The sequence below is a fragment of the Pyrgilauda ruficollis genome, unplaced genomic scaffold, assembly GCF_017590135.1.
Source record: "Pyrgilauda ruficollis isolate IOZ18807 unplaced genomic scaffold, ASM1759013v1 scaffold107, whole genome shotgun sequence".
NCBI lineage: Eukaryota > Metazoa > Chordata > Aves > Passeriformes > Passeridae > Pyrgilauda > Pyrgilauda ruficollis.
Window position 1 is genome coordinate 1,681,349 of NW_024508877.1, and position 71,195 is coordinate 1,752,543.

The 71,195-nt window shown below is 44.0% G+C and overlaps 1 protein-coding gene and 1 long non-coding RNA gene across 4 annotated transcripts in view; one reads left to right on the plus strand and one right to left on the minus strand.

The window, feature by feature from the left end:
- The first annotated feature begins 9,852 nt into the window (after window positions 1-9,852).
- LOC121356065 (ubiquitin-conjugating enzyme E2 R2-like) lies at window positions 9,853-57,001 on the plus strand. The gene is made up of 4 exons (XM_041472128.1): window positions 9,853-9,899; window positions 11,371-11,593; window positions 53,438-53,524; window positions 56,848-57,001. Exons 1-4 carry the CDS (start codon window positions 9,853-9,855, stop codon window positions 56,947-56,949), a joined length of 459 nt encoding a protein of 152 aa, XP_041328062.1. The 3' UTR covers window positions 56,950-57,001.
- An 11,188-nt stretch (window positions 57,002-68,189) lies between these two features.
- LOC121356057 overlaps window positions 68,190-71,195 on the minus strand; it is a 3,856-nt gene continuing 850 nt past the window's right edge. The window contains exons 2-4 of one of the 3 annotated variants that reach the window (XR_005955502.1): window positions 71,148-71,177; window positions 70,854-71,042; window positions 68,190-69,385 (exon numbers count right to left, since the gene is read on the minus strand). This is a non-coding gene — a long non-coding RNA (uncharacterized LOC121356057). Of the gene's footprint in view, window positions 69,386-70,853 lie in introns of all 3 variants that reach the window. The other 2 variants (XR_005955500.1, XR_005955499.1) reach the window with 2 other exon arrangements.

The following is a 71,195-nucleotide window of genomic DNA, read 5'->3' on the forward strand; positions in this document are numbered from 1 at the left end:
CAGAGCAGCCCTGCCCAGAAGGGCTTGGGGGTGCTGTGGGTGAGAGGCTGCACATGCCCCGGCCATGGCACTGCCAGCCCAGAGAGCCAAACATGTCCTGGGCTGCATCCAGAGCCCCGTGGGCAGCAGGGCAGGGAGGGGATTCTGCCCCTCTGCTCTGCTCTGCTGAGACCCACCTGGAGCACTGCATCCAGCTCTTGGGTCCTTGCTATAAAAAAAAGTACAGACCTGTGTGCTGGTTTAGAGTACAGTATCTGGGGTAGAGTTCATTTTCTACACAGTTGGCTTTCTTCACAGTTATGTGGCTGTGTGTTGAGTTTGTGCTGAACACAGTGTTAATAACATTGACATGTTTTTGTAATTGCTGAGCGGTAACAAAGAGCCAAAGCCTTTTCTGCTTCTCATACCACTGCGCTGGTGAGAAGACTGGGGGTGCAGAGGAGGCTGGGAGTAGACACAGCCAAGACAGGTGACCCCAAACTTATCAAACTGATTCCAGACCATATGAAATCATGCTGAGTATATGAAGTGTGGTGAAGGAGGTAGGGAAACATTTGGAGTGATGGTATTTGTCTTCCCAAGTAACCATTATGTATGATGGAGACCTGCTCTCCTGAAGATGGCTGAACACCTGCCTGCCCATGGGAAGCAGTGGATTAATTCCTTGTTTTGCTTTGCTTGCATGTGTGGCTTTTGCTTTTCCATTAAACTCTCTCAAGCCACACGTTTTCTCTTTTATTGCTCCAATTCTCTGCCCAATCCCACCAGGGAGAGTGGCTGCCTGGGGCTTGGCTGCTGGCTGGGGCTAAATCACTGCAGCCTGTCAGAGAGGTGGTGGATGCCCATTCCTGGAAACATCAAGACCAGCTTGGACAAGGCCCTGAGCAACCTGCTGCAGCTGAAGATGTCCCTGCTCACTGCTGGGGCGTGGAACCAGGCCTTTGCAAGTCCCTCCCAACCCAAGCCATTCTGATTCCATGATTCAATAAGTGAGAATCCTTTTGTTTTCTCCTACTTTACTAAAGTTTTGGAAATACCTCCATGGATAGGAACAGGCAGGAGCTTCATGAGCTCCTGTTTTCCAAGAGCCCCAGAAAAAAGATTACTAAAATGGTTTTTATTACTTATTAATCATCAGAATATGAGGAGAAACAGCAGAGTAATTAGATTGTACTCTGTTATCAGAACTTTCGACTGCTTTTGTTTGCAGGTTTCTAGACAGCAAGTAGATGTGAAAGAAGCATATATGTATATATATTTAATCTATATGTGAAAGCCAGTATATGGATGACTGTAAACAAAAAGAAGGTTGGGGCAGTGGAGTCAATGGGACAATATTTTCACATATATGAAGAAACCCTACAGAAAAATGCCCTATGGCATTGAAAATTGCTCTGGAAGAAGCAGCTTTATACTGTTATAGGAAAAGTTAGGCACACTGTTTGCAAACCCTCCCTTCTAATTTCTTTTGCTTGTAAGCATTCAAGTAAATGAAAGTATGTCTCACTCTAGGGAAAATCTCTGCATTTCTGAAGCTGAGCACGTGTTCTGATGCTTAGGGAAGGATCTGAGTGTCCTGGCAATGCTCACCAGTGCTGCACTTGAAGGGAAAAAAACAGAGATAAATATATTAATAATGGATGCTGAGAGAAAAACATGCTTGAGGTGGAGAAAGGCTTTTATCTAAGTTTTGTGGCCTTCGTGGAATGTTGGCTGCCTGTTTGCAGAGAGAAGAATTCACTCCTCTGAAAGTCCTTACTGATTCCTCTGTTCCCATCTTGCAACCCCTGCTCTGCACATTTTTCCTGAGGGAGAGGCCTCCACCCCACAGGCCTTTTCTGCTTTACCCCACTCTCACTTAAGGGGTAGCAGGAAGAGAGAAATAGCTAAATAGCTAAAACCCTTTTTGGTTATTTTCAACCACTGGCACGTACATTCACAGGTTTTTAAATTTCCCCAGAGCAAAAGCAAAGTAAGGGCCTTTGATTGTCTTGGAGATAAGGAGATGCAGACCCATAGGACCAGACTACAGCCAGCTCACCCAGCTGAAAGCCTTCCCTGCAGCACCACTGAATGTGTCAAAGAGAAGAACAGCATATTAATTTAAAGCACTATGCAAATGAGGGTCCAGATACAAAGGCTTAGCTCTTAAACTCCGTCCCTCCTACTCTTCTAGATCCTTGAAATAGAAAAAACATAGGAAAACCAAACCCATTTGAGATAAAAAACACACCTTATTGTTTGGGACAGCATCAGAGCTTTCTCCATCTTTAAAATGGGATTTCTGCAGAATGGACTGTCCCTGATGTACATCCAGACACAAACATGGCTGTTGGCTCTTTTTGCACTCTTTCTGCCCTTGAATTGTCAGCTGAAGGTTAGAAGAGGGGAAGAACCCATCGTAGAGGCCAGGCAGAAGATCTGAGATGTGCTAGATGGGACGAGGAATTTGGATGTGCCAATGCTGCCGTGGATTGAGAGCTTCAGGTTGGTGCAGCCAACAGGTTCCCTGCAGGATGGAGAAGCATGAGGTTAATTAATGGAAATCTCACAGCAGGTAAACAAGTCTGGAGATATACCTGGCCCTACAGGCAGCTGTAGATGGGGATTGAGATGTTGGCACAACAAAGCATTGAGGGACAACACCTGCAGGGCACAGCCATGCTCTACTCTGTCCATGTGCCCCAGGGACCCTTTTGCAGGTCTGAGTCCTCCAGCCTCAGTCACAAAAGCAAGGCAGAAATATAACTGTGGTTGCCCCAAGGTCTGCAGCAGGGTGCTGATGGAAATGGGGTAACCAGCAAGGGGTGGTTGGAGGGCACAAGAATGAAGAGAAGCTGGTGGAGCCAAAAGGAAGATAATCAAACCCCTGAAGAGTCCCTGCAGGCTCCCATCCCTTCCTCCTCCAAGAGGGTGTGTGAGCACTGCTCTCCAACATGGACAGTGCTGGAGGATTTCAGCTTTGTGAACTCAGTGGTTTTCTATTTGTTTTTTTAAGACCCCATAGAAGTTCTTTCCAAATTTCCATGGACAGCAAGCCCTAGGGTGGAGATGACAGCATCTCTCAGCATGCTCAGGACAGGCGGGAAGGCTTCTCCAGACTTGTTCACCTGTCTGGGAAATTTGCATCAATTACCCTCCTGGTGATACAGGCTTCTGCTGGAAAGTTCAGCCTCTTCCTTCCTACACACAAGTGCCCAGAGCAGTTTTCAGCATTGGTGCAAGGGTGTTCCCCTGCCCTATTCTGCTTCACCCCCACCACAAAGCAGTTTCCAGAGCTCACAACCTACCAGTGGACAGAGCAGAGTGAAACTTTGCATGTGGTACGGAAGCCCTACAAGCAGTTTTTCACAGGAGCATCTCTTTGTTTGGAAATTGGAGGTGGAGATGCTAAGGGAGGATTTCCTGCCCCTAATCCTCCCAGGACCTTTTCACCCAAGAGATTCTCTCTGCTATTCAGCCACCCAAGCCTGCTGGCCATGCCTTGGGCTTGGTGCTGATTCTGCAGTTTGTTTTTCTTCCCCTGGATCTGTTCATATTTAATGTGGTAAGAGTCACAAAAAGGCCAAATTCAGCCTCAGCAAAGCAAGATCCAATTAAACTCCCTCGGCCCTCCCTGTTTCCTAATGGAAAGTCTTCCTGTGGTCAGTTTTCAAGGCCTCAGGTAGGATATGAGCTGTGCATCTTCATCTATGCCTTGCTTGGCCTGCATTTTAGCTACTGGCAGAAGGTGAGTGCATTGCTGCTGGAGACCAGCCCACAGAAACCACCCAAGGTATTGTTATGAGTAGAAAAGTTGTCCATTTTTTTAAGTTGTAGAGTTAGCAAGTTAAACCAATTGCTGTTGTTAATAACTTCATGTTGTAATCACCTATTAATAGTTTTTCTTCAGTTACCTGTTAATGGTTAGAAATCAGCTGATTCCCAAGGAAAACCCCTCACCAAATCTTGCAAGAAAAACCCCTAAAACAACGTGCCAACACGGTATTAAGAGATCTAAGTGATGTCTAAAGGTGAAGAACTTAATCCCGTGTCTGCTAAGATCCTTTTTACCTCTCACCCTAACCTCAGAGGAGGTCCACTAGAAAGGGGACCTCGAATGTCAGCCTGAAAAGCTGGAATCTCCTGGTGCTCTCCTGAGGACAGAAGCCCCAGCTCTGCCTGCATACCAGCAGGCAGAGCTGCATCGTCCTCCTCGGTGCCACTCCTGGGGGCAGTGGTGGTGTGGGCTTGACCTGTTGGTTTACCCTACCTGAGCTGATTTTTTAAATAAAGGTATTAGAAAAGAAGAAAGATGTCCTGCCCTATTTTATTTTGGTATGGCAGCGTGTGAGAGCATTGAAAGCTTAACTGACAGCAGGTGATACTGTGCCATTCAGCCCAGTACATGGTGCTGGTGCCCCCAAACCAGAAATGGTGTAGGACCAGAGAGCTTCCTCCTCCCCCTCGCTCACCTTCTGCAAAATGCTATCTGTCCCCATCATGGCTTCTGCAGAAATACAAAGAGCTGCCTACTCTGAGGGTAAAAGCAGTGTCTGGTGAATCCACCAGGCAGCTGTTCTGTGTACTCCAGCTCCTTCACTCTGCTGCCAATGCCTGCCTAACAGAGATGGCTCATCCCCAGGAATGGGGGGGATGGCTGTTAGTTCCTCCTTGATGGTCGCCTACTCCCAAGGGATGGACATTCCCACAGAGCTGATCCTGTGGGCGAGGTGAAGGCAAAACACTGGGGATGTTGGCTTAGGCTGATGTCTCTCCCAGAGCACACCCCATGCTACTTTATCCCAGTGGTGCTGGCATCCACGCCACCTCAGCCACACCAGAATGCTGGAGACAGGGATGTCTTGTGCAGCAAGAAGAACCTAGAATTCCAGCTCCCAACACAGAAACTATTCCTGGGACTGAACAATATGGATATCCCAGTCACAGCCCCATCAATAAAGAATTATGTTCCACAGATTGCTGCTTAGGTGGAGGTAACAGTCACTTCAGGTTTCAACAGAATCCTGATGGGTCCCTTCCAACTCAGCATTTTCTATGATTCTGTGAGATCATGAATCACTGAAGACCACGGCACATACCATGACCCCTGTGGGCAGCTGGAGGACTGTCCCTGTGTCTGGCAGCTTGAAAAGGCTCAGATATTCTGCACACTGAGCCCAGAATGCAAGGTGTAAGGTGACCTGAACAGCCAGGTACACAAACTCTTGGAAATTCAAACCACTAAAGTCACAGTCGTCACACTCCTTAGGCATTGGAATCACAGCTGAAATAGTATTGTAATGCACTTATAATTTATTCATCAGCTGAATGGGAGCAGCAGGCATTGTGACAGCATTCTTTATCAAGCCCTTGTGATGGACTTCATCCATTTTAGAAGAGCAAACTGGAGTCAAAAGGAAAAAAAAAAAAAGAAAAAGAAAAAAAAGAGTAAAGCCAACTTTATTCAAATTAAAACAAGCAGAAAAAAGGCCAAATCAAAATAGGGAAAAAGAAAAAACTCCACTAAAGATCTGTTTTTCTCTTCACTTTTCTTCTCCTTTGCTCTGAATCTTCCAAACTTTGCATTACCCTGCTGGTGGCTACTTTGATGTAAGAGGCTCCTGTTAACCCAGATGCTGCTGACTGATGCTCAAAAGCATCTTTTCATCCCTGCGATGAGTTCTGCCTGAGGATGAGCTTGCCCCATTTTTAGGTGAAAGAGAGCCAGAAGGAGAATTGTGGACAGGCTTTTATTCCCAAGGATTGACAATTACTTCCCTTGAGTACTCTGATGCTCTGCACCTATCTAGATGTCAATGTGAAGGTGAGAGCACTTGTGCAACTGTTCTTTTGGGTTTTTTTGGGGTTTTTTTTGTGGTGAAGCTCACCCCATGCACTAATAATACATTGTTCACTTGGGTAGCAGACCAAATAATCACATTTTGATTTTCCTCACTAAATGCTCAGGGAGTTTTATGGGGAAATCTTTCTTTGGCATCAGGGTATTTGTGTCAGGGCTGAGATCCATCATGGTGCTTGTCTGTTGTCTGGTCTGGGACTGAGGTATCCAGTGTAAATAAAAGAAGTAACCCCAGATTCATCTGTTACTGCCCCTCCAAGGGAATAAAACCAGCCTGCAAACCCCAGGTGCTATTTCCCCTTGTCCCATTGGCAATGTGTGCTGCTGCTGTGGGAATGATGGGCTGCCAATACCTCTGTGGCCTCAGCTGGAGATTTGCACCTAGTCAGGGCAATGGTACTCCAGGAAGGAGACAGAGGAAATAATCTTGGCCACTCTTTCTGTCTTCCATACCCCTACAGTGGTCTTGGCAAGAAAAAACTGGGTAAAATTTGGGCAGTGGGGGGACCTAAGAGGTCTGTAGGAGGTAGAGGAGCTGAGTCCAGAGCTGAACCATATTGACCTAGGAGCACGTGAATTTCCACTTTGGGCAGTCTGAAGGACAAATACAAAAGAACTGGTTAGACAAATATATCTCAAGCTGTTTAGGACCAGCTCTGGGGCAGGACAGTGATGAAGTGGACCTCCAGGTGTCCTGCTCTGTTTCAGTACAGCCCAAGGAATAGATGCTTGTTCTTTGAGTTACAAAGGGCTCCTGGTGGGGTAGCTGTAGGCTAAACAGAACTCCTACCGCCTCCCTGATCTTCTTCATCACTTCACCATGTGACTTGCTGGGGGTAAGAAGGTGTTAAAGTCCAGCCCAGAGTCCCCAGGATCCCTGCTGATGTTTCACCAAAGCACAGGAGTAGGGAAGAGACAGGAGGAGAGGAAAAGGTGTTGATGGTATTGATGAATCCAGTTCTCCTGCAGAAGGAGCAGGTATCTCATCATTTGAGCCACTCAGGAAAGAAATTAGATAAAGCAGTGAAAAGTATCACATGAGAGAAATCTGTCCTGAGAATGGAGTCACACAGGCACTCCCACATCTTCCCACCTCTTGTCCTCTCTCTCTGACAGCTCATGGAGCAGTAACCCTCTAATGTGACACCAAGACAGGTTTGCATTTTCAAATGCTTCTGCTGTTGCTAAGCAGAGGAGTTAACTCTCAGTTTGTCATCCTTTGTGAACGCAGCTCACAGGAAGAAAGAAATAAATGAGGAAGAGAGATATTAAAACCAGCTGATAATAACAAGGCAAAGGACTTAGAAGTTTTCAAGTCAGATTCAACCTATTACACTGGTGGCACCTTGACAGTGACAAGTTCTGCTGCTGGGGACTGAATTAATGGTATGTGTGTCCTCCTCCTCTCCCAGTGAAACTTGTCCTTCCTGGAGACCCATGTTCTCACATCAGACTCTATTTCTTGTTCTGTGAGCCCAAAGAACAAACTGATTCATTCAGGTGAAAATAAAAGAAAATATAAGAAGAAACAATACTGTTTGTGGCAGAGCACACCCCATGTAAAGCCCTGCTTGCAGGTGAGCTGTGATCATCCACGGGAGAGCAGCTGGAGAAGGAGGAGGAGGAGAAGGCTTCATCCTTTCATTATGATATATCAGAGGTGATTGGAGGGAAGAAATGCCATATAAAAAATAAAAAAAAAGTTATGCTAGCCTCAGGGCAGCCTGGGTTCAGGGGAACAGGCAAAACAGCTGAGCCTCCCTGAAAACACACGCAGAAATGCAAGCAGGAGCCTTGGAGGGGGCTGCCAGGCAGCACAGGCTCACAATTCTCTGTTACTTCAACAGTTCCTATTTTCTTTGAGTGCTGAATGTTTTTGCAGGAAAGGGAAAATAATCAGAGGGAAAAAGACCAGTACCTTTTCTAAAAGCAGACCTGGTGCAAAATTTGCAGTCTGCTCTCTTGAATACACCAGGACTTGCTTTACTTTTTGCCTTGCATGATTACATCATACACTAACATTCAAGACAGGCATCAGGCAGAGATAAATCCTGAATAACTCCAAAGTTTGCTTCTTCCATCTCTTCCAGCATGAGGCAGGTTCAGTCAATGCCTGTGCTGGAGGCTGGCTGCAAGAAAAGATGTTTTGAGGGCAGTACAGTACCAAAAGAGCTTGGCTCCTGTACATTTTTCTCCAAGCATGAGCAAATCCATGTTTTACCAGCAAGCTAGGATGCCCTATTATAAGAGCAGGTCTTTGCTCGTTGGCATCAGCACAGAAGTCACAGCATGTGTTATGTCCACCAACTAAAGACAATTTAAGAAGCATATGAAGATCCATTAATATGTCCTGAGGAGTGCAACAAAGGTGGTGAAAGGCTGGATAAATGTATTTTGAGGAGCAGCTAAGGATTTTGGGCTTGTTTAGTTTGGAGAAAGGGGATTCAAGGTAATGCTCTCTACAGATTCCTGAGGAAGGGAAGTACTCAGCTCTTCCTGATATCCAGTGATAGGACATGTGAGAATGGTTCAAAGATGTGCCAGGAGAGGCTTAGACTTGGCATCAGGAAGCATTTCTTTGCAGAGTGAGTGGAGAGAATAGGCATCCTATAAAGGTGGCTGATGTCCTCAGCCTGTCAGTGTTTAAGGGACATTTGGATAATGCCCTGAACAACATTCTTGAACTTTTGGTCAGCCCTGAATTGGTCAGGCAGTTGAACTGGATGATTGTTGTAGTCCCTTCCAACAGAAATAAATTATTTTCTGTTCTATTCCACTGACATAAATAAAAAGAACATGGGATCAGACTTCCACCAGAAAACACACAGAGAATGGTACTGCCCAGCCTCCAAGGAGTTTCTCTGACAAACAGTGTTTCATGATCCAGCCCTCCAGCCTCCTGCTGAGGAAGTGAGAGCTGAATTAAGCAGCTTTCAGTAAATCTGAGCTCAGTCCAAGGTGGTGAAGAGTGAGCCATGGCCACTGACCTGTTCTAGTGACTGACCTGTCCCTGTAGGGGAGCACACACTTTATTTCAGCAGTCAGTCAAGCTCCGGATGGATGAGGGATATTCCTCCGTATTATCCTGGTAGCACTGAGCAAGAATTCATCCCAGCTTCATGACAAAATTGATGCCAGTCCCCACAGGGACATTGTCCAAGGTGAGATGGCATTTTGCAAGGGCTGTAGTATTTTATAACTTGGAGACAATCACAAGCCCTGGTCCAGGTACCACTGACAGAGCTGGGGCACCTTTGGAGCAGTAACAGGGGCAACTCTGGGGAAGCTCAAGAGGCAGGAGAAAAGCAAGCAGAGCAGTCTCAGGGACAAGGGAAAGGGTGCCTTGCTTTTCACTGAGAAACAGCAAATTTGTCCTGGGAGCAGCTGGAGCTTGGGGAAAACCATCTGCTTCCTGCTCTCCTCCCTGGGCCAAGGTCTGGAGAAGGAGCCAGAGCCAAGGCTGCCAAGAGTCAGGGAGAGGCTTCAAGGTCCCCCTGCTGTGCAGGCTGCCCCAGCTGCATGATCTCCCACCAACAACAGGGCCCTGGCTGCCAGTCCTGTGCCTTTCAGAAAGTCCACGGCTTTGGAAAATGCAGGAGATTGATCCAGTGGTCACCCATGTCTACAAGGTTGTCACTGGGATGGGAAAGCCTGCGAGCTGATGGGCGAAGAAAGACGAAGGTTAAAACAGTGTAATGATATAGGGATGATGGAGGACACATCATCCAACCTGTCTGTCCAAGGAGCAGGTGCCTCTGTGAGGTGGCCTGAGCCCTGCCATGCACAGAAGGATGAAAGAAATGCCAAGCAGAAATGGCTCATCCTCCTCCTGGACAATTACTGCTATTTTTCTTTCTTTATTTTTTAATGAATATTATTTATGTTATTCATTAAATACTGACTAAGGAACAGGTGCTGGCTCATGTTTACTGGTTTACACTTCTGCAAGCATTTTTCACCCTTAGCCAAGCCAGGGAATGGCAGGAAGACTGGAAATAGTATGTTCTGGTATGACTACATCATACATCTGTGGAGAATATGAGAACAACATGTTGGGGTGAGGGATGGCAGCTGCCTGTTTGTGTCCTGCTGCAGCTTGGGAGCCGCTGCAGGATTTTTATGGGGCCCTGAGTCATGCAAGTTCACTCCTCAAAAACCATGCTCTGTACAAAACCATCTGTTTTGTGACCAGTGGGCGAACCATGCTCTGTTGTACACACTCACGACCTGTGACTATCTAGACAAGCTGGATGGATAGACCAATCGTGTGAGATTCAACAAGGCCAGGTGCCAGGGTCCCTGGGTCACAACAACTCCTGAATCTCCAGGTTTGGGGTAGAATGGCTGGAAAGCTGCCCAGTGGGAAAGGACCTGGGACTGCTTGATAGGAGCTGAACATGAGACAACAGCAGTTTGCCCAGGTGGACAAGAAAGTCAATGGTATCCTGGCTTGGATCAATAATAATAAAAGCAGCAGGATTAGGGAAATAATCCTTGCCCTGTACTTGGCACTGGTGAGGCACCTCAAGTGCTGTGTCCAGTTCTGGGCCCCCCAGTCCAGAAAGGAGATTGAGGTGCTGGAGCAATTTCAGAGAAGAGCAATGGAACTGGTGAAAGGTCCGGAATCCATCTCCGGCGAGGAGCAGCTGAGAGAGCTGAGGGTGTTTAGCCTGGAGAAGAGGAAACCCAAGGGGTCTTTATCACTGTCTGCAGCTCCCTAACAGGAGGGTGTAGCTGGGGGTCAGTCTCTTTTCTCAGGCATCCAGTGACAGGAGGAGCAGATACAGAATCACAGAATCACAGTATAAGCTGAATTGGCAGGGAACCACCAGGATCATGGAGTCCAACTCTTGGCCATACACAGGGCACCCCAAGAATCATACCTTGTGCCTGAGAATATTGCCCAAAAGCTTCTTGAACTGTGTCCTTGGGGAGCCTGTTCCACTGCCCAACTACTCTCTGGTGAAAAAGTTTTTCCTGATATCCAAACTAAATCTCCCCTGACACAGCTTGATGCCATCCCGCCGGGTCCTGTCACAGAGGAGATCAGTGCCTGCCTGTCCTTTGCGTCTCATGAGGAACTGCAGTGAGGTCTCCCCTCAGTCTCCCCTTCTCCAGGCTGAACAGGCCAAGTGCCCTCGGCTGCTCCTCACACGGAAGAGCCACCCTCCAGAACCTTCATCATCCTTGAGGCCCTCCTTTGGACACTCGCTAATGGCTTAATGTCTCAGGATGTGCCAGGGAAGACTTATGTTGGAGGTTAGGAAGAATTTCTTCACAGAAAGCATCATTATGCATTGGAATGGGCTGCCCAGGGGGGTGATGGGGCCATTGTCTCTGGAGTTGTGCAAGGAAAGACTGGACGTGGCACTCAGTGGTGGTGTTGGGTCATAGGCTGGACTCGATACTGTCAGAGATTTTTTCCAAACGACTTGATGTTGTGATTTTGTGACCCACCCCCTCCCCGCTACACCACAAACCTGCGTCCCGTTCCCACCCCCACCTCACCACCTGACTTCTCCCCCCAGGACGGCCAAGGCGCCGGGGAGCGCGGCCCCTTTAAAGGCACGCGGCGGGGGGCGTGGCGCGCGGCAGCGCGTGCGGCGGGGGCGTGGCCCGGAGCTGAAGTCGCTGCAGGAGGAGCCGGTCGAGGGCTTCCGCATCACCCTGGTCGACGAGTCCGACCTCTACAACTGGGAGGTGGCGATCTTCGGGCCCCCCAACACGCTCTACGAGGGCGGGTACTTCAAGGTACGGGCCTTTCCCCCGCGCCGCGGGCCGCGGTGTGGGGCTGGGCCGGGGCCGGGCCTGCGGGAGGGGGCACGGGCACGGCCTGGGCAGAGGGGGAGCCGCGCCACGGCCACCGCCGCGCTGCTGGTCTGCTCTCTGAGCCCCAGAGAGCCTCCCGTGCGAGCCTCGGCGGAGTGAGTGTTCTCCCCTTCCGCCCCGAGATGCCCCCTGGGCTCTGCTCTGTGTGTATTTCACAGAATTGTTACGGTTGGAAGGGACCTGTGGAGATCATCTAGTCGCGTATTTCATATCCTTTTAGTTCCTGACTTAGAGGAAAGATGGGGCAAGACTATTTACAAGAGTGTTTAGGGACACAACAAGGGGGAATGGGTTCAAACTCAAAGAGAGTAGGTTTAGCTTAGCTATTAGGGCGAAATTGTTCATTGTGAGGGTGGTGAGGCCCTGGCACAGATTGCCCACGGAAGCTGCGGATGCCCCATCCCTGGAAATGCTCAGGGCCAGGCTGGATGGGGCTTGGAGCAACCTGGTCTAGTGGAGGGTGTCCCTGCCCATGGCAGTGGGGTTGGAACTAGATCATCTTCAAGCTCCCTTCCAACCCAAACGTTTTATGACTCTGTGATATTTATTTCAAAGTAAGGGGCTTCCAAGCCATCCCTTGATATCTTCACTCATTGATGGGTAATTCAGGGTAAAGGCAGTGTTTCCCTCAGGACTCCATGGGCTTCAGGGCTGTTTGACACAATTTTTTTCTACTCCTGTGTTCTTCCTCTCCATGCTTTAAGAAGCCTTTAAGCCTTCAAAGAGCTGCAGCAACATATAATGGGTGAAGATAGATTCAATTCCTTTCTCAGCCTTCCTGTTAATACAAAAAAACTTTTGTGGTTATTATTTCCACTCTTGTGAATACAGCAAATAAGAAATCTGGCACAGCCATCCCAGAAAGGAACTGAAGGGAGTGTCCTTAAATTATCAAAACAACTGGAGAAGGAGGAGTTGCACTTTTTTCTTAAAACAGGCAATTGGAAAACCTTCATGCCTGCAGAAGATGTGTTCCATAGGTACGCTCCTCTCTTCTTGGTATCTGCTTGATCTCTGGCAAAATATTGTCCCCATGAGCTTGCTTCTCCCAGCAGTTAACTGTTTTAGTTGTGGCTCCTGCATCTCCCATTTCATGCCCTTTGGCTTCTCTCAAACTGAAAAAAAATTTTAGATGATGTCTTTGCTTGACTAACGTGCACCTTCAGTGCCTCTTGGCCTCCACAGGTCGAGGTTTAAGAGCTTTGTTCCACAAAACCAAAATAACCTGTAGCTTGGGGAATAATAGATTTGAGTCATGTTCAGTTTGGCCTCATTGTTTGGAAGTAAAGGAAGGCTTTGGCATAAGACTTTTCTTTTGTAGTGAGTTGGCTGGCTTACTCATGTAGGTGTGATAGGTGTATTCTTAGACTCACCTCCATTATTACTTATTCAGGAAGTCGCTCGAGTCTTTAGTTGCTCACAGTGTCATCTTTACATCCAAATGGTCTGGTGACCTCTTCCTGCACTTACATTACTCATCCATTTTTAGTCAAAGAAATCATGAGTGATCAAAATAGTTTTGTTTGGTTGGGGAGGTCTCTGGACTGCATATTTGCAGTTGTTCCTGGAAAGAAGCTGAAGTTGCCTGAGAAGTAATTTGGGATGTGTGTTAACAAGTGTAGTTTTAGGCAAGGCTCCCAGTTGCCTTACCTCAGTATTGTGATTGGGTTTTTGACTATTTGATGTCCTTGAACTGCTGTGCCTTTCTTCTAAAGTCTTTTGACCAACCCTGTGATAGTTGTTTTGAGCGTGGGAAGATGAGGTCTCATGATGCTTCCACCTCTCCCCAGCAGTGGGATTCCCTTCAAGTGCTGTGGCTGAAATCTCTCGTGTGTTGATTCTGTCTCATCTCTCCTTCATGAGGAGCCCTGCATGGTGGATTTTTGTAGTCTTTGGTTATGCATCTAGACTTTTGAGACACTGAAAAAGGAAGAAGGAGTCCTGTGAGAAGTGATATTCTTGGCTCTCTTTGTCTTAGGTCTTCACATGTGTTAGGCTCTGCTTATGGAATCATTTGGATAACTTTCTTTGATGGGTGACTCTTCCAATATATTAATTGTATGTGCTGCTCTAAACTAGTGCTCACCTTGCATGCCTTTCATTTTCTGTATTTCTTAACTTGATGAAATATTTAGCTTCATTTTTTTTTGTGTTTTCAGTTTAGTAAGGTTAGGAAAGTGGGATTGGAAAGACGCAATTACAGGATGTAACTTTTTTTCAACTTTGTGGCAGTGAGTTTGGGAATTGTGTTCCACTTGAAGTGTAGTTTAACAGCAGGAACTTGAGACAAAGTACATAGGCCTCTACTTAAGCTAGAGTACAAATACTTCAAGGAAGACTTGCGGTTAAGGTCACTTTAATAAAGAAAGTGTTAGGGATGGTTGATTGGGGAATACTATTGCTTGATTTGTGTTTTGGGAGCTCTTAGAGGTGGTCACATCAACTTTTGGCACCTTGTTTATTCTTAGAGAGATACTACCTTTCTGTCTGGGTTGTTGAACTAGCAGAATAAACTGAAATGGGGGAAGTGCTCTCTCTGCACCTCCTTGACAGAAGCTACTGTCTAAAGCTGTTTCAACAGATTCTGGTTTCAGCTTCAAGTCCTGTAGCTCTAACATCTGCTAAATTGAAGCAGAGAACAAGTCCCCTTGAATGTTTGTTTAAATGGTAGGTTGTCAACATGCTGGCTATAATAAAGTCAGGGACTTGTTAAAAATTCAAGTACAGTGTCTGAGCATATTTTATCAGCTAATATGGCATGCCCAGATCTGCAGCAGTGCTCCAGGGTTCAGGACTACCATCCAGATCAGCCTCCAGGAGCAACAGCTACATGAAGAGCAGCTTGTGTCAGCAGGGGAGCATGCAGCAACCCTCCACCCCATTCATGTGATCAGCTGAAGGTGGACATTTGAAGTGCAAGTTACATTAACCTTTGTCTTACATAGTGACAAGATGGATATCCCAGTCACACAGCCCCATCAATAAAGAATTATTACATTATTCAGTCCTGCTGAATAGCTTTGTAATGTTTTGAGCAACACTTAGAGTTCCTGACTACTGTCCTCAAGGAAGGAGTTGAGCTATTCCCTGCATTGGTTACCTCTCTTCTTTGCTGGCAAGGGAAAAAACAGTTCAGGGGCAGTGATGTAAGTCCTTCAAAGAGGTTGTGATAAGAGCAAATGTCTGTCCCTCAGCTGCTGGCAGTAAGAAATTGCCAGTTTGACTAAAGTTCTAGCAGAGTCATTTTTGTTGGGCCGCAGGTATTGAACGGCACTAGGTGAAATTGGGTTTTGGTCCCAGAGTCACTCACAGAGTGTAAAGGTGAAATGTGGATGGACCTTGTATGTCTAAAGTGTTGCTTACATCTGATTCACTTGCTGAGTTTTTTGACTGACAAAGGGAAGATTTTTCTCAGAATGAAATGCTTTGTGTCCAGGTCACACATAGCGACAACTGCTTCTTTCTTAGCTCAGCTTTGAAGGACATGGTGTGATAAGATGGGTCTTTAGATCAGATTCCACTGGGCTATGTGGTAGTTCTGAGTTGCTCTGGAAATAATGGAAATGTCTGGTTTTGCAGGCAGTGCCTGAGCAGCAGAAAACCAGAATGTGCCATAGTCTGCAGAACTAAGTGTGAGCAGTTCATCAATGCACCTTTGTGCCATAGGCATCTTCAGTTCATCTGAGAGGGTCCTTTGCTACATGGCGGAACTTCTTCATCTTTAGGTTTGGCAGAAGATACATAAATGGGGACCACCACAAGAAAGGTTATTATGCTATAATCTGGGGCTGATAGGTGCTGGGTGGGATAGATGTCAATGGCTGAGGGCGGTGCATGGTGAAATCTTTACCATCTCAGGTGACCATTCTTCTCTGTGTTGAAATCCAGTGTCTTTCTTTAATGCTTGAGCCTTCAGAGCTTGGAGACTGATGAACTGCTGCCCAGTGCTTTGATCAATCAGTGGATACTTGCAGGACTATTAGAAAGTGTTTCCTGATGGCTTGCTTGAGGTCCTGAATGTTTGATGTGATTGTACCTTAGCAACAGAGTTTTTAATTGTTTTGAAAAAGACAGGTCTTCTGATTTTTTTAGTTGCATGGTATTGCAGTTGTGCTGAGAGCCAGGGCTTCAGGGAAGGTACAAGTGAGAAGTTATACAAATAGAAACCTCATTAGCCCTGCTCAGAAGCATGATCTGACCAAGTACACTGTGTCAAGAAGCATGTTTAATGTAGACAAAAAGTCAATATTAAAAACTCCTTCAGAGGTGATTCAGGCTGGGTAAATTAAAATGAATATACCTAGCATGAAAGGAAACAAGAAAAATTAACTACATTGTTAGAGTTACTGTTTCATAGTTCTTAAGGCAGTTCATTTCATAAGGTACTTTTCCTACTTGAAAGAACAAGCCTCGACACATCAGTTGGAAGGGGAGAAATACACCAAGCATTATGATTAGTTTTGTCAGGTAATTTGGGGGCTAAATACTTCTCAAGGCATTGTTATCTATGCTTTTTGTAATTCGTTAGCCCAGTGCTGTATAGAGTTCTGTATTGTATCTCAGCTTCTTCCAGGTGATTTGATTTCAAAATAACTTGCAAAATGTGCTAAGATTTCAGAGCAGAAAATAGTTGGAGAACCAATCAGTTACCAATAACTAATGGCAAGAATGAACACCATGTTTAAAAGTTTGGTCTTGTAGTCTACTTCTAGTGACGCTTACAATTAATCAAATAGAAGTTTTCTAAGCACTTAGAATTACATAACTGGTAGAACGTTTAATTCCACAAAAACATCCTTAATGCCAGGATGAAAATGTGAGGTACTCTCAACACAAAAAATGCCTTCTATGGGCCTGTGCGTTGCAAGGTCCTACAGAGTTTCTCTCTGTGTGTTTGAGCTATTTTTGTTGCCCTTAGGTATCATTGATGCTAATAAGCAGTGGTTTGGTGCAGCAAAGGGACATGGTATTGCAGGTGAGTGGAGTCCTGCTTGCTCCAGGTCTATGGGGCTCCTGTTCAGTCTCAAAAGCCAAGGACCCTCTAAGCTGTCAGCAGACAGGGAAGCAAAAGACTTCTTCTGATGTTGGTTCATGGATCGAAAGCGCAGATATGGTCCCAGACTCTCAGGCCTGGAGAATACCTCCTTGTTCTTCACTCTGCTGTTGCAGACAGTTTTTTGGGTGGCTGTGCCTCTGGATTGCACAGACTACTCACCCATCCTGTAGCCTGTTTTGGACATCAGTGTATCTTCAGGAGGAGATGGGCTAAGTCATGGTGACAGCTAGCCCCCAGTCTTTTCTCTAGGGCTCCTCTGATCCAGGTAGGACTGTGGTGTGTGCTGAGAAGTACTGATAGTGGTTTCCAGTTCTGATACTGCCTTAACATAGGAGATCATGTGCAGCTGGGTCCTGTTGTACGGCAAGAGGAGAGCTGTAGCACAGCCCAACTCTTTTATCCCATTAGAATAAAACAGATAATTTTCCATATCAGTAAACCGAGCACTGTTCATTTGCCTAATTTTTGTTCAGTGGTCCTTTGATAAGGTAAAATAGAACTTGAGTTTTAGGTTTTTTTCTCAGGTAACAATGCAAGGAACTGTGCCTCTTCTTGTCTGTCTAAGAGATAGTAACTAAAAGTGTGTGGACTTACATGTGGTTTGTATTATAGGAATTAATGGAAAGTTTTGACTATATAGTGTTAGAAAAATGGGGTTTTTTAAATTTTTTTTGGTGTATAGATGTTGACCTGATTTTGTAAGACTTTGTTAAGCCTTCTGATGTTTACATTCTTTCAACAAACTTTCTCACACACAGTTCTGTAAATAACCTATGTTTTGCATTCTTTCATAGAAGTGGAGAAAATTGATGGACCCTTGGTCTGTCCAGTGGCATTGGAGAGGTGGCACTGTCACCCTCCAATCCACTGTCACCTTTGAAAAACTATAAATGTTGGAATCAGAAAATAAAGCTGCTTCTTTTTTGTTCCCCTCGAGAGCAGCAGTGTCTGTGTCATCATTTCGTGCCTTATCACAACAAATAAATCCTTTAGATCCAGGATTGCAGTGATGTTGTCCCAGTGTCTGAGAATTTTACACATCTGTAACTTTTCAAAAACTCAGACATGTTTTTGCCTTGCTGTTTCTAAAGTCACTCTTATGCTGGAGAGCCTTGCTATTTTACATGTTAATATATTCACACAGGGTACCTTCTCTTTAATAGCTCTTTAGGTCTACTATGCAATGCTTGTTTTGCATCTGGAGCATAGAGAATGCCAGAAAAAAAAGCTTGCAGAACCTTAACTCTGATGTTTGATGTGCAGTTTTGTTGTGCGGTTTATGGCATGTTCATCAGGTGTTCAGGGTAATTAATAGTATGGGCAAAATGATGGAAGTTTTATGCTGAACTTAAATGTAGTTGAGTTCAAGTTGGAAATGTCACAGTTACACATTGTCTGCAGTGTGGATGGACTAGAGGTGATGTGACTCATAAACACAGCTGCTCTTATGATTTGGGCTGCGTGTGATCAGATGTGTATATACACACATGCATGTACACAAAACTAGTCAGCTATTTCCAGAATGCTGCTTAATTTTTAGGCTTAGTGTTTTTATCCAGCATTTTGAGTTAGGGGAATTGCAGTCATTCTGGCTAAGCTTTTGTGGTAGTGACTTGCTGACAATGTCCCATCTCACCACGCCAGTTTGGTAGTAATAACTTTGGTATTGTGTACCCACCCTTGAAGCACTAGTAGCCAAGAGTAACTAAATTGATTGATTGATTGCCTGTCGTCACAGTTGCTGAAATATTTAAAATGCATTTGCCCAAAGTGGCTTACAAAGAGAAGAAAAATGAGAGCTACTAAATTACAGTGTGTTTAGGCTATTTTGGAATCTTGCTTGACTTGAAGAAATGTGACCTCAAGACTTCCTGGGTGTTCATTTTAGATTGAAGCTTCTACCCAGAGAACAACAAGAACATAAAGGGGCTGAATGTTAAATGGGTGACACTTGGAGGCATCATAGTATTTGTGGTTTAGAAAGAGGAGGCTGCCTGCCAGGCAGGCTGTTCCTTACTACTTGAGGTTTCAGTACTAAAAGCATGACATATGTTCCTTTTGGACTGCTTTGTTGTCTTAAAATTGTACTAGTAATTTAGATATTCAGGTAAATAGGTTTTGTTTGAGAAATCCAAGTTGATAGCAGTAAGGACATGTTTGCAGTAGCTTTGTCACTCTTCCCGTAGTTACGTATCTTAGTTAAGTATTTAAAATATATGTTTTAATGTTCATTGTAGCAAAATATTTGAAGATGTTAAGATGCAAAACCCTCTGCCACGGTTTGAAACAGTGCAAGGACCAGTGTTTAATCAGTTGTGTCACTTGGGTTAATTTTTGAGTGACAGACACTTGTCCATTGTGCTAAAATTCTTTGGTTTTAAATTAATCTTCAGACATCTCTGCAGCTAGAAACCTTTTGCTGTGAGACCTAGGTAAAAGCTGAAATAATATTCTTTTTTGCAATACCCTCTTTGGCCTTGTCAAAACAAAAGCCATGCAATGGACTAGCTCTGACTTACAATACATTCTCTGAATACACATTTGTTCTTGCATGAAGTCTGCTCGTATAAGCCCCTTATTCATGGATGTAAACCACACTGGTGTGCAAGTGTTTGCTTATCTTGGCTAGAATAACTATCTGTAAAAGCACTCACCTTTATTAAAAGAATGGTCTTCTTATAATATATTGAAGAAAACTGAATTTCATCTCTGTGCTCCCAGCTACTTCTCTGCAAAAGAGTAACTGGACCCACGTTTAGTAGTTGACTACCTTTCAGCAGTGCATTAAGCAGTATAACTTGAGAGGCTGACATCTCTTCTGTACTTTTTAAGTATCTTGTAGCTATTATCTAAATCCCTTCTAATTTGTCATTCGTGTGGTAACAAAATGCCCCTACCCAGATGCTTCAGATGAAGGTGCATGGCACTTTTTGTTTAAGGTGGAAAGAAAAAGCCTAGTCTGTTCTTAATGATATTGCCACTTCAGTGGGATCTCCACCTAACCTCATTCTTTATTGCTGTGTCCATGTTACTTAAAATGCTAAGTAAGAAAGATGTTGAGAGACAAGTTTTCAGTAAAACTTATTGTTCAATTTCAGTGGATGATAGTAATATTTCTTCTCTTGTATAGTTCTCTGAGTATCAAGTGGCTGTTTCTTGAGTCAACCACAGCCATGTTTAAACAATTGTCTGTAGAGGATCTGTTGCTACTTCTATTTTTTTGAAAGCACTTTTAAATGAACCTAGGCATTTTATAGTGCTGTGTTATCTCCACTGGAGTGTATAAAAATGAAAATTTTGAGACCAACATATGGAATGATTTCCATTTCTCAGTCTCTGCCAGAAACCTGAAAGCTTATGTCCTTCAAAATTTTACTAATATACTTTCTGTGAAGTTTAACTGATTTTCTTTTTTTTCATGCTGGTTGCAGTCTTTGGTTTGTGTGGATGAAGCTTGGCTGGTTTTGGCCTGAAGTACAGCAGTAGTGGCACTACTGGGAAAAACTAGGTAGGTAGGGTAGACTTGATTGAGACTGTGGACATTTGGGCTTTTGAATTTTGAAGCTGGCTCTATTATTGAATATTTTTTGCTACTGAAGATGGTTTTGACCTTTAGAAGTTTATGGACAGACTCACAAGGGGCTAAAAAGCAGATCTGGAGATGAATTCTAAATTACAGTAATAGCTAAGTACATGTTCTTGTACCCATATCATCCATAACTATACTTCATTTGGAAAGAGATTGGAGTTGTACTGGCTGCCACTAAGGAGGGATGGGATAAGAAGTCTGCTGGTCTTGGCCACTTTCTTCTCAGTGTTATGAAATAAGCCTGGGTTCTGTTGCTGTTGGAGGTGGTACTCCAATTTCATGGATTCAAGGCAGCCTGCTTAATGTTCAGCTTGGATAATGACTGTTAATTTTCACCCAGCTTGCAGGCTTATCCCTCATCTACTAAGTAGTCATTAACTTTTTTTCATGTCTCTAATGTAAGTGATATACTTATGCTTGGGCTCTTCAACCAGGGACCATATTTTGCCTACAGAAACTAAGTCATCTGCTGGGGATCAACAAAAGCCATGAGAAGCCATGGTGGGATGGCTGCTATAGGTGTATGGTACTTTCCTCTGCCAGGGAGGTTCCTGCTGGCAGTTGTGGATGTATTCCCGAATGATGGACCAGGTCAGGTTGGGGTAAGGATAATGAGTAACCATCCTAAAGAGCAGCATTGCCCATTCCTGTGCCTCATGGGGGTGCCGTGAAATGTCACATGGGCATGTCTTCAGCACGTGCACCACACCTGGGATCTCACCTGCTGTCCAAGCAGCTAATGCCACATCCTGTGGGATCAGCTCTGTGTGTGCAATGGCAGAGGCATGGAGGAAGGCAAGGTATGCTTGGCCACAAAAGACTTGTCATTGTCATGCCACCAGGCCTCTTTGTCTTGCAAGCTCTTGGAATCCAAGCCCACCTCAGGCATCTCCCTCTTCCTTCAACTCTTCCTAAACTAAAATAACTGTACTTGAGTCATGACTGCAGGCTCACATGAGGTCACTACATGTGACTTGTTTGGTGCTCCTGGTGTCTCAATCTTGTTTCAGTTTCATCTTGTCCCCTGCAGCTGCCAACTTTGCTGAGCATGAGGATGACTTTCACCTCCTTAGAAACACAGAATTGTTAAGGCTGGAAAAAAACTCTAAGATCAAGTCCAACCACCAGCCTAGCACCCACCACCATGTTCACCACTAAACCATGTCCACAAGTGCCACATCCATGCTTTTTTCCAAGAGAACAGTGAAGTATTTTTGATCTGGCTACATCTAACCTGTACTAACCAAGATGGCTGGTGTCTGCTTTTAAAACAAAATTATGCTAGGGAGAGCCTCTAAGTTAAACTACAGCAAATCTAGGAAAGCTTTGGCTGGAGGTCAGTTCTGTTATATTTTTAACATTTTCATGCTCCAGTTTATTTCAGATTGTGTAGCTTTTTGTTCAGATTGCAGTAGTTCATAGCTGGGGTTATAATTAAGTCTTGGAGTTTCTTTTTCTTTCCTTTTCTTGTAAAGTACAGAGCAGTGACTTCTGTGCTCTAGAAAGAATGTTTCACGGAATCAATTAGGTTGGAATAGACTCTGAGATCAAGTCCAACCTGTGACCAAACACAACTGTGTCAATCAGACCATGGCACTCAGCACCACATCCAGTCTTTCCTTAAACAGCTTCAGGAGCAGTGACTCCACCACCCCCTGGGCAGTCCTTTTCAATATCTAATCACCATTTCTGTGAAGAAGTTCTTCCTAATGTCCAACCTAAACCTCCCCTGCTGTAGCTTAAGACTGTGTCCTCCTGTTCTATTACGGGTTGTCTAGGAGAAGAGCCTGACCCCCACCTGGCTACACCCTCCTGTCAGGCAGTAGTAGAGAGTGATAAGGTCACCCTGAGCCACCGTTTCTCCAGGCTAACCACCCGCAGCTCCCTCAGCCGTTTTTCGTAGCACTTCCCCTCTAGACCCTTCACCAGCTTCACTGACCTGTGAACCTGCTCCCGCACCTCAGTGTTCTGAACTGAGAGGCCCAGAACTGCAGACAGCACTTAAGGTGTGACCTCACCAGTGCCAAGTACAGGGGGAACGAACTGGAGCAAACTTTGTGTAACTAGTGAGTTTTGTATGGTTGTCATCTAAACTCTATGCTGGATCTCTTTCTAGTAAAAAAAATACTACGAAGGAGGTGTTTTATGGAAGAGGAACATAAAAGGGTTATGAGAAATCAACTTCTTCCAAAAAAGTTTGTGTCTATTACTAGATGCTTTTGTGGCCAGCCAAACATAATCTTCTGCTAGGTAGCAGCCAATAAACCTTCTTTGGTTTAGCTGAGCTTTATGTGGTAAAACTATTAAATATTGCTGTGTCACATTTGCTCTGAACACAAATGCTACAATGTGATGATCGATTGGGTGAAAGGGATGCAAAGTCCAGAATCCATTATCTGTTAGGCCCTTTGTGTGGGTGAAGCACAGCACTTCTCCAGAATAGTCTATGGATGCTGCACAAACAGGATGAGAGAGCCACTGCAATGCTTTGTTCATCACCTGTAGTGATGGTAAAAGGTGCTAACATGAAGGACACTGGGCTGGCATTGAAGGACCCCTGTAGACACACGGGAATTTTACAAAATGTTCTTTGACAAAAGTAAGAGTAATTTAGTGAATAGAGACTAAGCCTTCTATCTGGTTCATATTAATTATTCTGGATAAATTAACGCCTTTATGTAAAATATGTGTATCTTATAATAGCATAATTGACTAAATCTGTAGGTAGAAAGTGTTTTGCTTTTTATAAATAACTCATGGGAGAGCTCTCTTCCAAAACAAATTGAACATATATGTTTACAAGTACAGTATTTAATTTTGGAATAGCTGAAGAAATTAAGTGAATAGATTTCAGGCTGCTCAAGCACAGAAGCAAAAAGATTTTTTTTCAATAAGAACTTCTGCATATTCCTGGCTTTTAAAAATAAAAGCCTGAGCAGTTTCTTGAAGCACCCCAGCACAGAACCTGATGTACTGACAAGTCACACTCCTCTGCACAGACTTTGTCCATGAGGCAGCTGCGGCAATTCTCTAAGAGCAAAAAATAAAGCTGGGGTTGTGTAACTTAACCTGGGGGAGGAGGGGGACATTCCTGGTGCTGAAGAGAAAGCCATCAAGTCAAGGCCTGGGTATGTAGGCTTGTAAGACGTATGCTACGCAGGCTTCACAAATAAATCTCAGAGTGTATTGTGGAGAATCTGGATAAATTTCTCATTGGAGGGGAGGCAAAGTTATTCCTTGCCTTGCCTCATCATTTGAAATGCCAGAGGGACGTGCACTGAGTTAGAAGCCACCCTTCTCTTTTACTTTCCACCTCTGGGATTTCCTTCTTCTATGTATTAATTGCTCCAGCCTCTTGTTCACTTCCATTACAGCCACTCTAGGTCTGCTCTCTTGTGCTTTGAAGGATAGGTTCAAAATAAAGCCTCTCGGCATAGAGAAACCAGCATGTGGGATTTGATGTGAAGTGTGGAAGTGTGAAAGGGCTTGCAGCTCTGCAGCACAGCCAGGGAAACAGCCTGGTGTGTCACGTCATGGAGCTGGCACATTCGCGGGGCAAGTTTTGGTTCCAGTCAGTTAAGACAAGGTTTGAAATCTCTTACTGACATGCCTCTGAGTTCTGTTGTGCTTGTCACCCCAAGTGCAATTACCCAGGCTATGCCACAACACTGAGCTTAAAACACATGGGCAGAAAGCCAAATTCTGCACTTAGCAAGAACTTTAAATAGAAAACTACAGCACAACTGACCGGCAGGTACCTTTCCTTTTATAAGGAAAGCTGGCGTTTCTAACTGCTTTAATTATAAATGCATTGATAAATACTGTTGTAGACTATTTATTCATTAAAATAATGTTTAGTCACAGCTTAATGTGGCTATTGCTATGTACAGTTTGACTTTTAGGTAGAATATAAAGCCTTTACCGTCTCTAATTTTGTAAACCTTGTGCAAATAGGTGCAGCAAAAGGAATACCTAGGGCATTTACCAATGATACTGTAGCAACCATGGCAGATCATTAAGGTCCATACTAATAAACCATTGAGATAATTTTGTAGTATTTAAATATGTCTGCAATGCAGCAGTGGCACATTTGACCTGTCTCAAGCGCAGCAGTGTGTTCTGTTAGCAACAGCATGATATTTAACACCAGTTGTGAACTGACCCAGCTTAGAGCTGGTTTTGCAGCCCATGCTTAATCCCACGTTGCCATGGTTCAGCCACCCCCTGTATCCGTGATAATGGATGCAAAGCCAGTACAGTTGCAGCTGTAAATCTCTAAGTCACAGCAGTGAGGACCATGTGGACAGAAACTTGGGAAGCTGCTCTGATATGGCTTCAGATGCTGATGGTACAAAGATGCTGGTAGCTTTGTTGGTGTTAAAACTTAACCAGATCTGCTTAGTTCCTTCTGTTGGCTTATCCCATATTTTGTAAAATGTAAATTCTAATCAAAGCTCATGTTGTGATTGAAGTTGTGAATGAAACCTTGTTTGTGTTTAAGATAGATGGACTGGAGGAAGAGGAGTGCTATGCAGGACCTTACTGCCGTACTTTTACTATTGAGAAATACCAGGAAATTGTATTACAGCATCCTAAGACTTGGCTGCCTGCAGAGCTCAGCTGAATGTGCCACTTAGTTTCATGGATATGATGGCTAGAAAGTTTAACAGCTTGGGGATTATCTACTTACTAATTGCTTTGTGGAGGTTTTATTACCTTTTTTAGACAAGATACATGTATTGGTGCACATTTCAATGCCTAGATGAGTTTAAGAAATCTTTTGTCACTTTGTTTCTCTTGATAACAAAATTGAAGGAGACATCAGTTATGAGTTATTGAAAGTGACACCATAGGTGCATAAACCTGGTTTGGATGTTTACCTCTGTGATTGCCTCAGTGTTTTGGAATTTAAGCAATCAGACTTTTTACAGTTTTACAGGAAGCCTCACTGCTGAGGGTATAATTAAAATAGAGGTGTTTGTATGTCAGGAACTTCAGATTCTTAGAGATCCCAAAGGCTGCTAAAAGTTAAAAAGCCACAAAGGCAGATTTCAAAAATCATTGTTTCTGGCAACTAGATTTCCTAGAAGTTATGGTGAATGGAAGGGAGGCCCAAGATAGATGAGCTGAGGTGCTGGTGTTGATGAAGTGGTTGTCTTGGCAACTGCAGTCACTTAAATATCCTGAGGAAAATAGCAAGCAAATGTTAAGATTGAGAAATGGCAACGGATTGACAGAAGAACCAGAAGCAAGGAGCAGCTTGAGGCTTACACAGGGAGTTGAATATGACTACTGTAGCAAGTTGCTGTTTTCAGAGGTGGGATTCCTGAGTGTTGTAATCCCAGTGGTTCTCTTGTAATGACAGTGTGCCTGGCTGCCTACTTGCTGCATGAGGCTGGATCTCTGAGGAGACACCTTCCAGGTTATATTTATCCCCAAAAGGTGACTGATGCATGTGATGTGAATTCAGGTTCTACTGGTGTGCTTCATTTTGCAGCCCTGCTGTTCAGCGTAGTCATAAAAGTATTGCAGTGAAATCCCAGTGCAAAATAAACCCCACATGCAAGCAGGTGCTACAATTCCATGTCAGAGATAACTGCTAGAACTGCAGCTGTGTCAGGGATTGCTCTAGGTTCCTGTAGTGCTTCCCACAGAGAGAAATTTAGCCATCTTGCTATGTGTGTTTTGCTAATCGTGATTGCATGCACTGATTTGTGGTTCTGTAGGTAAAAGCTAGTAAGTTTTAATCTTTTGCTTCCCTCATGAAGTACTTATTTCTGCTTCACTTCAGCACAAAAAGCACAGCCCAAAGAAAGCCCAACTGAGTAAAACAAGCGGAATTTGAGCCAGTTTTTTCCTGCTGCCACAAGCATATTTGTAACTGCCAACTATGACAGGTATTTCTACAGGCCCTGAATCTTAAGCAGAACACCAGGTGCTCAGAGAAGACTAGGTGTACTCTTTCTGCCTTTCATCTAATACTTGGTTTCTGAGCTTCTCTTTGTGTAGTAACTTGTGAAAAGTCACAGTTGAAAACTTCATTCAAATGGAAGTGAAATGCTTGTAAGCTACTACTTGCTGCAAAGGCCAGCAGATAGTGAAAACTGCTGGTAGGATTAATTTCCTGTCACATTTATTCCCTTGTTTTTTTCTAGGAAAAATCCTACCCTGCAGATACAGGAACAGTCACTCGATCAATTTTTTTTTATTTTCTTTTACCTGCATGTTTAAAAGCTACCCAGCTCTACTGGTAGTGATCAGGGTACTAGGTGGACTTAATGTTTCTGTGATACAGATCCAGCTTGGTGCTCTGGTTATTTCATTCAGTCATTTGACCATCTATTTGTGCTTAGTCACATTTTTCAACATAGGCAAAACCTCTGCTAACTTTCTCTAATAGCATTGTAAATTGTGCTACAGTTGATTTACTTCTAAATGGTTGATTTACTTCTAAAACTTTGCCTAATTAGAGGGAGGTTTTCCTTGGCAAGTGATACCAGTTTCTGCAGCACGGAATTGTTAGAAATTGTGGTCTCTGGTGTAATGCAGATCCTGATGGTAGGTGTTTTATTTGTGGGTAGCTTTTGCTGAAGGAGCAATGGTAAAAATACCTATTTAGGCTTTTCCTTCTTCCTAGCTTATAAGTTTTTAAACTGTATTACATCTCCCTCTGACCCGTCAAGTTTTTTTATATTGAAAGTGCTAATCTGATACAGGACTTTTGAAGATATCTGTAACTTCATCTGACACCAATCAACAGATTAAGGTTCACAAATCACTTCTGAAAGTAGCGTGACCTGTTTTCCAAATATTTCCTATCATTGCAAAGAATACTTAATTAAAAAGTGAAGGAGTATGATATGAAACCTGGATCACCTTATGTAATCACTTTGAATTGTGTGCTTATAGTGGTCTGCTCTGCTGTTAAGATCCCCTATTTTTATCCTTCTGTTTTCACTGGTTTAACAGCTAAAGTTCCAAATATGCCTGGTACAATCAAACCCACCCTTTTGTCAAAATGAAGCTTGATATAGGAAGTTTCATAAACTAGGCAGTACTATTGTATGGAGTAGTCTGAGTTTCCTGAAGAGAGCATATGGTAGCTGGCACTTCAGTGGAGGTGACTTGGTAATTGTAACTCCTTTGTCTGAATCTCTCTGCCATTTCATGGGGCTAATGGCAAATTAAGTTTTGTAGATGCAAGGAGAGCAGGCTGCTAAAAATATTTGGGTTTTGTACATCTTTATTTTATTGGACTTGGACTAGAACAACATCTTGAAATCCAATCTGTGAGGTCAAAGTGGTTAAACTCTCCTGAAATGAATAGTCTTGCCACTGGAGCAAAGCTTCTTGTGAACAGAGATCTTGATTCTGTCAACTCTTTTACAAAAGGACAAGGCAAGACTATTAAGACACTTTGGAATTTTTTTTTTAGCTTTAGGTTGTAGCTGTTTACTGAAATCAGCAGAGAATTGCTTACATAGGTGATCATGGTGATAGTCTGGATGTTTTGCTGTGATGATGTGACTCTTAGGCTGTCACATCAACTTCTGTGCCTTAAACATCTCAATTCTAGTTTAATGTGTTGTAAGCACTTGTGAATATGAATCAGCTAAGGTTTGGCTTGAGTTGCTTTTATTCCAAGATACTTGTAATATACAGTTGTGTAAGCTAACTAGAGGAGCCTGAACCTGAGCTAGTGAAATCTAGTTTGATTTTGGTTTTTGTAAGCTGATCCTTAGTGCACTTTACCTGTCAGTTGCTAGAACAGTGGGCATGGTTTCTGCTGCTCTGTGCTAAACGAAACAATCAGAAAGAAAAAAATGTGTCTATGATGTAGTGTCTGACTTATACCACGAGGTATGGTATTCCTTTAATCCTTTTATAAACTGTTTTATCCTAGCTAATGTACTTGTGGATGTTCTTATTACCCATACAATGCCTAATTCCTTTTGAACTCTGCTAAACTGTTGACCTTAATGTTGTTTAGCAATAATTAGCAAAACACAGGTATATTAATTCTAGATCAAACCTTCAAAATTTTGTTTGTGCTGACCTGTTATGCTTTTGTGTTGGTAAGATTTCCACTGCTGAATGGTGAATGGGAACTCATCCAGACAGGTGCTTGAATCAGCCTCGCTGCCAGCCCTCACCTTGGATCTTTTCTTAATTGTGTCTTTAAAGCTCTTATGTTGAGTTTCCACTTGACATGGCAGGCTTTTAAGAATGTTGGATAGCCTCCTTCCCAAACTATGGAGTATGCTATAGGAAGCTTCACCTTCACTAACTAAAAAAAGTGTCTGTGTCCCTTTTTATAGGAATTTGAGATGAATTGCTGAATGTCATTCTGCAGTTTGCAATTTAACCATGGCGCTCTTACAAGAGCACACAGCTTATAATAAAGGATAAAGTAGTAGTAGCTGGTATTCAGATGTTTTAGATGTCTGATCTGGAGGTTGTATAACTTTGCTAGGATACTGGAGAACCCTTCATTTTGTGATTTTGATTCCATATTCTTCCTTTATCAGATGTTTGTTCTAGACAAATTTGGTTGTTCAAGGTCAAAGTTCCATTTAAAGTTAAGGAATAATACAAGATTCTGAATAATAATCCCTCCTATGCTTTTGTAGTAATATTTTTATCCCATACATTCTTGCCTTGCAACTATCACCATTTTAGAGCAATCTGTGGTAAGTAGGATAAAGAACTAAAATTGTGCAGAGGTGCCTGAAGTGTCAACAACTTCAGTACTGAAGGGTGGCATTAAGGGCCAGCCCACTTATTTTACATGCCTGGCTTTGGAGTGAGACTTGGAGAGGTTCAGCCATCTTTTGTCTGAGGATAGCTGTGTCCTCCTCAGGGCATTGGCTCCTGCAGGAAATTTAATATGTGGCTCTCAGCCAAAAGTACTGGAGATGTATTTAGTTCCCACTGCAGTTTAAAGGGACTAAACACATATCTTCTGGGGTTTTTTTGAGGTAACGTAGTTATCAGACTGTGAGTTTGTATTGAGGAATCCTTTCTTTCCCTTGTTGAAACTTTTGTGTTCTGGGCTCTTGGCTGCATACTAGGGTAAAGCCTAAACCCAGCCAGCAGTGAAAGAACTTTTCTCTGTAGCTTAAGGTGCTCAGCTGGAAGGAGGGATTGCTCCTGTTTATCAGCTCACATGCCAGAGTGAAATATTACTGATCCTGACAGTTTTTTCCAAGCTCTGTCCTATGAGTTGTCAGTTTCCTTTTGTTTTCTGGCTTGAGCATTTGCATTCCTCTCTGGACAGTGGCCTGATGCCAAGGGGAAGGCTGAAGAGGGCTATGCTTACTGCCCTTTAAGATAGGGCATCCACCCAGAAGGTGGAGGATGCAAAAGTGCCTTTGGACTAAATGCCCCAGTACCAGCTGATTGAATAAGGTGTTCCAGTTTAGCTGATTTTTTTTTTTTTTTTAGGAAAATAGGACAATCATCTGAATGAAATGTGTGGTACAAGTGGTCACGTACAGACTCTGAGTCAGCCTTGTACACATACCTACTTGTAACCTTGAATTCAATTCCCAGAGCTCAGTGTTCAGGGCATTTTGTTTCTTGTCACTTTCGTTGGGCAGGTCAGCAAGCACTGCTCAGAAGGAGCAAAAGGAGAATCCTGGGTCTAGAACCTGGAGTTTTCAAGGGTGTATGCCTAGTCTGCACTGACTCCTGAGATGCACTTCACAAGCACCAGGCTTGTCATGTTCACCCATGCTTATGGTGTTACTCCTGTTCTAGCAGGGTCCAGAAAAATCAAAAGTTAAGCTACTTTTAGGTGTCTGTTAATTACTCTGATCTGGAGAGGGCAGGATTTTCTTTTCCTCTTTGAAGTGCTGTTCTTCTATTTTTGGAGGACACATCTGTAATAGAGGTTGAGAAAGTAGCCTCAAACAGTTCTTGTCCCATGCTCAGTGCCTAGTAATGTATTTGTGGCAGAAAATCTTTTAGTGGTGCAACAGGAAAATGACTTAAAAGTCCATCTTTATAAACACTATGTCATTGGCTAACTTTTTTACAATTCTTTTTCTGGTGAAATTTTCTCATTAGTTTGCTGTAGTCAGTTGTCTCGTGGATGAAGCTGTGATTTTAAAGACAGCATTTCACACTGGAAGCAATTTCAATGTCCTATGATAACATGTACAAGAATGTCAGATCAGTAAGTGTTTAATTTGCAAATTAAAATTTTGCTGTTGTGGCTTTTTGTGTTAAGCTTCTGGAGTGTAAGGATAATGAACTAGTGATGCAGGCTTCCATGGTCATTAATCTGATATTGTATTAGCTGTGTTTAAAGCTAACTGCTCACACTAAAGAAGCGAATGAGCTATGTGTTACCTTAGATATAATTAGATACGCTGCCTGGTATGTTTATTTTGGAGATTGGAGCAGAAGCATAAACCCCCCTACAATACAGGCTGCAATGCCCCGTGCAGAAGTGGTTGTACAGGGAATGTGCTCTGCAGCACACACATCTTAGTGCACGGTGGGGGTTACTCTGCGCTGGATTTGCTGAGAATTCTCTTTTTTTTTTCATGCTCATAGGAGAATCACAATGTTTTAATCCTGGTGGCTGCAGTAGTTACGTCTTTATGAGAAGTATGAGATCTGATATCCATAGACTTAGTACCCTGAAAAGGTGGACAGCACTGCAGCTAACAAGTTGTGCACAGGTCATTGCTAGGATACGCCTGAGGTCACTTCTCAGTATTCAGCTCCTCAGTTTTTCCTCTGAGAAAGGTCAGGGCTCTTGAACCTGAATTGCTGTCCCACTTGCTGTTGATATGGGCTATAGACAGCCACAGAGTTCAACCTTGGTGTCTCTGCAGGCTTTCTGTCTTGAAAAGATGACATGACTTCACTGAGCAACACTAAACAAAAGTTAATTATGTAGGTATCTTCCAGATATTTGTTTTGAAACACAAAGCTATAAAATATACTGGAGATGCAAAGCTGCCAGTATGTCTGCACTTAGCACAAGGGCCATTTTGCCAGCAGGAGAAAGTATTTTGTCCTACAAAGTCTAAATTGACTCAAAGGTTTTTGATTGGTTATCTTTGGTGTGATGTGGGGGTTTTTGGTTTTTTTTTTGGTTGGTTTTTTTTTTTTTTTTTCATCTCAGATTGTTCTGATTGTAATGGTTTTGAAGATTATCTGTGAAGATTCTGAAACTTCTTTAATGTGAGTCTTCCACGTTTTGTTCCACAGTTATCACCACAAATGTTGTTTTTTTTTTTTTTTTTTTAATATCATCTTTGTAAGTAGTGGTCTGGTGTTAGTTTCAGCATCAGAGTCTTCTTTTTCTGCTTTCATACGTTGATACGTGCTTTGAATGATGCCTGGTTGGGAAGAGGCTAACTGAAAATATTGCAGAGTAACTTGAGCAGCAGACAGTGTGCTACTCAAATGAGGCTAACTTCTGTATAATGAGAGTGAAGGAGAATGTTTTGAAACTCATCTCATTTTACAGGAGGCAGTCAGTGCTGTTGGCATATTTTAATGGTACCATGTGTTACTGCTTCCCAGTACCAGCTGATTGAATAAGGTGTTCCAGTTTAGCTGATTTTTTTTTTTTTTTAGGAAAATAGGACAATCATCTGAATGAAATGTGTGGTACAAGTGGTCACGTACAGACTCTGAGTCAGCCTTGTACACATACCTACTTGTAACCTTGAATTCAATTCCCAGAGCTCAGTGTTCAGGGCATTTTGTTTCTTGTCACTTTCGTTGGGCAGGTCAGCAAGCACTGCTCAGAAGGAGCAAAAGGAGAATCCTGGGTCTAGAACCTGGAGTTTTCAAGGGTGTATGCCTAGTCTGCACTGACTCCTGAGATGCACTTCACAAGCACCAGGCTTGTCATGTTCACCCATGCTTATGGTGTTACTCCTGTTCTAGCAGGGTCCAGAAAAATCAAAAGTTAAGCTACTTTTAGGTGTCTGTTAATTACTCTGATCTGGAGAGGGCAGGATTTTCTTTTCCTCTTTGAAGTGCTGTTCTTCTATTTTTGGAGGACACATCTGTAATAGAGGTTGAGAAAGTAGCCTCAAACAGTTCTTGTCCCATGCTCAGTGCCTAGTAATGTATTTGTGGCAGAAAATCTTTTAGTGGTGCAACAGGAAAATGACTTAAAAGTCCATCTTTATAAACACTATGTCATTGGCTAACTTTTTTACAATTCTTTTTCTGGTGAAATTTTCTCATTAGTTTGCTGTAGTCAGTTGTCTCGTGGATGAAGCTGTGATTTTAAAGACAGCATTTCACACTGGAAGCAATTTCAATGTCCTATGATAACATGTACAAGAATGTCAGATCAGTAAGTGTTTAATTTGCAAATTAAAATTTTGCTGTTGTGGCTTTTTGTGTTAAGCTTCTGGAGTGTAAGGATAATGAACTAGTGATGCAGGCTTCCATGGTCATTAATCTGATATTGTATTAGCTGTGTTTAAAGCTAACTGCTCACACTAAAGAAGCGAATGAGCTATGTGTTACCTTAGATATAATTAGATACGCTGCCTGGTATGTTTATTTTGGAGATTGGAGCAGAAGCATAAACCCCCCTACAATACAGGCTGCAATGCCCCGTGCAGAAGTGGTTGTACAGGGAATGTGCTCTGCAGCACACACATCTTAGTGCACGGTGGGGGTTACTCTGCGCTGGATTTGCTGAGAATTCTCTTTTTTTTTTCATGCTCATAGGAGAATCACAATGTTTTAATCCTGGTGGCTGCAGTAGTTACGTCTTTATGAGAAGTATGAGATCTGATATCCATAGACTTAGTACCCTGAAAAGGTGGACAGCACTGCAGCTAACAAGTTGTGCACAGGTCATTGCTAGGATACGCCTGAGGTCACTTCTCAGTATTCAGCTCCTCAGTTTTTCCTCTGAGAAAGGTCAGGGCTCTTGAACCTGAATTGCTGTCCCACTTGCTGTTGATATGGGCTATAGACAGCCACAGAGTTCAACCTTGGTGTCTCTGCAGGCTTTCTGTCTTGAAAAGATGACATGACTTCACTGAGCAACACTAAACAAAAGTTAATTATGTAGGTATCTTCCAGATATTTGTTTTGAAACACAAAGCTATAAAATATACTGGAGATGCAAAGCTGCCAGTATGTCTGCACTTAGCACAAGGGCCATTTTGCCAGCAGGAGAAAGTATTTTGTCCTACAAAGTCTAAATTGACTCAAAGGTTTTTGATTGGTTATCTTTGGTGTGATGTGGGGGTTTTTGGTTTTTTTTTTGGTTGGTTTTTTTTTTTTTTTTTTTTTTTTTTTTTTTTTTTTTTTTTTTTTTTTTTGGGGGTTTTTTTTTTTTTTTTTTTTTTTTTTTAATATCATCTTTGTAAGTAGTGGTCTGGTGTTAGTTTCAGCATCAGAGTCTTCTTTTTCTGCTTTCATACGTTGATACGTGCTTTGAATGATGCCTGGTTGGGAAGAGGCTAACTGAAAATATTGCAGAGTAACTTGAGCAGCAGACAGTGTGCTACTCAAATGAGGCTAACTTCTGTATAATGAGAGTGAAGGAGAATGTTTTGAAACTCATCTCATTTTACAGGAGGCAGTCAGTGCTGTTGGCATATTTTAATGGTACCATGTGTTACTGCTTGTATCACATTTAGTGTGATGAGGCTGGGACTTGCTGGGGGCTCTTGAACCTGCTAAGTTAATCCAGCCCACAAATACAATAAGTGGTTTGTGACTGCTAATGAGCTGCAGAAATGATGGTTACTGTACAGTTTGTTGTATACAAATATAAGTAAATTGGAGCCCTCTTGAAAGCCCTGCATCCTCTGAAGGGCAGTGACACATGATTTTTGCTGAAACTGGGCTCTGTAAGAGTGGCTTCTGGTGAGTGCTTGCTTATTCCACTCTTCCAAAAAAGTCAAACATGGTATGTTAATGACATACTCCAGAGAGGTACATGTGCTGCTGAGGCTGTAATTCTAAAATATGCGTTATAAATCACATGATCATGAAGTCTGGCCAAAAATTATTGGCTTGACTGTCTTTATCACTAAACAAGCAAGCAGGTCACTAATTTAACTTGTTTAGATTATTTTTCCTTTCTGCCATTCCCCTGCCCTACACCTACATGCCAAGATATTATTGAGCGTTAGAATGGGAAGGAAAACCCTGACTATATTTTGTCTTCCCAAAGTAGAGAAGTACTGATAGAGTATATGTATGCATGCATGTATGGAGTATTCAGATTATCAGCAGAGTATTAACACCTAAAGCCACAGCTGACAGTATACAGAACTGCCTCATGAGTCTTCTACTAGGAAAGGCAGCACAGGCATTTGTGGAGGATTTCACCAGTCGCCAAAGACTCCTGGTTGGGATTTTTTTCCTGTGCATGCAATCCCACACTTGCTAAAAGATTCAACCTTGGTGGTTGGTCTTAATGTTGTACTGACTGAACTGTTGACACTTAGCTCTCTAAATAAAGGTCTAAAGGGTGACTTCTTCCAAAATAAACCATTTAAATTAAATATGAGGGATGTTCTGGCTACTTATCTGGCTGCATATTAGTGCCAGGAGGGGTAGGAGGAGGAACCTCTGTTGTGACTTGCACCACTTTGTTTTTCTCTTCTTGCTTAGAGCTAGTTTGGATGCTAAGTTGTTTTTAAGCAGTACTGCTGAAGATTTATCAGACCCGTAGTTGGGTATAAGAGATAGGAAACAACAGTTTATACACTTCAGATTTTGTGGTGTTCAAATCCTAGTGACAATGCTGCCCACACTGTCAGCATTCATCTGGTTCTCAGTAGTCTTTTTGATGTAGTAATTCCAATTGCTGCTTTTGTCTGGATTTGACAACACCCTGAGCTGTCCCGCTGGGTGTGTAACTGGTAACCTGTTAGACCTCACTTGTTTAAAATGCTGTAAATCTAAACAAGCTCTGGAAGTGTTTTGGCATTGAGTTCCCAGTGCATTGCTGTTTCTCTCAGCAGCTGCTGTGCTGCAGCTGCTTGTGCAAACTGTGCTCCTGTGAGCATCCTCATAACTGCTGCTCCAAATGAGTGTAGTGGTGCAGAGAAAGCCTGGAGGTAGTGAGCAAGCTTGATACTGAGAAGATACCTGATGTTGTTCAAACATAGGTGGGGAAGGAGGACATCTTCACTAAAGAGAAAAAAAACAAATACAAGCTCAGGTTTTTAGAGGTAATTTGAAGTTGATTCCATAGTCGTTTATGAGTGGATACTTCCTACCATGCTGGACAACTGTAACAATAAAGTTTACAAGGAATCCGCTTCCTCTTTGCAATACCTTCTTGGAACTGAAGCTCCCTGCTCAACTGAAGTCCAAACTGCATCTTTAATGTCCTTTTACAACTAATTTTCACCTGTGCTCAACATCCAATACCCCCTTAGCTGTTGCAGTGCTCTAATGAGCTCACTGTAACATTTTCTGTTGTTCCAAAGTGCCTTCTCACTGTTGACAGGCTCTTCACATGGCTATCCAGGTGTTGGAAAGGTATGTTATTTGTTGGTAGAACGGCCGTATTAAGGTTTAGAGCTTGACATGCTTCCATTTTCTCAGACCTAGGGGGAGATTAATAAAGCTTGGGAAGCAGGATGTACCACTGATAGTGAGAACAAAGAATACAGAGTTTACCAGCCACAAGGACATTTGGCAGAACTCCTAAGATAAGGAAGAAACCAATGAAGTTAACAACTGAGAAATCAGCTCTAACTGGATAAAAAGTAATTCTGGCAAGGGAAGATTAGGACCACCAACTCACGGACCACTGGCCCAAGGAACCCACTGACTCAAAAAAAAGAATTGCTTTTGTTAGTCTGTGTGCTCTGAGAAGGGAGTCATTTAACTAATAGAAGATAGTATTCTAACTAATGAGGCAACTCTGTAACTTGTAGCCAGTGAGTGAACATTATGCCTTTGCTTGGTAAAATGTGTAAATAATGAAGGATTTTGATCGTTTTTTTACTGGCTTTGTGGATTCACCACCAGCCCCCATTTCTGTGCAGAACTGTAAATAAATCAAATACCTCAGCTCTGTGTGGAGATCAACCTCTTGCACAGTGGGTGAAAGAAATCATTTCAGGACAACAATGCTACAGCACAGTGAAGCTGACTGCATGGAAAATGAGCTTGAAAGAATCTCCATATCGGACTTTGGCACTAATATGAGTTTACTTCCAAACAGTTGATATTTGAATCAAATGGTCATATTTTAATGTATTGCCCTTTCCAATACTGATTTATGTACTAGATCACAATTGCTTCTGTCTGCTCAGTCCACTGTTTTGTCCTTGATACTGCCTGGTAGGTTTTGATAAAATACTTAAGGCAGCTGAACTTGCTATGTGTGTTTTGATGGGGAGGAAAAGAACAACGGAAGAAAGGTTTTAAATATAGTTTGGTCATCCACTGTAAATTAATACGGGCATTTGTGCAAAGAGTTAGTAGCAAATGCAGATGAGATGCTGAATGTAGAGTGGCAGCCTGTCTGCCTGAGAGAGACACCAGAGGCTCACCTGGGGTCTGCAGAGTGCTTTGACTAAAAGAGTATAGCTTAGTACTCCTGGTCTTTCATGCTAGCAGGAAGACAGTTCTCAGTTAACCTTATATATGTTAATTTTCCCACAACCTTTTTTTATTTAGCATCATGACAGTTTGAGAAGTACCAATTGAACTGTGTAGCACATAAAGAAATAATACTGGGATAAATACATGTTTCTGAAAGCATCCTCTGAGAGGAATCCAGGAGTCTTAAATGCTGACTTCTGGAGTGTGGGTAGTCGGTTTGGTGTCTTCTGAATCCTTGCTGTACAGACAGCTAAGTGCTTCAAGGCTGGGAAGTGACAGAATAAAATGGCACACATAGTACCTAAAATAAATTAGGATTTTAGATTATTCTAGGTGATTAAGACCAAGTTAATGTTCAGATAGGTCAGTTGCTGAAGACTAATAGCTGTCAAGACATCGAAATTACTAATACTACCAGGTAGAAAATAATCTACCATGTAGAAAGCATTCAATCTGATGCTTTTTGTTTACATTTTGGGGACAGGATAAATGTGTTAATGAAGTTAAGGAAGTTTTCTTGAGTTAGATCACCAAGGGGTGGGGAGGTGGTTCCAAGGAAGTGAACTGAATGATCATTTACCTTGTGATATTGTGGTATTGCTTGCTCCTGTACTTCATTATGGTACTTTGTGTGTAAGTGAGGTGGGTTTTATACTGATATCTCTGTAAATCTTGTGTGGTAAACAGAGTCTGATGACTTAGTAAAAACATCACTGAGATGGGAGTGCCCTGGGTCCCCAGACATACTGTGCTTGTGCATGTGCAGTTCATGCTCCAGATTCTATAGAGGACCTGCTGCTCAGACATTGCTTAGCAGTTGTGAAAATGCTAGTTATTAGAGTGGGATTGCAGACATTTTTGCCATAGTACACAACTTGAACCAAGCAGCTGCAGCTGGTTTCCTGGGATACCAGAGCAGAAGCCTTGAACAGATTAGATGTTGTTCCCCTTTTGCTCTTGGACTCATTGACTGGCTTGTCAGTGTTGTCTAATCAACTTATATTGCAGGTTTGTTTGAAGTGTACCATATTTGGAATGGGTTAGCAAAATCAATATGATGTAATTTATTTTGTCACACATGAAGCTGAAGGCTGGTAGTACAGTCAGAGGCAAAGGTCTTTATCTGCAAGGGTTCCTTCTGCTTTCTGTGGTAGGTACAGGGCATCTTCTTGTGTAGCTCTCAAGTACCCTGTTAGTAAGGTTAAGGATTCTTGGCAATGCTGCATATTAATGTCAGTGTCTGTCTTAAAATGAGATAGGGGATAACTTGGCAAGCCTTCTGATATTTTTTCTTAATACCTATATGAGTTCAATTATTTCTTAATTTTTATACTGGTGCTGAAAGTTGGCAAGTTCTGACCTGAGCACTTCAAATATCAAAAAGTTCCTTGGACAGCAATCTTTTTTAGATCTTTTCTTTTGACATAGTGAATACTGAATGGTAACCTTCAGAACAAAACTTGCATAGTTTCTGTAACAGGAATTTTTAGGAAATCCCTTCCTATTTGTGGTGGTAATTCCTTGGGTTGGAGAGGATAACTTCTCTGAACTTCAAAGCATAGCATGCTAATTTGAAACCCTGTTGGGTGTCCAGAATTGCAGGCTGTTTGAACCACAGATCCTTACCCTACTGATAAACCTGGTTTGATTTGAACAAATATTTAATGTTGGTGATGGTGATAATGGACTGAAGTTAATAAACTTTAAAGTCCTTCAGCAGCATTGTGGCTGAGAAGGGAGGAGACTGAGCATAAATAAATATGTAGCTAAAGGTACCCTGCTTAGGATCTTCACTGAGAATTTTTTTTCACTTCCTCTGTTTCTAAATTGGAGTTGAAATGAAAACATAAATAATTGATGCTGTAAATACTATATGTAGGTTCTGCTACTTCCTGGGGTAGTAATGGCTTTGATTTCCCCTTATAAATTCACATGACATTGATAAATGTGCTGTCTCCTGCAGGAGGTTTCAGAAAGCACCAACTTCTGCTGACCTAATTGATACCAAAAGTGATAATTAAGTTTCTAAAAAACTCTGAAGATAGTCCTATTAGAGTAGGTATTCATAACTGTTCTGATAAGTGGGTGCAAAGTGGGAGTTAAAAGGGATTCTCTCATCATTGTGTGATCGCTTAGTATTGCTGTGCAGAGGAGGAGAGCTCTGCTGCTACTGCAAAGCATCTTTGTAGTAAGGTGTTCGTATTGATATGTAAGCATTGCTTCTGGATGTGTTCAGGTGCACAGAAGTGTTTTGTAAGGAAAAAAAAACATGAGGGGGTTGATTTTGTTATTGTACTCCAAGACATATGTCCATTCATAAGAGCAGTGTGATTATTTTAATTAAATTTAACAAGGTCAATATGATAGTACTTGTGTGAACATAAAAATGGGCACTGGAGATGTTCCTTGTCCATGGGTTTGGTGCATAGGAAAAAATGCTGCCATGTCATGGAATCCCTTTGTACTTAGAAGTTTGACAGTTACTATGTTTCAGGTGTTTGTCATTATAAAAAGTTAGCTTGATGGACTTGAGTAGTATGGCATAATCCTCTGCTTCCAGTGGAACAGTTAAAATGCAAGTAGTTTTGGACATCTGCAGCATATTCTGTGTTGCACCAAATCCATCAATATTGACTACAGAACAGTATAACACGGAGCAGGCAAGTGTAATGTTAAAGGTCAGATGTGCAGAGATCTTTAGAGACAGTTGTGCTGCTTGGTTGAGCTGTTTGTGTGCCTGATGCATAAAATGTGTGAGCTCTGTCTCGAGAGTGGTTTTGTGAGTGAATGTTACACAGGTCACCCAAAACCCTACTTTAATGTACTTTATAGGAATCAGTGAGGCTGCTCCTAAGTTGGATGAACTTTTTCACAGGGCCAGCAGGACTGGAGGGATGTTGAGGCAAATTGTCTGGATCTGGAAATGCATAACCCTTTCAGTACAGCAAAGAAGACCCTTGGATCTGGTATTTTACTCTGCAGACTGTTGTCAGTGCCACTGAAGGTCACTGCTGTTGCAGTGTCTGATGGAGATAGTTTTACTCATCTGAAAATGCTTTTCCTTGGAGGCAATAAAAACTGGGCCAAGGTGGGGTAGGAGGGACTCAGCAGCAGCAGCTCTAGTAAATAATACTGGATGTCCAAGAATAGGAACAAAAGGATCTTTGTGTTTGATTTTTCTGGCAGGCTGCTTGGAATGAGTTCGTGCAGTTTTCCCTCACTCCACCTCCCTTACAGTGTAGGTACTCCCCCCATGTGTTTCTCAAAACTCTTTGTAGTATGATATGGGTGCATAACCTGGTATTTTTTTGTGAGCTGTTGTGTGCCACTATTGCTCCTTCTATGGCTGGATGCTTGTAAAACTAAAAACGCATAGCATAAAGCTTTTCTTAGGCTAAAATTTCCATCCTGTAGCTGTTCTTGTAGAGAAAAGTAGCTGAGAACAGCATAAACCAGCTACAGGAAAACAGTTGACTCCTGTTGGTCACCTTGTGGTGTTCTCCCCTCCCAGCCAATGCTGTGATCTCCCCCCAAATCTGCCAAGACATACAGAGCTCTTAAATGCACATCACTGTATGCTTGTTCCATGGTAGCATCGCCAGAACTCTGTTTTTTTCCCCAGGAAATGAATTCCATGCAGGAATAAGACTCTAACCATGTAAAAGTATAGCTTTGTAAGCAGCATAAGTGTAAAAAAAATGCTTTATGTCTTCCAGTCATTTTGCAGTATAATTTTCATCCAAAGGTCTAATTTAGCAACATAGTTTCCTATATTTATAATTTAAATAATGCTTACTATTTAATATATTATTTTCTAGGCACAGGATACCTCAAAGGCTGTGCTCTTTTTATTTCATTATATCCAGACCTTCTAAAACAAACCTTGACAATTGGCAGTTACTATAAATGTGTAGAAGGGTTTTAAGTTACTCTGCAAACAGTTGTATAACTTTTGGTAGTATTTCAGAAAATAAAAATCTGCACCAGTTGTATTAATTATTTGATTTGGGGGAAAGTCTACTTTGCACATCAGGAGGAGTGTAGGAAAGATAGAGACCTGTGGTTGCCACACAAATCTTTGGCTGCTAAAAAGCAAACCTCTGAAGTACTTTGACAGCGTCTAGCCTGCAATTGTTGTTGCAAAGTGCTGAAACAGCATTAACTTTTTCAGCGTCTGAACCTTGTAACTACAAACAAAAGCGGGCTGTTTTGTTCAGTGCTTGATGCTCCAGTTCTTTAAAGGCTCATACTGGAACCTAAATGGTATGTGAGTCGATGCAGCCAAATTGCCAAATGTGGTTTTTTGATTTTCTTTTTTGCTAGGCTAAAGGAAGTGTTGGATCAGTATTAGTGCCTACCAAAAAGGGTAATGTTACAGGACCTCCTGAAAGAGTGAAAGCATCTTTCCAGTTATGTGCCACATCCATGTGGCTGCAACAGGTCACAATATTAGAGAAACTCCACGGTGAATGTCACCTGCTGGTCTTGCCAATGGAGTTCAAATAGAACTACTTCCAGCTGATATTATCAAAGTGCATGCTTTGGAAAAGTCCTTTTGCAGCAACAAAACATTCTCCATTGTTGTTACCTGTGGAAGATGCTGCTATAACGTCACTGTAAAGTTGCTCAAAGGATGTTTTTCTGCAGTGCAAGGCTTACATATCCTTGCGTTCTGTGTGCATAGACACAGTTTATTTAAAAATAGTGGTCTGCCTATGTCAGTATAACTTATTGGAGGAAACTGGTACCGACACTGCTTCCCAATCTAGGAAACTTTCAGAATTCTTGAGGTAATGACTTAGGAGGGATGCAATTAGTGATTATAAAGCCATCCTTTATACTAAAAAAAGTCAAGAGAGGATGATGGTTTACTGTCTTTCCTAATTTAAGAATGAATATTAGATGGAACTATGAAGCAAGTCAAAACAAAAGTGGATTTTTTACACAGTATGTAGTTAAAACTGTAGAAATAATTGCCACAGGACGTTGTGTATCTACCTCCCTGCAAAAATATTAGTCTGAAAGTGATTAAACGAGTTATTAGGATATCCTTCTGTCAGTTTTTGCACTAAGTGTTGCCTACAAGCTGAAGAAGTCAAGAAGCAAGCTGTATGGTTCCCTTATTGAATCAAGGCAAGGTAAAACTTGTAGGTAGAGCACTGCTGGAAACATCCTACTTGGTCCCAGGTGTGTGTGTGGCTCGCATGGCTGCTAACTTGTCTAGGAGTCGCATATCTGTAGGCTACATGAATGCCAGCAGGGCTCTTAGCTCATCCTTGAGCATCTGCTAATTCATAATCACATCTACTTTATCACCACTAGAGGCTCCTCCAAGTCATGCTTTGGATTAATTTCTGTGGCAGGAAGCAGCTTATGCTCTAAGCAGCCTACGGATATCTGAATCTGTCACTGTAACACCTCTTTACAAGCATTGAATTGTTTTGGTTTTTTGGGGTTTTTTTGCATCAAAATACAGCCATTCTCTTGCTTCTGTGGCTGAATTCAAATCATCTGTTTGAAATAGTTACTGGGTATTAACTACTGATGAACCTTAAAGCATCAGCATCTAGAAGCTTGTGTTACTTGCTAGTAGGTGGAAAAACAGTCACAAAAATACTTAATGGTCAGTAAGGGTAAATAATTTTCTTTTAACATGAACATATTTTATCCTAGAGTAGATAAGGCTTTAATTACCAGCACAGGTTATTTTGTGGTTCGCAGGCTTCATTGTGTAACCTGGGGTAGGCTTACCATGACAGGGCTGTACTTATAAAACACTGATGACTTTTGCTGCAAAATGCTTATTACTGCATTGTAATTTGATAGAGTGTATCAGGTGCACTGTGTCTTATCTAACAGTCTAGCAACACGAAGACTTAATTTTTCAAGAATTAATCTGATCAGACAGAAGAAAGTATCATCATGGGATTGTCCAGCATACAAATATGGATAAATTGCTTGTTCTTGCCAGTCTTAGGGTTTGGTAGCCTTGGCTAATTCCATACACAATCAAGCCTAGTGCTCAGTATTAGTTTTTTGCAGATGTGGTGGTATCATTTTTCTCTGGATGGAACAAGAGAACCCAGTTTCCAAATTGACTGTACGGATGCTGCATTTTCTGAGTGTGGAAGCATGCTGGAGCACGGTACTTGAGCTATCAGACACAGTATGCGTTCTTACAAGTGGTCTCTGTATCACAGGTAATTACATATGATGATGTTGTTATTGAGAAAGTGGAGGAGCTTCTAGATGAGTCTTTGCAGGAAGGCAACATGCCTTGTTTCTGAGGAGGCAAGTTGCTATGTGGCTACTGGCATGCACATGAAAGTGCTTTGGAAGGTCATATTTTGTCTGTTTCTCTAGCATTCAGGCAAACATTTAAGACCTTAAAAAGCAAAACTGAAAATTAGGTTATCCAAGAATCATAAGAAGGTAGATACCAGAAGAGTCTAAGTGGAAAATTATGTCTCACAATAGAAAATTTGTTTTGTCTGGAAGTACTCTTTTTTTTTTTTATTCCCTTGAGATATCACCTGTTCCTACAAATGTTTATAAATGCAGTACCTCTTGCAAGAGCTCTTGCTGTGAGCCTGATATTGCAGTTCATCTTGTTGCTCGCCTTAGACTGGCTTGCTTTTTTCCCCATTCTTGGGTTTGGGGGCTTTTTTTTCAGCAGCATTCCAGTTCTTACTAAGAACATACTGTAGATATACCATAGGTCTCGTCTTATCTTTGCTGTTATGCCAGTCACACATTATCTGTCACACTAACTTCTTCTAAAGTTAAGTCAGATATGACACTTTGAATCAAGAGCAATATCTATGACATGCTTAAATACAGGAAGAAAAATTAAATGAGTTCTAATTTCCTTTCAGATTTCCTTTCCTTTCTTTGTACAGGCAGGAAATAGCATAATATGAAAGCTACTAAGGGTTGCTTTTAGTCACACAGTTGTACAACTTTCCTTTGACTTTCCTACAAGTTCCATCTTTCTTCATCCAAGTGATAAGATCCCTTCCTTCTGTTCTCATCTTACACCTGTCTCATTAATTTTTTGCCTTGACCTTAATCCTCTTAACCTGTGGTAGGCTTAAGTGATTCTTCCTGACTGCTACTCTCACCTAGTATACCTTCAAACTTAATGGATCCAATTAATTAAATTCAAGCTTGAATTTCAGGGCTGTGTATTCAAGCTTGTTTGACTGCAGTAGTTCTGCTTTTATAAGTATAAATGATACCTTAAATTATGCTGCACTGCAGATGACTCAACCTGCTTTGCTCCATTTTGCTGGCTCTTTCAGGAGATTTTTCAGCAAATTGAGGTTTCTGGCTTTATCTGGATGTTGTATTGGTAATTGACATGGCAGCTAGTTGGAACCTGGGTAGAAGTATTAATGCTAGCCTTCACTTCAGTGTTGTACTTTTCTCTTTTATATCCATAGTAAAGTAATACTGGTTGTAATGCTGTGACCTCCAAATCCTCTGAAGCACAAGGCAGGGGTGAAAAGAGGTGAAGAATGACAGAATGCTGAATGCCTCTTTAATTTGGCTCCTCCCTAGCAAAAAAAGTCCACCCAAAACCTGTTACTGTAGAAAGAATAGCCTGTGGAGCAAGGGATGTCTGTGTATCAGCTTATGCATTTGTCTATATTTGGTTGGAGCAGCCCATAATAATGAAGCTGGCAGGTGCATCATGCAATAATGTGAAAATTTGCCTTTGTGTCGCAGATATAAGCTTCTTGCTAGCAAATACCTTCTGACACAATGCTGGCTCCTGCAGTGCACTGGAGGATGCTGGGCAGGAGCCAGCTGGTGGACACCTATCAGTCTGCACTTGTGCAGGATCAGAGACACTTTTCAGATGGGTGGTACACTGGGTGGGGCTATGCATAATAAAGTTGTGTCACTATGGGGTTATACATCTAGACTAACACGTTGCTGGTTGGGTCTCCACACTAGGAGATGGTGCTGCTGATTTAGCTGCTTGCTTGGAAGTGGTACAGTCCAGCAGACTTGCTTGCTACTGCTCAGTCTGCCTAGATTTACTGCCTGTGTCCAGCTCCAAGCAGGAGGGATTACAATCAGTAGTGCAGTGTCTGAAAAACAAGTGACAAGGCTGCACAAGTGTTTAGTTGGCTTCTGCATGGCAGCCAGCATAGGTCAGATTTCAGCTGCAGTTTGTGAGTGCTGCCATTCACCTTCCAGATGCCTGTGTCCCTTATTTAAAGAAAGGCTGCTGGTATGCCAGCTCAAGAAGTCTCGTCAGAGAGCTGCTGCCTGCCATGCTGAGGAATGCAAAGTTGTGTAACACTGCAGCACAGTGCTAGGGTTTACACTTAAAATGCTATAAATATGCCTTTCCCCTTGCTGCTTATGAAAGAGGTGACTGCATCAAGACCTGCCCTGTGTTTTTAGCAGAACATGTGATGGGCTGTCCCTTGAGAAGAGCTTTCCTCTTGCATCCAGCCTGGCTTGCATAGGAAGAGAATCAAGGCAATTAGTCATTCACTGACTCATGAATGGTACTTGTTTAAAGAATTGGCTAAAAATAGTAAAAACAGGCTGAAGGAAAGGGTGTTCTCACACTGAGCTAGCTTGGACATCTCTTCACTCAGCAGATACAAATGGTATGGCTTGCTTCACAGAGCAACAAAACAATCTGCTGTGTTTTGGTAAAGATGCAAATGTTAGAATGAATAGGTGAGTTCACAGACACTCTGTCTAGCATTATTGAAAATTGGGATGTGTTTTGTCAGTGATTAATCACAGAATCTTTAGAGTTTGGGAGGGACCTTAAAGATAATCCAGACTCAACCCCACTGCTGTGGGCAGGGACACCTCCCACTAGACCAGGTTGCTCAAAACCTTATCCAGCCTGGCCTTGAGCACTTGCAGGGATGGGGCATCCACAGATTTCTGGGCAACCTGTGCCAGTGTCTCACCACCCTCACAGTAATGAATCTTTTCCTAATATCCAACCTCAATTTCCCCTCTTTCAGTTTGTGCCCATTACTCTTTGTCCCATCTATAGTTCCTGATGAGTCCCTCTCCAGCTTTTATATAGGCCCCATCAGATACTGGAAAGTTCCTATGGGGTTTCCACACAACCTTCTCTTCGCCAGGCTGAACAGCCCCGACCTTCTCAGTCTGTCTGCGTAGGGGAGGTGCTCCAGTTCTCTCAGCAACTTTGTGGCCTCCTCTGGACTTGCTCCAGCACTTCCATGTCCTTCTCTGTGCTGGGTTCACCAGAACTGTGTGCAGTAATCCAAGTGGGATATCACAAGAGTGGAGGGGAGAATGATGACCCTCATCTCGACCTGTTGGCCACGCTTCTTTGGATTTATCCCAGGATACATTTGGCTTTCTGGGCTGCGAATGCTCACTGCTGGCTCACATCGAGTTACTCATCAACCATCACCCCCAGGCCTTCTCTGCCAGGCTGCTTTCAATCACCCACTTCTCTGTGGGTGTGCCACAATCCAGGTGTAGGACCTCACACTTCGCTTTGTTGAATATTATGAAGTTTGCAGAGTCTCGCCTCTCTAGCCTGTCCAGGTCCCTCCAGGTGGCATCCCTTCCTTCCAGAGTGTGATTGCACTGCAGAGCTCAGTGTCATCAGTGAATTTACTGAGGGTGGCCTTAATCCCACTGTCAGTCAATCCCACTGATAAATTACCAGGATAAGTCTGAAGTATATCATGCTGTCTCACAGTCAGCCTTTTCATAGATGTGCCTGTCTAAATCTGCTTCAAGAAAACATGAATTACTTACCCAGAAAAGTTAAATTCCAAAATGTGAGATTGAACAAAATATTGAAGACTTCATAGGCTAATTCAATTCTTACTAAAAGAGACAGTCTTTTAGACCCTGAAGCCTGACAAGGACAGGTCCCCAAAATAACAACCCTCTATGTATGTAATTTCCACATGGGATGCCAGTAATGTACCATGATACTTTGTATAAGCAGTCTCAAATATTCCCACCACTGCTCCAGCAAAACTAATTGCTTTAACAAATGGAAAGAGATGGAAATTTGCATTATCTGAGGTGGACAGAAACTGTTTCTAGAATAGTTATGCTCATGTGAGAGCTTTACCACTTCAGGTACCAGCATGCTCAGTTATATGTTCAGTAGGGTATTTCAAGTCCCAGCTTTTACTCTGAAGCAAAGACCTTATGGGAGATGCATGATTTGGTTTAAACTTTAGATGTAGTATCTCTGGCTCCTTCCGAAAATATCAGGCTGCACAGGGAAACTTAAGTTTCACACATTTGAAGTTATTTTTCCTATTTTGTCTAAATGGGGATGGCAGTGAGTTTGTACATATCTAAAGAATGGAGTCATCTGTTTCTGCCTGGAAAATAGTCACACAGAGTAGCCTCTCTGCATAGCACAGTGACCCCAGTCTCAAGCCTGTGTATAGTCTGTGGGCAGCCTGAAGGCATCAGATCCGAGAGCACAATCTCAACACGAAGCCTTCAGCCATGGCAGAAACCTCCTAACATACGGCCTGTCACAGTCTCTGATATATTCCATCTTCATCTTTTTGTCTCCTGAAATCAGGCCTGATCCTGGAGTAAAGGCTAAATTGAGGGTGGAATATTATAATATTTCAGCATGGGAATTCCTGGGAAAGTACATAAACCTCAATATGACATCAGCTTTCTCTCAGGGGAATCTGAAATTGCTTTATTGTTTGGCCCCTGTGTCAAAGCTCAGTGAAGCTGTTGAACCAACAGCTAGGCCTGTGAAAGAGGATCAGGTAATTCTGTTTTGTGGTCTGTCTTACACAGTTGCTGCTAATGGCCTTCTCAGTGATGAGATAGCAGACAAGAGCAAACGCTGAGTCAAAATCGGCAAGGTATAGAATAAATACTTTGTTGTTTCAGGATGCCACTGTTTCTAACTCAGTATCTCTTCCTAAATGCAGCATCTCCTACACTAGTTGAAGTGATAGCATTTTCTGTAGCATCTTGAAAAGTCAAACTGACAATCAAAGCAGGGGAAATGGACCTGTCAGTTGTTAGCTGAGTGTAGGTGGTGCTCATGTAATCCACGCCTTTACCTGCTTTGGTTTGGGTTGCATGACTTGCCAACAACCTCAGCTTTATAAATATTGCAGATAATATATTGCAGATAAATATTCAATAACATCTTACTGTTAAAAGACATTCTGGTAAAAGGAAATCTAGTTTGTACCAGAGGAAGTCTTCCATTGAGAACAACAGATTTAGTAGTGCCCCAGATAACTAAATTAGGAAATGTGTACAAGATATGATTTAGTGTGAAACAAGAATGGGCTGGTGCCTGTCAAACCAGTCTCTGATTGTGTAAGCTAGCCTTACTTCTTGGCTCATCATTGCTCTGCTGAATTTTGGCTCCATCTTCTTTTTTGTTTAGATGCTTCGTGTCCTTCTCATGAGATCTAGTTCATTCTTCACATTCAGATTTTTGTGATTTAAATTCCTTATGAAACAATGTAGGTAATGTGGGATATATGGGGTTTTCTGCTGTTACTGTTCATATGGCCACTGCAGCACCAAGGGAGTTTTCTAGACTCAAAGACTTCAGTGGTGTGGTCACTCATCTTGGATCAGAGATGTTCTCCTCCTATTCTCTGAAAGCACAACAGATGGCAATAAACACTGATACAGTGTTGCTGGGAAATGAAGCAACTGAGTTTAAAGTACCAGGCTAGCACCCAGCTCTGCCACAAGAAATTACTTCGGTGATAAGTCACCAATGGAGCTGAAATAGCTGTGTTGGCCCTACATTTTACCTCACCAAATAGTTGACAGTGCAGTGGGATGGCTGTAATGCTGTTTTACGTGTTGTGAGCTGGATGATTCTGAGGTGCTTTAAACCTCACTGCTGTAAGAAACTGTCTGCTGGTACTGACTGCTGACCTCTACTGTACATGTTTTCCAACACATAATGTTTATTACTGCATGCACTAATCCAGGCTTAATGTGGAAGAGGAGATTCCGTTAAATGAATTGTATAATGTGTGATGCACCAGAAGCAGGGAAGGGCTTTTTGTGGGATTAGATAAACCACTTAACCTGCTAGTGGCCTGTAGTTCCTGTTTGTGTTCAGTGTGTGGAGCAGTCAGCAGGAGCACAGTGGGGAGCCTCCTGGTTGTGTCCCTTAAGAAGGAGAGTGAGGAGTTCTTGTACTGTCTGCAAGTCTGCCAGGGCAGGTGCGTGATCTGTAAGAGACCTTGGTAGTACCTGCCCAGAGTCAATAGGAGCTTATCTGTGGGCTGGCTGTAGCAGATAATTACAAATAACAAAATAATTTCAAAACTCAAACCACTTCCTTTGTATCTGATCTTAAATACAATTTGCTAAAGGTCCTTGCCCTCACTAATGCAGAGTTTTAGAAGGGCTGGCATTAAGCTTGCAATGTTTTGAAATAAAAGTAATCTCTAAATGGCACTTCCAGGAACACCAAGCAGCTGCAATTTATGCTGGGTGTTATAAAAACTGCTGGTGTTTCCCATTATCCTCTAATCAGAACAGTTGTGATCCTGGTGGCTTTCCAGGAAATGTGTGTGCTTCCCCCATGGCTTGTCTGCACTGGGTAGGTAGGATGGATTCAACATTCCTTCCTTTCTGCCTAAAAATCAGGGATCTCAGTTTTGTCAGCTTGAAATGGCTGTAAAAAACCAGTGTCAGACTCCTGAAGTGTCACAGCTAGGCTGGAACAAGGACTGAGGCTGGGAGGGAGTCCTGCCTGTGTTAGTCCCACTGGCCTCACTGTTGCAGATCCAGACCAGGATGCTTGGACACCTGGGCACATGCTGGCTCATGTTCAGCTATTGTCAACCAGCTCCCCTAGGTTCTTTCCTGCCAAGCAGCTTTCCAGCCTCTCTGCCCCAAGCCTTGAGTGCTTGGAGTAGTTGTGACACCAGTATAAGTGTTGAGTCAAGTGTGTGGCAAGATCTCAAGAAACAAAGTTGCTTTAATAGTTATTCATAGTGACTGAATCAGTGAATAATTCAGTGGCTGGCAGAAATATTAGGTTTATATTTTCAGTCACATAAGATCTAGTGAGACTGTTTTTTTCTGGCATACATAGCAGAACCTGTGCTTTTGTCTTATCCACCTTAAAGAGGATGAACAAACCTGAAGTGCAGTCTCTGTTGAAGATGCAGGGAAGCAGTAAAATAGGAAACAAAGTGACTATGCTGGTAGCAGTATTCTTAAAATATGTGCTATGGTGTAATTTGGAAGTTGAAGTTTTTGTGGTAACTGTAAATGTCTGTAAGGGCTGTATCTTCTGTCAGGTTGGACTATTTAGAAGAGTTTATTATTTTTCTAGGGATTATAAACATGACTAGTTGCAAACTGGTGAAGGAAGGAATGGATTGATTGTGACTGGTCTTTATGTTCCTATCTATTGAGTATCTTCAGTGATGTCAAGAAGCCATGGCATGCAGCTGGCTAAAATCAGCACCAAAATAGGATTATTTCTGTTCTGTTTAAGCTCAGTTTGAGGAGTCAGCCACATGATGAATGCAGTAACTGTTTGGAACTTGCAGCGGGGAGCTGAGCTGCATATTTAGTCCTCCTAAATTAGTTTGTGTGGCTGTAACTGAGCTAACAACATGCTCCCTGAAAACTCTGCCACTCTCTAGTACCTAGCAGCCTGGCTGAGTTTAACAGTTGTGGGGTTTTTTGCCTTATATCAGTGAAATTGTAGGGAAAAACTATTCTGTGAGCTCTAGTTAAAATTAGGTTGATTGCTTACTTTGGTCTTTTTTTATTTTTTTTAACGTGTTTAGAATCAGGCTTTCAGTGGGGGAAAAAAGTGACCTCTAACTGTGGCTGTTGCTGCATTTTGCAAGGAGTCTTGCAGCTTGTCTTGGAAATTCTTGGCTTGCTTAACCCACACAGAAACTCAAATAGCGTTCACTGAGAGCAGAGTAGGCTTACGTAACTTTCCATGGTTTCTCTTGCAGAAGAGATGAGGTAATTCTCTTAGACCTGTTTGTAATGGCCTGGAAAAGTGTTTGGTTTCACTTTCAAATTCTGGATGATCTCACTGTGGGGACCTGACAGTGGTGCTCTTTTTGTTCGGGAAAAAATCTCTGCCTGTAATGCAAGGTTTTCTGTTTTGGGGGCTTTTGACTCTGAAATCAAGTTTGTAGAGAAGCCTCACTTTCTTTATGTTCCAGTACAGAACCTCAGTGTGCTAAAGAGCTACAGACTAGTTAGAAATAGGTAATCACCATGTAATCGACTGCTTTCTCAAATATGTGATGTATTACAGGGAAGCTATGTTCTTAGCTGCCTGCATGTGGAAGGAACGATTTCTCTTGTTTCTCCAGTTGCATTTTCTGTTGCTAGAGCTCAAGAGAATCTTTCATGTGACACAACACTGTGTTCCATGGTGATAGTTATTGTAGGCAGGTAGTCCTTCTCTAATAAAGAACTATGTTTGTCAAACAGGATTTAGAAATTTGGAACAGTTTTCCAGGATCTACAGGATCTCCATGAGTCTGTATGAGTATGTCACATACAGGGACATACTGGTGACTCAGGCTCAGCTTCTGGAGTGGTCTTGCTGAGACAAACCCCTTAGGATCAGGCAATTTGAAAGCAGAGGGGTTTTACTGGGAGAAATGAGACCTGCACTCCTTGAGCATCTATATGGGCTGTAAGCATGTCAGTGCTGGTAATCTACTGGCACAATGCTTTTTGTTTTGGTCACCTGGAAGCTGTGGCTGTGTAGAAGACAGATTTTGCTTAGACATCTTGTAGGTAGCTCAACCCTGAGTTTTGCTGTCCCTTGCATTTTTAGTCTCAGTCCTTTTGCTGTTTTGTGTCTTAGCTCTCACAAAACTACATGTAAGCACAGGAATGAGCTTTACTGGGAAAATTCCGGTGTCTGGAGGAGAGTGCAGCAACATGATGCAATCACTTGAGTTGGAGTGAAGATGCCCTGCCCTGGGTAGATCTCTGCTCTGCTCACAGTGCAGCATGTTGTGGACCCAGGCATGTCCTTGCTGCAGCAGAGTGAGTGGTGACAAGAGCCATTCACTCACTGTTTTTGGAGCAATGGCATTTGTGCAACTGGCCTTAAACTATGGGATTGTTTAAGTGGATCATAAATCTCTTGGCTGTGAGTGTGCTGTGACAAATGACTGTGAGGTGAGGACTGAACACTGCTGTAACATGCCCACAAAAAGTCATGAGTAGGCATCTAGTGACCATAAGGCCATGTGAGCTGGTGAATTTCTTTCATAAAGGTGAATAGAAAACCTTATTTTCTTGACTATCTGACACTCTGACACCCTCTACATAAAATTTGGGTTGTAGAGCAGAGGTGTGTGCTGGTGAGTAAAACTGTAGCCAGGTACTTAACAGTACTGTAATCCATTTGTTTGGTTGTCTGCTTCTGTGTACTATGGAATAAAATTTTCCAAGGTTTCTCTTGTTGAGCAAGTGGCATAGTTAGGTACTTAAGTGGAGGAGAGTGACCTGGAATTTTGCTCTTACCATGTTGTCCTAGGGTGACTAGGTTTCCGCCTAAATTTGTCTCAAACCAGGATAAATATGAATCTTGCTTTTGGGATCTCTTCTTGCATTCTCTGTTGCAAATGAACCTGGCTGTGTTTGAAGGATCAGAAGATTCATCTCTGGAGATCCCTTGCTGGGCTGGCAGTAGGACTTTTTGGTGGGTAGGACTTTTTGGTGGGTTGAGCAGTTACAAGGAAAGGGTTTGTGCTCCACAGCGCAGCAAGCAGTGTGCAAGTCCACCTTCCAGAGAGAAGTATTTTGGACACTTGATATTCAGACTGCTGTGAATGGCAGGACAGCACAGAGAAGTTAATTTCCAGTGCTAGGATCTCTGCAGCCTTCCCACAACCAACTCAGCTCAGAGTTGTGCCCCACAGATGGTTATTGACCACTGCAAGATGTTTGCTGTCATTGCCTATCAATATTCCTCAAGATGCACTGATTTGTTAAACAGACACTGATGATGTTCGGACTTGAAAAATGCCTGTGGTGGCAAAACATGTAGTGTTAGAAACACAGGTGGATGGACCAGCTGAACTTTCAAAGAAAGACAAAATAACTGGAGCAAGTTATGTAACAATTTTTTTTTCATCATGGGAAGAGTTATTTTAAATATTTTTACAGGCAAATATAAAACAGGTCTATTCATCTTAGTAAACATTTTTTTAGTCTGCTTTTGAACTCAAAAAAAAAAGAGCAGTGCTCTCTTGATTTAAAACTTTTCCAGTATATTTTACCCTTTTTTAACAACAGCTGTTGAATAATGCTTCTTGAATTAGAACATGGTAAATGCATTTTGGCTTGTCTTCTGAGCATTGCCAGCCCAGGTGTTTTGATTTTTCTTGTTTAGTTAGTGTTTTGCTCATAAGGAGTTGCATAGAGTTATACTGTGGGGTCACTTGGGCACTGGTTTATAAAATGAGCAATTTAGTAGCCTTAATGATTTTTCCCCCCAATCTTTTCATTGTAGTTATTGGTTGTTGGTCTTTTTTGTTCTGTTTCATAGCTAAAATATTCTGCTTTTTTTCAGGCTCACATTAAATTTCCTATTGACTATCCATATTCACCACCTACCTTCAGATTCCTGACCAAAATGTGGCACCCCAACATTTATGAGGTAAGGTGTTTTTTAAACAGTTTTTTTCTAGGGTGTGTGAGAGACCTTTCTGCTTCCTTAAACGCAGTACCTGTATGGGTGACTTTCAGAGGGTAGTCAAGGCTGTGGGCTGTCAGCAGTTGAATCACAATAGAACTACACATTCCAGAAGAGGAATGATTCTATGTAGAGGCTATTGGTTCAATATCACCCAGTTCCATAGAGCGGTATTTGAAGGCTGAAGGCCTGTTTTGGTTCAAAACTTGACTTCTGGTGGAGGTCAGCCAAATCCTAGCTGAACTTTCGGGTATCCTAGAAGAATGTCAACTGCTAAGGAGCACTGCCTCTAGTTTTGGAGCTAAAGGATTTCAAAATGTTCCTTTTGGTGCAGGTCTTTGACCTTATCACAGGTTTTCTTATGAGAGGTTTTGCAGACTTCCTCTGAACCTGAAAACTGGAATGTCATTCTCTTCCATCCCATGAACAAATAAAGCCTTCAGTTGATGGCTTAGGCTTGGAAAGTCCTTTCTGATAAGTTTTTGCTGCCAAATGCCCATCTTGGAATGGATGTGCTTCAACTATCATGGTGATAACTGCACTGATGGCTTAGTAATAAATGGCTAGAAACCTTGCCAAACTTCAGTGCAGAACAGAATACTAACCCACTTTAATTATTAACTGATCCAGGGGATTGCCCTAATCCGGGGATATCCTCACATCAGTTATCTGACAGTTTTCTGATGTGGGTTTTGTACTTGGCACAGGATCTTTCCTGTAGCCAAGGATGGTGTTTCTCTTTAAGGCTCTATGTCAGTTACATGGAATTTTGATCTATAAAAAAGACAACTTTGAAATCTTCAGATAATTGTAGGCTCCTACTGTGGGTACTGATTCTGAATCTGGAAATCCTCATGCAGGAGGTGAGTTGCAAATGGTTACCAAAATGAAATGTACAAAAACTAGCCTTGGAAAGGACCTCTCCCAGTCCTGGTGAGAAAGATGAAAAATTGGCTAGAAACAACTGAAGGCAGCAGGAGGAACTAACCCAAAACTTCATGTGTGTATTTTGGGTTTCCTCTTCAAATATACAAGCTCTCAGCTTTGTGCTTTGTGTTCATAGCAGTATTTCTTGTAGCTGAGGGAATCTGAAGCAGCTTGCAGGCTGTTTTGGAAACATTTAAGCAGTGAAGATGAAGCACTGGGGAAACTTCAAATGAAACTGAGACTATCTCAGTAAAGTGTTTGAGGTTTGAGGGTTTTCAGGAGGAAGGGGACAAAAAAAACCTCTTAGTGCAAGGAAGATGAAAGAAACTAACAGTTTACAGAATCTGCTGGTAGGACCACATGGAGAGGCTGGGACTGACATTCCAGTTCTGAGCAATGAGACTTGAGCAATGTGTGTTTTTCCCATCTCTGGTTTACTTGGGTCATCTAACTGAACTTTGGTAAAACTGCATTCACTTGATCTTTATTTTTATGACATAACAGTTCTCAGGCCTGATAGAAATGGAGAATATATCTCAATGGCAGATAAACATCCCATTCTCCTCGTTTATGTCTTTCAAAAATGCATGTAGTGAAAGTCTTGGCCTTTGACTGTTCTGATCCCTAGAACTTTGTGCTGACCTCATCAGGCCCCATTATACCTTCACCCTTCCAGATTCTTAAAGCAGTGCAGTTCCCAAACATGTAACACTGATTGTGGCAAGACAAAAACTTCTCACATCGTTGCTTCCCTCTGTCTTCATTTTGCCAAATATCTGCTTGTCCACATGCTGCTGACCTGATTGCTTCAGGAACTTCTCCCAAGTGCTGAGATACTTCCTCTGGCCACTAGCATTGCATTCTTCCAGGAAAAGGTTAAAGAAAAAAATGGAAATTATTAGTGATAGCAGAGTAGACTGAGCATAATCTAATATTGGTAAAGTTAACTTCAGCTTGGAGTGATACTAAAAAAAAATTTCAAGACTTCACAAGCCTGTTGGGGTCCTAAAAGGGAAACTGCCTTCTTAAAGCAAACTGTTCCAGCAATGTTAAGTATGTGCTTTGGAATTCAGCAGCTCCAGGTGCTGCCTTGCTGTGTTCTTGACTAAACCTGCTTCAAAGTGACAAGGGCCTGCTAGATTAGCATACCTGGCATGAATAGTGCACTGCTGAAATCTGGATACAGATCACAGATAGCAGGTGAGCTGCTGCTATCTGTAGCTGAGATCACTGGCCTGGGCTCAAAGGCACAGATGCTGTTGGTGTGAGCAGCCCTGCTCTGTGCTCTGAGCAGTGTTGGACGGATGTGAGACCAGGTGGGAAGCTTCCAGCCTGGAGTCCTGAACAGAGCTGATCCTGTCATCAGTCTGTGCCCTCAACTGGGGTGACAGGGGACAGTATGAGTGCTGCCCCACAGCTGGCTGCAAAGCCCAGGGGACCTGGAGAGGCCAATATCTGCTGGCTGGCCTCAGGCCTCATCTGCACCTTCACCCCATCCTGCAGTAAGGCACTGGTACCATGCGAGTCCCTGGATTCTGCCTCAGTGGAGGATATCAGCCAGGGTGGATACTGCTCCAGCCCTCCTACAAAGCAGTTGTGTCAGAGTGCTGTTGCTGATGGAGAATTGGGTTGACAGCTTTCCTAAATAGGCATTATAGAGCTTTAAATCTATATTCAGGCCATAACACTGGTGAGTAGAACACATATTGAGGATTATGTGGCTGTATGGCTTCCATATGCTGCCAGAATATTCTTCCTTTGCCTGCTGGAAGGGATTTTCAGTGAAACCTTCAGAGAGCATCTCCTGCTTTTTCATCTGTTATTTTGAACAGCTGTGTCCTAGGGGAGCTGTGTAAGCCTGCCCCACACCATCTGTTCAAGGTCCTTGTGTCCTGGGAGACGTAATGTTTTCATACCTGAGCTAGTAGATGGTGATTAAACCCTTCAATTCAAAAACTTCCTGTAGCTAGCTCAAGCTACCATTGAAAACACAAATTTTCTTTAACCCTACTTAGGGTCTCCTGTGATTAAACCTCATGTCACTGTGACAGTAGTATTTGGTATCTGGAGACCAATCTAGTTTTGTGTGGCATTATTACTATATTTGCTTACTTCGGTACATTCTTTAAACCTCTTGATTTTATATTGGGGGTTTTTGCCAGTTTGCAGCCTAGCCCTTGGGTATAAAGTAGATCCAGGAAGAATTCAGAACCATTCCCAGCCCTTGTTGATTTTTGCTGGCACTTGGATGTTCACATCAACAAGGCTAAACTGATAAGAAGACAGCCAGAGTGTGGATTTGAGTCATCAGGCCTCAGCCTCCAGCCAAACTATTCTCAGTGTTTTTTTCTGTCTTGCAGAATGGAGATGTATGTATTTCAATTCTTCACCCACCTGTAGATGACCCACAAAGTGGAGAGCTGCCCTCCGAGAGGTGGAACCCTACCCAAAATGTCAGGTAACTGTGAATATGTTGTGCAGTGGTGACCTCAAAGGCCTGCCATCTCTACAAGACCTAAAACCTATGGTGGGAGAGGTTTGGGAGGGAATTTAAGGTTTTGTAGGGCTTAGAGCTTGAATCAAGTGGGAACCAGACTTACCAGTCTGTCTGAACATACTGGGCTGACAGTGTGGAGCCTTCTGTACTATTCACAGGGTTTCATACTCTGAAGGCAAATTATCTCAAATGTTGAAGCCTCTCTCAGTCACTGCTGTCTTCTTCAAAGTACCACTAGTGGAAAAGTATGTGTAATGGGTTCCAGGTGCACACCAAACTGCTCTATTACTCCCCCTCCCTGTGGGACACAGGAGAGAAAAATAACACGGAAAACAACTTCTGCGTTTGAGATAAGGCAGTTTACTAAAGCAATAGCAAATGCTTGTGCACATAAGCACAGGGAAAAAGAAAATTAATCTCTACTTACCACTGAGCAACATTCAGCCACTTCCCAGGAAGCAGGGCTTCAGCACACATAGCAGTTGCTCCAGAAGGCAAACATTGTGATATAACAAATGTCCCCCATTCCTCCTCTCTCACTTAGCTTTCATGTCTGAGCTGATGTTATATGGTATGAAATATCCCTTTGGTTAAGTTGGACCAGCTGGCGTGGTTGTGTCCCATCTTAGGATCTTGCCACTTCTCAGTCCCTTGATGGGGGAGTGGGGAATGTTAGACAGCACTGATGCTGTGCCAGCACTGCTCAGCAGGAGCCAAAACACTTGTGTGTTATCATACCTTTCTAACTATGAATGGAAATTACTGAGGGCTCCTATGAGAAAATGAGCTACAGCTCAGCAAACTCAATACAATCTCCACTCTATTCCATACCATTTGTGTCATGTTTAGATCCCACATAATTTATTTATCTTCCAACTATTCCACTGTATTTCCTTCTCATCTTACCCACACATACAACCCTTCTGTGTGGAGGAATCCCTTCTTACCCACACGTACAACCCAAACTACATCCTTGAACCGTCTCTATACCAAACATACATTTTCATTAAGCTGTCCTTTCACAGATGTATATTATTCTCATGTTTCATGGCTTCCTCCACCCCTCCAGATCTATGAGCTGTGCTCTGCTCCATCAGGATGGGTGGTCAGGACAGGAGAAGCAGCACACTTAATCGTTGTCACTAGCCTGGCTCACATCATCATCACATTCTCCTTACTCCTCACAAAATTCATTCTTTGTCAGGTCATGTTCTTCCTGTTCCTTTACTTCCTGCAACATAAAACTCACACAGTTTGTTTTTCCTCCAAGATTAAATTTCCTTGAGGTACATACTCGGTCTCCCCATCCTTCCACAAGTACAAATACACCCAGGTCCCTGGGTAAAAACAATCCCACCAATGTGTTTGCCTTTTCCCATGGGAGGAGAATCTGCACTGACTTCCCCAGCCACTTTCCTGTGTGTTGTGCAGGGACCTTATCTCCTCCCACAGTGTCTGTGGGCTTAGTTTGGGCAGGATCAGTGCAGTTAGCAGATCTCCTCGCATTGACTAGCCAAGTGGCTTCTACAAAATTTGCATTATAGTGCTTCCATGTCCTGTTACCTAAAACTCTTAACAGTCTTCAGCATTTCTCAGTCTTTCCAGAGGCTTGTGGGTGGTAAGGGATATGATATATTCCCTCAATGTTTCTTTGCTTTAGAATTTATAAGATTATTTTGAAAATTAGTCCCATTGCCTGATTCAGTTCTCTCTGGGGTACCATGTCACCACAAAAGGTGTCTCTCAAGACCTGAGATTGTGTTCCAAGCAGTGGCATGGTTTACTGGGTACGTTTCCAGCCTGTTGTTGCCTCTGACATAGTGAGTATGTAACTCTTGCCTTGACATGTTTGTGGCCCGGTGTAATCTGTTTGCCAGGCCTCACCACACTGGAAACCCAGCCACCGCCCTCTATTCCAGGGATATTTCACTTGTGTGGCTCACTTGATGGCAGCTCATCTTTCACATTTGTGGATAACCTGTGTGATGGCCTCTATGGTCAGGTCTACCCCTCAATCATGAGCCCATCTGTCTGTTACACCCCTTCCTAGATATCCTGAATTGGCCTAGGGCTAGAAATAGCTCACCCTTTTGCTCCCAGCCTTGGTCTACCTGAGCTAGTCCAATCTTCAGCCTTACCTACCTGTTCGTTGTTCTGATGTTCTTCTGCAGCAGATAAGGACCAGGAAACATCACTCACCAAACACCATCATGGGCAAAATAGGCTAGAATTAGAGATAGTAGTTAAATTTGTTGCCAACAAAATCAAAGCAGGATAATGAGAAGTAAAACAGGACCTTAAAAACACCTTCCCCCCACCTCTCCCTCCTTCCCAGCTCTACCTCCTACCACACCAGTGTATGGGGGTAGTGGAATGGGGGTTATAGTCAGTTCATCACACATTGCTTCTCCTGCTGCTAAGGATGAGGAGTGTTCCCCTGCTGTGCCATGGGGTTCTTCCCACAGCATGCCAGTTCTGCATGAACTCTGCCAGCTTGAGTCCACCCCATGGGCAGTAGTCTTCCCCAAACTGCTGCAGCATGGGTCACACTTCCACAGAATGCAGTCCTTCAAGGACAAGCTGCTCCAGTGAGTGCTACTCTCACCATGGGTCTCCCACAGGACCACAGCCTCCTTTGGGCATCCCCCTGCTCCAGCCTGGCATTCTCAGGGGCTGTGGGTGGATCTCTGCTCCCCCTGCCCTCCCTGGGCTGCAGGGGCACAGCTGCCTCACCATTGTCTTGACCATAGGCTGCAGGGGAATCTCTGCTCCAATACCTGGAGCTCCTGCCCCTCCTTCTGCACTGATCTGAATGTCTGCAGGGTTGTTCCTCTCACATGTTCTCACTCCACTCTTCTCTGGACACAATTAAAGCTTCTTTCTTATTAAATATGTTATCACAGAGACATTACCGCCCTTTCCAATTGGCCCAGCCTTGACCAGTGGCACATCTGTCCTTGGAGCTGCCAGGCTCTGCTGGACATAGAGGAAGTTTCTGGCAGCTCCTCAGAGAAGCCACCCTTGTAGCCCCCTGGCTACCAAAACTTGGCCCTGCAAACCCAACACAGGATGTTTTTGAGTATTATGACCAGTAGAAGCATTCTGCCGTTTGTCTGTCTTCCATTGTTTGTCTGTCTCCTGTCCTCCTGAGTGGTGTTGGGAGCAGCTGTTGGTTTTCTTCCTGCCAAAATTACAAAGGACCACTAAGTACTGGACACATTCAAGGCCTAACCTCTCCATGTTTTTGAAACAGCAGCTGAATTTCATTCTCATTACAAGACGCTGTCAAATAAAGATGACAAGCCTTAACTCACAGTTAGGAAACAGCTTTGGGCATTAATTACATATATCACACGTATATTTTGAGTACTTCATTATATTCAACCCTAGAGACTGACACAGAACTTCTCATGGTGCTTGTTCTCTAATTTCTGCTGTCCCTCACCACAGTTGCAGTTTTCGGTGCTAATGCTCTTGAATAATTTTGGGCTTAAGGGTGATAGGTCAAAACATTCCTCAGCAAATGCAAATAAAACTGGTCCTTCACTTCTAGCCTGCTACCACCATCACCAGTTGAGCGAGTGCCAGCAGAAGCACATCCTGCTGGGGTCCCATCTGGCTTGGGAAAGCTCCAAGTGTCAGACAGGAGGCAGAGGGACTGAAGATGTGGGAGGGAGCTGCTCCTCCGCTGCTGAATCCTGTAAATCCTGCCACATGTTGACTATTTCCCCACAGATGAGCGGAGTTAGAGGGTCTGAAGGGGAAAATTCATTCTTCAGCTGTGAGAGTTCAGCTGTGCTTCTAAGGGTGTCATGCAGGCTCATTTATTTTTTTAAACACAATCAGTATGGACCTTCCCATCACTGGGAGCTAGGTGATGCAGGCATAAGTAAACACAGCAAAACCCAGCAAGATGTGAAGGAATGCAGCTCTGATCTGTTTGGCAGAGAATACTGCTTCCTGTGTCCCATGGAGCTGAGTGAGTGGCAGAAGGCTCGGGGTTGAGGCTCTGTGATCATTTTAATTGGCTTTCTCCACATCTCCCTTGCCCTTGGACTGCACAGGCCAGGACTCTGCCAGTATTCAAGGTACTGGTACACCTGTATCTCCTGTGGATAGGTGAGGTACTGTCTGCCTATTGCTTTCTTTCTTGAGGATTCACATTTTTCTTGGCTTTTTTTTGCTGTCTGAGATCTGGGTAGATTCCATGAACAGCTTGATCCAGTAACGTGACTGTCAGTGCAGCCTAGGCTAAAACTTTTGACTTTATACCAGAAGGCAAAAATGCACTTGGACCAATCTATACCTACCTCTTGAGGTGGCTCTGAGAGGCTACAATGTGAATAGCAGCTGGAATTTAAAAAATAACTAAATTCCTTTTTCAGCAAGGAATATAATAGGATGTGCTGGTTAGGAGCACCAGCCAATCTACATCATGTCTCTTTGGGAAAAAATTGATCTGTGTCTGAGTCTTCTTATGTTGATACAGGAGAAAAAACAAGAAGAGGTCTGTTTCCTTGAGCCTCTCCTGGCTGCTCTTCCATGCTACAGCAGCCCTGTCTGAAGGGGAGACAGATCCCTGACAATATCCCAGCCCATGCAGTTGGCATCAGGTGCTGAGGTTTTCAGTCCCACATGGTTGAACTTTTTTAGTGGTTTTAGTCCTGTCAGGTCCCCCATGCTGGGATGCCTTTCTGTTACTGTACCTTGTTCAAGGCAACCAGGTTTGAGTTGGAGGACACTGTCCAGCTCCTAAAGATATCAGCAGTGATGGAGCTGATCTAATGTGCTGGATAGGAAGGAAGAGCTCAGAGAGCTTCACTTCTAGTACAGTTGTCTTGGTGTATTTAAGTAGCTTTGCAGTAACTGTGGTGTCTGACCACTACAGTGAATATTGGCTTTTCCTCTCTACAGATGCTAAATTTAAATATGAATTCCTGTCCTTGGCCTTCCCTCGATTTTGCTCTGCAGAAAGCTGCTGCATGATGCTGGAGCTAACATGCTGGCCTGTTTGCAGGGAATCAAAGGCTCTTAAATTCTTGAGATGAAGTAGAAAATGATCTCTTATGCCCATCATTCCAATCCAATGAGACAGTTTCTTCCAGAGCTGCTGTTCTCTTTTCATACAGAATTATATAATTTAGAAAATGAATTGTATAAGACTCTCTTGATAGCTGTGCTGAACAGTCTGTTCAGATACAAGTGTTTATTTTCAAAACCTTTCAAGATACTAAGTATCCAAATGACCAAGCATTTCCTGGAATTGTACCCAGATATATGATGTGCTCTGAACATGCCCCTGAATCAGTGCAAACAGGACTGCGGCTCCCAGTCTCCTTTAATCAAGGTCTGCAAAGTGGCCGTTAGGTAATGCTGTGTTTCAGGAACTATTCCCTGTCCCTTGTTTGTCCCTTCCACTTGCAAGGGAAGCTGTTGCTGGCAGGACCCCTGGGATGAGTGGTGCCGTCACGGTGGCAGCTGCAGCTGGTGGCTGGGTGGGTATGGGTATGGGTGTTTGTGCTGGTTGAGGCAGGGTGTGAGCAGCAAAGGCTGCAGCTCTCAAGTGCAGGGTTCTAGAAACTGCAGGAGAAAGCTCTGGGCAAGAGCATGGTGTTTGCAGCTGGTGAATGCCAGCAGAGCAGGGCACCTGGCTGGAAATCCTGAAGACTGCCTGCCCACCTGCCTGACAGGGGTTACATGGCTGGCTCATGTTGGCTGTGCTGAGTAACAGCAGCTGAATCCCACTGGGCCCTGGCGCCTTGCCTGGACATTGAAAAGCATCTGCACTGTCTTTCCCTTGCTGTGCTTGAGAGCTGCTGCTGCAGCCTGAGTGGGGCACGAGCTGAGGAGAGTCCTGCCCCAGCCTCAGCCTCCCAACCACCTGGCAGGGCGGGGGAAAAGTAGTGCAGCCTTTTCTGCTGGCCTTGGGTCATAGTGGTCCTTCTCCTTATGCAGGACAGGCAAACAGCCTGGCTTCCTGCTGGAGGCTGCAAGCCGCCAGGGAACAGCTTACAGAACAGATTTCCAGCCCCATCCCTTCTGTGGAGAGTGCAGACAAGGTGAATTCTGGTCTGATTGTAGCTTTCTGTGCTGCCCTGTCCCAAGCACAGACACAATGGTGTGTAGTCATATGAGGTTTGTGTTGTATCACCTTCCCTACAGCAATGTCCAGGGCCTGAGGTTCATAAATATAAAAACACTGTCCTCAACTTAAGACGACTTCAAACAAGTTTATGATGCAACACCTAAAGAAGTTGTGGATTTAGCCTTGTGGTGGTGGCTTTTCCTTTATAAGGTGTGGGGCGGAGAGTGTAAAGCTACTGTGTGTTGAGCTTGATGGGATGTCACTGAAAGGTACAGTATTCCTTTTCAGCCTGCTAAGTTAGGAAGTAGCTGGCCCCTGGAGCCCTAGAGGGCACAATCAGCTTTGTCTCTGGAAAAGGCTTGTGATATGAACCTAAAATAAACACTTAACACTTCGTATCTGTACAACTGAGCCCTGGGTTGCTATTTCTTTTTTTTTTAGTTTTTTTTTTCTTTCTATTTTTTTCCCCCCAGACTAGGATAGGGTTGAAAAAGTTCAGTTTAGCCATTCTGCTGAGATCTGCTGCCAGCTGCCACTCTGGAGGGAGGAGAGCAGATGTGCATCCTGCTGCCCAGAGGGCCACTGTTTGTGCTGGACTTATTTTTGGCAGTGGGACAGACCAGCAGCCTCCTGCCCCGTGCTGGCTGGCAGCCCTTGCTCCCTGCAGCCCCAGCCCTGTGCATCTGGAGCTGCCTTCTGTTGCTTGTGTAGGTCACCTGTGGGCAGGTGCAGCTCTGCACAGCTGAGCTTAAAAACACCTGACATGCACTTGCTTAAATCTAGGTTTGTCTACACAGAAAAGGTAATTATATGGGAGATAAAAAGGTTTATGATTTCAAAAAAGACAATCCAAGTGATAGAGTGTGAGATCCTAGCTCCGTGATGATGTCCGGATTTCTGCTCATCTCTCATAGGCATTGCCTTCCATTCTAATTCTCTGCCTAAACACGGAAGCTGAAGTTATTGGGGTTTCAACTACACACAGAAAAGCTCCTAAAAGAGGAGAATTCTGTTTGTTCTCCTCTAGCACTTGCATTTTTATGGAGCCAAATTATTTACTGTAGTTTTTCAGCTGAGTGGTAAGAGATAGCAAAGACTAGATTTTAGTTTGTTTTGTTTTTTGGGTTTTTTTGGTGGTTTTGTGGTTTTTTTTTGGTTGGTTGGTTGGTTGGTTTTTTTGGTTTGTTTTTTTTTTTTTTTTTTTATTTTTTTTTAAGAGAAGTACTTTGCATGCGTTTCCCGGAGGAATTCAGAGAAGAGCCCGCGGGGCCGGCAGAGTTCGGAGCTCGCTTCGGCGCCCGCGGGGTGTCCGGGCTGTCCGTGCTGGGCTCTCCGCTGCCGCTCCCGGGCACAGCGGGGCCAGCCCCGCGCAGAGGCCAGCAGCAGGCTTTGACAGGCTCTTCAGCAGTGTGCTTCAGCTGATGCCCCGAGCTCAGCCTCCCGCATGTTTTGGGGAGCCCTTGGCAGAGCTCAGGGCGCTCCGTCGCGGGCAGGGGGATCCTGCATGTTCCTGTCTCAGACCCCTCTTCCTCAGGCTCTCGGCTCTCCCCGTTGCAGCGTGCTCGTGTTTGGCTGCGGTGCGTGCCCCCAGTTCCCCTTGGGCGTGATCCCTGGGTTGGCAGCCCCGGGAGCTCACCGGAGGTGCTGGCACTGCTTGGGCGGGACCCTCGGTCCCCACAGCTACAGAGGCATCGCCCTGACCAGAGCCTGCGCCTCCCTCCGTGTGTCTCAGGGTTTTCCATGGTACGTCCCCAGCTGCGGGTCCCTCGGGGGTGCTTCGGTGGGAACAGCCTTTGTTGTGGATCCGCTCCGTGGCTGCGTGCCGGGGCAGGACTGAGCAAAAGCTCCGAGTGCGCTGCCCCGACGGAGATGAGAGGAGAGGAGATTAGGGAAGGCCCTCGGGGCTCCGAGGCAGATCTGTTTCCAAAGTGTTATTTGGCTGGGGTTTGCAGGCACAGTCCCTGCCCCGGCCGCGCATCCCTCTGCCCGAGCGGCGCTCCCTCGGCCGCCCGCCCTCCGGCTTGCATGTTACCTGGGAAGGCAGCTGCACCCTCCTGAGGTGTCAGCCTTCTTCCAGCAAGGACTTAGCCCCAGGTGCTTTTTGGAGCCTGCAGCGGGGCTCCCCTGCGTTTAGTGACAGTGTGGGGGACCCCCAGCTTCACAGCAGCCCTGCGAGGGCAGCGCCAGGGTTGGCAAATGGGCCCCTGATGCTCCCGGCTGCGGAACTGGGCTCGGGGCCACGCCAGGGCAGGGGCACCAAGCTCCAGCTTCCAGGCGGCTATGGGGGGTGAAGAAGCAGAGTGTGGCAACACTGGCTTTGCTGATGGCTTGGTTGGAAATGAGGATACTGCATCTTTCAGGATTTCCCTTGTACTTTTGACCGTCTTCACTGTATACTCTCCAGTGACTTGTATTTCCAAGCTTGGTGTTGTAAGATGCATTATTATGACTCTTCTGTTACCCTTTTTTAATGACAAAAAAAGCAACCTCTTTTGAGAGCTCCAACATTAACCAGACTAATTTCTCTTCCCCACTGTCCTGTGCAGTGTCATTGCTTGTTGACTTGCTGGTCTCCATTTTTTGAAATACAACTGAAGTATGAGGGGATTTTTTTGAAACTATTTAAGAGATTGCAGAAAAATGTTTACCTGCTCTGTGTATTCTGGGTTTTTCTTAACCCCTTTTCTCCTGTTTCAGTCAATATTAGCGTTTACATTTGCAGCTACGTGTCCCTTCAAGTGCAGTTTTCAACCATTCTGAAACCAGCAGGGTACACTAGATTTCTTAGTAGTTTTCTTAGCTGAACTCCCAAATATTTTCCTTTTTTTCTTCAGTATAATTTACCGGAAAGAATTAACTGATGCATTTTTGTGTTGTCTTCTCCTTCAGTAGTTATATTTTGTCTTTTCTGCACATCTGTCTACTAATAAAAATGTGAAATGAAAATATCTCTGTGCTGTTACTTTCACGTTTGAGCTGGTTGCATTGCATGGGTTCCTCAAAGCTTTGAGTAACAGCTGTTCATGAGTTCATTGCTCCTCTGGTATCCATGGACATATTTAAACACCAATATCTCTAAGTTTATTGCAAAATAATGCTGCTGTTTGACAGCCTGCACCTAAGACTAAAGAACAAACAGAATTAGAGGACTTTGGCAAAAGGCCAGACCTTTTGCCAAATAAATGCTGTTATATTTAGTCTTCCTAAGTAGGAAGGGGGAGACCAGTGAGAAGGTGGTTATGGATTCAAGTGACTGGAGCAGGGATGCAGGACTTGGGCCAGAGCTGCTGGTGGCCAGTGCCCTGGCAGGGCAGGAGCTCGGTGCTCCTGAATGGGCTGGGCAGGGGGGAAGGAGGAGTTTGACCGCTGGGTCAGGGAGCAGCTTTGGCAGAGAAATTGAGGTCATGGCTGCCAGCCCTGCCGGGTGCCAGCCCTGCCGGTCCCGGGCTGTTCCCTCCAGGCTCGGGAGGGGAGCAGGATGTTTGCAGTGCCCTGGCTGCTGCAGGCGAGCTAAAATTAGTGGGACAAGTGTTAGGGAGTTGCACTGGCTGCACTTGGTATCGATGGCAGCACAGCAACTGCTGAGTCAAATGTGGCTGGAGCCCAACTGCTTCTGCCGCACAGCTGAGCTGGAGGAAGGGCGATGGCATTTTGGAGCTGCCTTCCCAAAGCAGTCTCTAATCTAGGGAAAGAGACTGGGAGGGATGGTGCTGTCTGGGGTCTGGCCTGCTTGTATCTCCTGCCTGATCCCACAGCACTGGGCTGCCCAGAACTGCCAGCAGCTGCTTCCTCCAGCAGCAGTGTGGGACCAAAGGCAGGGCAAGGGCTCCAGCCCACCCTGCCCTGGGTAAGTCTGGGGTGCAGCAAAGGGGGGTTTTCCCCGTCTTTCCTTGGTGGCCAAGTGCAGCTGGGCAACCTTGCCTCTGCCATCAGTGGAACAGGGCCTAGAGAGTGAAATTGCTGCAGGCAAGTCCTGCCAAAGTGACAATGTAGGGGAAGGGAGAAACATTTTGTTGAGTCTCACAAAGATAGGAGAGGAGCCTGCCTGTGGCTGTGTGGGCAGGACCCCAGAGCAGCTGGGAAGGTGTGAGACCTGAGCCTCAGGGGCTGCTGGGGGCTGGCACCACCTCTCCCCTGTTGCCTTTCCCCAGCTTCAGCTGCTTCTGGACTGTGACAGGCACGCAAGAACTGAGCTACACCTGCAGGGCAGCACTGGACGTCTGTAAACAAGACCTCAAGAGAGTGAAGGCAGCTCTGGGGAAGTCTGTGTTTTGAAGCGGGTAAATGAGGTGCTGCTGCTGTGAGGGCTCAGCTGCTGGTGCAGTCTTGTACATACTGATGGGCTCCAGCCTGCAGAAACATTTTTGCTCTCCTTGACAATCAGGTTCCAAAGCTGTTGGCAGTGGAACAGCAGCTGAAAAGGGCTTGGAGCAGCTGCTGGGAGTTCAACCAGTGTCAAACCCTAAGCCAGGGCAGAGGAATGCCATGGTAGTTCTTGTGCTGCTCAGAGGCTGGGGGAGGCCTAGGTGACAACTGCGTCTCACAGGGTGCAAGAGCTGGTAACAGAGAAAGAAAAATGGTTCTCAGGGTAGAAACAGACCTCTTTTTTCTTGTGGATACTGAAAGAATAAGTGCCTCTTGCCTGTTGTGTGCTTCGCATTTACCCACCTCCTCTGCTGCACGGGGACAGGGTGATCAGAAGGGTAAGTCTGGGGCAGGAGCCTTCCCTCAGGAGCTCTCACCCCTGCCCTTCCTCCCAGTGGAGCCCATGGACCTCGTGAGCAAAGCGAGAGGGCAGAGCTGCAGCTGTGCTCTGTCCTTACCAATCCCAGTGCTCTCAGGTACTCGGAGCACCACGCCAGGAGACACCAAAGGCAGAACAGGCGGCTCATGGCAGCAGTGAGGGTGTGGTCCCGGCTCCCATCCCTGCTGTGGGTGCCTGGGAGCTCTGGGCACACGGGTGAACTCACTGCTGTCACACCCAGCTGCTGCTCTTACCCTCCCAGCTTGGCTGCTGTTGCAGGAGCAGGTGGAAAGGGACAGGCTGTAAAAGTAAAACTGCTCCTGGAGCCTTTGAAAAACTACTCCTGGAGCTTTTGAAAATGCAGACGAACACCAGTTATGATCAGATCTTTATTAGGTGGAGGAAGGGCTGTAAAGAAATGAAACTCCTAGAACATTCACCGCACTGGTGCAGGACACGAAGGACCAGGAGATGCCTCCAAGGTTTTTGTTTTAAAAAAAGTGGGGAGGGACAGATGAAGTTTCCATCCAGTAGCTCTGGCTTTCGTGGGAAGGTGGCTCAGGGTAAAAAGAGGTACAAGACACAGCTTATACTTTAATTTAAGAAACCGCTACATAGTTTTTGCCTCTAATGATGCCAAGGAGGTTCCAGGACACACTGAGCCATCCAAAGTCTCTTGCTAGAGAAAAACGCCACCAACAAAAAACCTTTGCACAAACAAAAACCAAAACCCTGTCCTTTTTATTATTATTAAAAAATTGAAAAATTAAAAGTTGAGACTGCAGCTCAAGGCCACAGCGATGAAACTGCCCACAAGAGCTTGTCTTCCACAGCAAGAGGGTGGGAGGGAGGAAATGAAAGAAAGGGGAAGGCCCACAGAGCTTTTTTATTTTCTTTCTTTTATTTTCCCCCTCTAAAATAACAGTTATATTGGGGGTTGGGGGATACAATCAAACCAACAGGACACATCTTGATTTAGGTTTTTGGAAGGGCAGGTCTCCTTATTTGTCTGAATTTAGAACTGCATTAAATAAATGGGCTCCAGCTCCAAAAAAAAAAGGGTGCAATTTGTCTTTGTCTGACAGAGTTGCAAAACCCACAGAACTTAAAATGACAAAACAAAGAATGATGCCCTGGTGCAGATGGAAAATGAATAATTAGTTTTCCTACAAAGAAAATAAAACAGGCTTCAAGATGCAGAAAACCACATTTAGGCTCTATTACATTTACAAATACATACATAAATATATTACATATAACAGCAACTCAAAGAGGAAGCAGGCGAGTCACACAGAGGATGGCTGGCTGGCTGCAGTTCTCCCCGCACAGACGTTTGGCTGAGCAGTTACTTTTCCTAATAATTCCAAGAATGGGCTTCAGCTTTTGTTTTCTTTCTTCTCTTTCCTTTGCTTTTGTTTTCTTTTTTTTTTTTTTTCCTTCCTCCTTTCATTCTCTCCCCCCTCCCCGGTTTCAGGTTTAGTTTGTCCAGTATGGAGAAGTGCCATAGGCGGTTTTGGTAGCCTGAGACTTTTGCTGCATGGTGCTGGGTTGGTTGCGTTGGCCAGATCCACCCTAGAAAAGGGAAACAAAGGAGACAGGAGCATCAGCTGCCCCAGCACCAACATTCCCAAGAATACAAGCACACCCCACCATCGCCAGGGACAGCCCTGACACCCACCAGTGCAGCAATGCTCCCCCCTGAACAGATCTGTTTCTGCTCTGCACCATCTCTACATCCCCCAGTCCAGGCCAAGCAACCATGGGCACATCAAGCAGGAGTTTGGGGATGCACCATCCCACTGCCTCCCAAGCACATCAGGCTCAAACACAAGGGAAGTGAGGAGCAGGGCCAGGCACAGCAAAGGAGCTTTCCCAAGGTGAGCCAGACAAGGATGTGAGACATTTGGAGCGCAAAATCATGTCCTATTACTGGACTCTAAAGCTGAGCACTGTTTTTTTCAGAGAATATTTAGTGTTAGGAAAGTAAACATGTGCAGGTGAAACAACTGACATGCAACCTGCAGGGAATGTTTGATTTTTCCCCAGAATCACAGCACAAGTGCTCACATCTTGCCCTCCTGCCCCCCTGACAGGGGACAGCAGCACCTGCTCAGCTTCACACCCCACAAACCTCCCCAGACCACAGCAGGATGGGCTCTTCACACAATCACAGCCTGGCTGAGGCTGGCAGGGATCTCTCGTATCTTGTCCAACCCCTTTGCTCAAGCAGGATCACCTAAGAGCCAGCTGCCCAGCATCATTCCCAGACAACTTCAAGGATGGAGACTCCACCAGCTTCCTGGGCAGTGTATGGTCATCATTCCAGCAAAAACATTTTCTCTGATATTCAGAGGGAACCTCTTGTGTTTCAGTTTGTGCCCCCTGTTCCTGTCACTGGACACCACTGGAAAGAACCTGGCTCCATCCTCTTTATATCTTCCTTTTCTGCACATTGATGAGATCCCCCCTCAGTGCTCTCCAGGCTGAAGTGTCCCAGCTCCCCCAGCCTTTCCTCACAGGAGACAGGATCCAGCCCCTCCATCAGTCCTTCACTGGACACTCTCCAGCCATCCATGTCTCTCCCAGCGTGGGGAGCCAAGCTCCGGACGCGATGCTGCAGCTGTGGCCTCGCCGGGGCTGAGCAGAGGGCAGGGAGCAGTTCCCCTCACCTGCTGGCAGTGCTGAGCCTGGTGCAGCTCAGGATCCCATTGTCCTTTTTTGCTGGAAGGGCACATTGCTGCATCATGGTCAGTTTGTGCTCAGCAGGCCCCCCAGGGCCTTTTCTGCTGAGCTGCTTTCCAGCAGGTGGTTCCTGACTTATATTGGTGCACAGGGCTGTTTTCTCCCCAGGAACAGAAGTGGCATTTCCCCTTGCTGAACTTCAGCTTCCCTCCCCAAGCTGGTCAACAGCCACTGCTGCCAAGGCCCTTTCCCAGTAAGCAAAGCAAGCAGCAGAAGGAAACAAACACCCAAGACCCTGCTGGGAAGCGGGAACAATGTGCTCTTGGGGATGCTGCAGAGGCAGAAGGGGCTGACTCACCTGCCCATCCTGCTGAAGGTGGTGATGCAGCATCTGGGAATGAGGCTGCTGATGTGCAGGGAGGATATGGAGAAACGGGGCTGAATAACCTGGGGCAGCACCAGGGTTCAGGGGCCCAGTGGATCCGAGAGCAGAAGGCAGGCTGAAGGGAGGTGGGGTGCCAGCATGGAATCCCTGCTTGTCAAACGTCTGCACAGGGGGCAATGGGCACAGTGTCAGAGACTGGTGTGAGTAGACCCAGCCAGACCAGAACAAGAGTGGCCCAAACACACATCACCTGAACCTTTCACCTACCCCACGAGGAAGCCAAGTCACACTGAATACCTGCAAGCACACCAGAGG

Bases quoted from the DNA above. Each gene is read 5' to 3' on its own strand.
- LOC121356065 (XM_041472128.1), top strand. From the start codon at position 9,853: ATGACTACATCATACATCTGTGGAGAATATGAGAACAACATGTTGGG. The intron at 9,900-11,370 runs GTGAGGGATGGC...TTCTCCCCCCAG, and splicing joins TATGAGAACAACATGTTGGG to GACGGCCAAGGCGCCGGGGA. The intron at 11,594-53,437 runs GTACGGGCCTTT...GCTTTTTTTCAG, and splicing joins ACGAGGGCGGGTACTTCAAG to GCTCACATTAAATTTCCTAT.